Source organism: Helianthus annuus, chromosome 11 (assembly GCF_002127325.2).
Source record: "Helianthus annuus cultivar XRQ/B chromosome 11, HanXRQr2.0-SUNRISE, whole genome shotgun sequence".
NCBI classification, from domain to species: Eukaryota; Viridiplantae; Streptophyta; class Magnoliopsida; order Asterales; family Asteraceae; genus Helianthus; species Helianthus annuus.
The window spans coordinates 8,235,719-8,307,807 of record NC_035443.2 but is presented as its reverse complement, the minus strand read 5'-3'; the positions used below and the strand labels follow the sequence as shown (position 1 = coordinate 8,307,807).

General features: G+C 37.9%; 1 protein-coding gene and 2 long non-coding RNA genes across 3 annotated transcripts; all 3 read right to left on the bottom strand.

The window, feature by feature from the left end:
- Positions 1-35,085: 35,085 nt before the first annotated feature.
- On the bottom strand, positions 35,086-46,815 carry LOC110880053 (pyridine nucleotide-disulfide oxidoreductase domain-containing protein 2). The gene is made up of 16 exons (XM_022128610.2): positions 46,516-46,815; positions 46,263-46,424; positions 44,303-44,482; positions 42,837-42,894; positions 41,351-41,401; positions 40,594-40,676; positions 39,608-39,695; positions 38,934-38,975; positions 38,348-38,422; positions 38,198-38,266; positions 37,627-37,742; positions 37,087-37,199; positions 36,921-37,000; positions 36,617-36,737; positions 35,602-35,668; positions 35,086-35,515 (listed from the first exon to the last, which is right to left on the bottom strand). Exons 1-16 carry the CDS (start codon positions 46,767-46,769, stop codon positions 35,389-35,391), a joined length of 1,686 nt encoding a protein of 561 aa, XP_021984302.1. The 5' UTR covers positions 46,770-46,815; the 3' UTR covers positions 35,086-35,388.
- A 7,095-nt stretch (positions 46,816-53,910) lies between these two features.
- LOC110880054 lies at positions 53,911-55,816 on the bottom strand. Its single transcript, XR_002559174.2, has 2 exons — positions 55,537-55,816; positions 53,911-54,163 (listed from the first exon to the last, which is right to left on the bottom strand). It is a non-coding gene; the product is annotated as an uncharacterized LOC110880054 (long non-coding RNA).
- Positions 55,817-59,576: 3,760 nt separating this feature from the next.
- On the bottom strand, positions 59,577-63,208 carry LOC110880055. Its single transcript, XR_002559177.2, has 2 exons — positions 62,881-63,208; positions 59,577-62,185 (listed from the first exon to the last, which is right to left on the bottom strand). It is a non-coding gene; the product is annotated as an uncharacterized LOC110880055 (long non-coding RNA).
- Positions 63,209-72,089: the final 8,881 nt, after the last annotated feature.

The window sequence follows — 72,089 nt, the reverse complement described above, 5'->3', positions numbered from 1 at the left end:
GGTCAAGTGGTTAAGGTAATTAGTTCACGACCGTCCTCCCCGGTACGGTGTGAGGGTGCCAAACCTAATAGCGCTATCAACTAATAACCCCGTTGCCTCCCCGGCAACCAATCGGTATATGATGGGACTTAATGATAGAAATGAGTGTAATAACCAACATCCCAATAACCCGACATTCCTCCCCGGAATGATTACCAGATGTCCCTCCCCGGGACGCATGCTTGGAAAAAGAGCAGTGAACTCACCTTTGATTTGCTCGGTATGTTTAATTACCCTTCCAGCTAGTCAACCAACCCTACCATGATTATCAGGAACAATTAGTTTCAAAATTTATCAATTAAGTCACGTATTTCAGGGATTGCATTTATCACAAGTATCACCGTACAACACATAGTACATATTCAGTTCACATCCCATGTATAACACACAAATATCTCACAACAGTTAACTGGGCTACTTAACCAAGCCTAAGCCCAAACAGATTACCCTCCGGCGAAGGACCCTACGGCGAAAGACCCTAATGACGAAAGACTGTCTTTCGCCGAGAATGCAGGTGACGAAAGACCTTAGTGTTTCGTCGAAGTCCGGTCGACGAAAGACCATGTTATTCGTCGAGATGTCTTTCGTCGTTGTACATAACAGTCAGTTAATTTCCCATGTTTTAAGCCGTAGTTATTGCTAACAGTTTGCTAGTTTTCCTCAATCAGATTAAACGTTACATTTAGCCCTGAATTATGATCAATCATCGACTATTCAAATCCATTCATAACATAACAGTTACTATCGTCATACCTCCCATAACTAATAGTTTATCATGTGAATCATCATATAGTATCGAGCAACTCATCGGTTTGTTAATCCAAAGATTCCTAATCATCAAGTCTACCATAGATTTATGCCACGTTCAACCACATGTTCTAGATGTACAATCATACACAACTATAACGGATGATCACATAGATCTAGTGATTTATTACTATCGAAATCATTAACTAATCATGATCCAAGCATTACATAACAAACAGTCAATAATGATTTCAAAGCAAACAGGCTATCATGGTTGGGCACTAACCGAGATAAAGGGATTGATAAGTTTGATCGATACTGGGAGCTTCGAGAACTCAAAGTTGTCGCCGCACAGAAGAGAGAGTTGTCATGGCCCCCGACCTGGTTTGACCCGGTCCAGGAGCCGCGGGACAGAAACCCGTGGTATTGTTTATTATGGCAGCGGAAACTTTAACAGGATCTTATAAAACTTGAAATGCCCGATTATTTTATTTCACGATTCGGGATAGAATCCATAATTTACAATAAGGGAATTTCACCGAGAAACCCCTGGTTTACAAAACATGTTTATTTATTTTATTAAGCCACAACTTCAAGCTTGTTAGTGCTCCACAACACTTTTCCTTAATTCACAACAAATCACCTGAAACATGTTTTAAAAAGGTTTTATCAGCAAGAAATACTGGCGAGTCATTCAAGTTGCACAAAATGACACATTGTTATAATCCACAGTATTAAGGGAGATTACAATGCTTCTATCAACCAATTACCCCAAATCGGTATTTGTCACTCGACTGTATCTGTGACTATGGTCAGATCACCCATTGGCTAACTCGTTGTCCAATGGTGACGGGTATCAAGTAATGTATACAAAACCCCACATACCGGCAGTAATTGAAGATTACAAAAACTTAATCCCTGTAATTATAACTTTGAAAACCAAACATGATTTTGAAAGCAATTTGACAAAAAGAGAATGACTCACATTGCAGATTTATACGGGCAGAGTTTAGCCTACTGTTAAGCTTGATAACCTAATTTAAACAACAATGCACACGAACTAGGTTAGTAACTAATACAGCATTTACGACAATTCACGAGATACAACCCTCACAACGAATGACAAAGTGCAATACTAAACATCCATCGAATTCACGACGAATGACAAAGTATAACCCTAATGCGGGCAGCACTTAAACATCCATTGGATAGTTTCAATCGATCGGATATTAAATCGTAGCAGCGATCGAGTTATTACCCTGTTTATCGCGGCAGCGTTTCGTGTTCATGTGTGTTTTGTAGTAACTGAACGATATCTCAGTGTGTAAAGAGAATTTGTAGGTCGAACCAACGCAGAAAGCTAAGTGCCAACCTCCCCTATTTATACTGGAAAGTGGTCTCCCTTGCGTGGCGCAAGGGGACCCCTTCCAGCATAGGGTTGCCACGTTCATTTGTAGCCTAGGTGATTTGAAGATTCGACTTAATTCGATTCCTACAGCAAACTGTCAAGATAATACCAACTAGGGTTTACCCCCCCTCCCCCCCCGAGTTTTAGGGGCCCTGATCCTGATTACGATTGTTCTGAAAATTTTAGGGTTTATGCAGGATCACTTGGGGGTCTCAATTAGGGTTTCTTATTGGTCAAATAAAATAATAAATAATGATTTTGGTGAGAGTTGTTACATCCTCCCCACCTTAATAAAAATCTCGTCCTCGAGATTTACTGGAATAAGTGAGGATATTTTCGCTTCATTTCCGATTCCAGTTCCCAGGTGTACTCTGGTCCTCTCTTTGAATCCCATTTGACTTTGACCAGTACTAGTCGTTTGTGCTTAAGAAACTTGACTTTTCTGTCCTCTATCTGCAGTGGTTTCTCTACAAATTTCAGCTTTTCATTTACCTCCACATATTGAAGAGGTACTACCAGGGATTCGTCAGATAGACATTTCTTGAGATTGGATACATGAAACACATCATGTACCCCAGCTAACTCTTCTGGTAGTTGTAAACGATAAGCAACTGGTCCTATCCGCTGGATTACTGGGAATGGTCCTACGTACCTTGGACTTAGTTTCCCTTTCTTTCTGAATCGCACTACTCCTTTCCAAGGAGAAACTTTCAAGATATAGCAACCCTGAACCGACACCCTTGATAATTTTTACGATACCCTAAAAATATTTAAAATATCCCAAAATGTCTTTAAATGCACCCTGTATGTGAAAACCGAGCCCGAAATGTAACATAACATAAAAAAATAATAAAAAACTGAAAATTTAAGTTTAGGCAGGCCGCGTAAAGGACCCTTAAGGTCTACGCGGGCCGCGACAGCTTGATGATCAGGCGAGCCCCGGTGCGGCCACGTGTCAGCATCGTGTCAAGCCTAGTGGTGATCCGGACAAGCTACGCGTTGACCTAGCTTTGACGCGGGCCGCGTAAGCCTTGTGCTTATTTTACGCGGGCTGCGAGAGACTCAATTTTCAGCCTTATATAAGAAGGCCTCGGGATTTCATTTCCGATCGTTCAAACTTTCTTTTCTTTCTCTCAAAATTAAATAGCGGGCATTATACTCGAGTCTTATACCCCCTAAATAGCGAGGTTCTGCTACGATGTAAGTATTATAACCCCTGGAGACGTATTAGATACTCTGCCCGATTGATCTAGGGTTCCGTAACGGCTGTCGTGGTTCTGCCCGACATAGTCGTTGGAATGCCGTCTCGGGGAGGGTATTACTAATGTTAAAATGGGTTATTATACTAACACGCGTGCATTTGTGTAATTTATAGATTATCACCAGGAAACCCTAAAGGATAATCTAAAACAACAATGTGAGTTGATCCACTTTTTGTAAACCTTCTTGTTAATTGTTTTTACAAAATCTTAAATACCTTTCCATGCGAATAACAGTTATTGAGTATTATACAATTATCGTGGGTATGTTGGGGTTTTGTATACAAAATTTGTTACCACCTGGTCAAGGAGTAACATTTCCACAAGTCAGGTCTGACAGTATAGACGGGTGATAATTGATATAACTTGGAAACAAAAGTAATTGCGGGATCGCCCTCAATACTGTACACTGTGACTTTTTATTTAAACATGATTAAACTGGGATTCACTCACCAGTATTTCCCACTGACAAAATGTTTTTAAAACGCGTTTCAGGTAACAAAATGTGAACGCCAAATAAAAGCTAGTTGGATAGCACTGAAGGCTTGGAAAAGTGGCAATAAAGTTACCTAAGAATAAAATAGATGCTTTGTTAAATAAAATAGGATTTATTCCTATAAAAGTGTGTATACTGAAAACTTGGGTTTTACCCATGTGTTTGATGGTATAAAATATGGTGGTTTACTCTGATTAAATATTTCCCAACTACGGTCCTGATGAAAATTTCCGCTGCCAAATTTGTTAATAATACGATACCACCAAAACTGGCTCGCGGCCGCCCGTTCCCGGGGAGGAGGGATCGGGGGTTGTGACAGAAGGTGGTATCAGAGCTATGCCACTGATTCAGCCACAGAAGTGTTTCGCTGACACCAACAATTCAAAGTGTTGGGAAATAAATTACGGAAATACGTGCATAATTGTATTTTCTTGTTATGTGTTATCTGACTATCTGTTAGTTTACAGTATGAGCGACCAAGGACCATCTGACGCGTATCGTCAATTGTCTGGTTCGCCTAGGAGCGAAGGCACCTCCTCTTCTCAGCCTGCCCTCTCTGGGTACTCTGCTGACACGTGTGTGGGAATCTTTGTGTTTAAGGCTCAATCTGAAGAGCCATTTCCTTAGAAAAAGAGGGGATGGTTCAGTAGGGGAGAACACGAGCGTAGAAAACGTATGAAAAAGTTGTAGGAACAGCGAGTGTTAGCCGCAACTAAAAGAGAAACCGATGCCTATGCCCAGGATATGCTCAATAGGGGTATAGCCAATATCCATATTTTAGCAACCACTGCAGCTGACCCAAATCTGGAACAAATGCTAGCACCCCAACCACAACCACCGATTCCTGACCAACCCATGGAGATAGAAAACCCTGAAAACCAAATAGAAATGCATGATTTCAACCCGGAGGAGATACCTAGGGTATCTGCACCAAATCCCTTAGACCCAAACAATTACGACCCCTGGTGGGACGATGATAGGGACTATGTGCAACAAAACCCGATACAGGAAAATGTGCCAATGCCCAACCTAGGAGCCTACCCAGGGTTAGATCCTCAAGATCCCTATTACGTTAATGGTGCATACATTAGGGAGATCTTAGAGAATCCCTACCCATACCAGGCCCCGTACCAGGAACCCGCACCCCAGATTCCAAACCCAGTCCTAGAACCTGTACCCCCAATGAGTGCAGAAAATGTACAAGAACTTAGGACTTTCAGTGAGGAAATTTTAGAAAGTAGTGAACGAATGAGACAGGTGGGAGAGCGTCTCGTATGGAAATACGACGAGCGCAATATGGATTTTTGGATGAATCCATATCCCTGAATGTGATGGTGGGAACGGTAGTAATAATAATATAATATAATAATATATGTGTGTATGTGTTAAAAAAAACTACGGATGCATACTACTAGTATTGTAGCTTTACATTTCAGTCGGTATTGTAATTTTAATTTCAGTACTGGTGTGTGATAGATGCATAATATATGAATAGAGTAAAAGTCGCAATGCTCGACGCTTTTGACCAAAAAGTGCTTGCAATGTAATTGGCTATATTCAAATATTATTTGTGATATTAATATGTGGTAAATGTTTAAAATTCAGATGGACAACGAAGTGAATCAGGAAAACCGGAATGATAATATCCAGAACGACAACCACTCAAATATGATAATCTGAATAATGAGAATCCGAACAACAATGGAAACCAAATGGATAATAGTGCCGTTCAACATATAGTGGCACAAGGAATTATAGATGCAATGCCATTTATTATTCAAACGGTTCAAGAAGCGAATAATAAAAGTAAGCATAGCAGTAAGTGACCAACTGAACCGGAACACAGCGTGAACAATGGACCCGTACTTCAAGCGCCCATTCCTAAAAGAAGAAGAACCATGCCATATGGTTGTTCTTATAAAGAATTCTGGTCATGCAAACCAATAGAATTCTCGGGCAATAAAGGACCCATTGCAGCTCTACGCTGGATAGAGAAGACTGAAGCTGTTCTAAAAATAAGCAAATGTGCTGAAGAAGATAAGATAATATTTGCTTCTAATTTATTTAAAAATTCAGCCTTAGAATGGTGGAACACTATCCTCCAGTCAAGAGGAAGTGATAGGGTTTATAACAGGGAATGAGAAGAATTTAAAAATATGGTAGAAAGGAAATTCTGCCCTCCCAATGAAAAGGAACAGATAGCAAACAAGTTTCTAAACCTTAGAATGACCGGGGTAGATAGTAAGGGTTACACTACCACATTCTTTGAATATGCTAGAATAGTACCAACCCTTGCATCACCTGAACCGGTGTTAATCTCCCGTTACATCTGGGGATTAATCGGAGAGATTAGGCATGTTAATCTCCCGTTACATCTGGGGATTAATCGGAGAGATTAGGCATGTAGTCAAGGCAGCTAGACCCCAAACCATAGAAGAAGCTGTAGAACTAGCCAATACCTTGATAGATGAGTTAATCCGTACTAGAGAAGAAGACCAGAGGAGAACCTAACCCAAAGGCTTACTCAATAATTCCGTTTTGGGAATTCCAACCATAGAATATAGGTTCTACCTCTGCACCATACTGCAGGATCTGCAAGAAGAAGCATTCTGGAAAATGCTCCACTCACTGCGATTACTGTAAGGCACCAGGACACAAGGAAGAAGATTGCAGGAGGAAAAACAGTAATGGATTGTGCTTCAACTATGGAGAAAAAGGTCATATCAAGCCAGACTGTCCGAAGATAGCTCCAACTGCAAACAACAAGAACACTAAAAATGCTAGAGCATTTGTTCTAACTGCAAATGAAGCCAAGATGATCCCGGACGTCATTGCTGGTACGTTTTTAGTTAATGATATTTTTGCTAAAGTATTATTTGACTCTGGTGCAAACCAAAGTTTTATCAATACTTCGTTTTGCAAACTTCTAAATCAATCATTAACTAAACTACCACAAGAATGTCTAGTAGAGACAGCAAATGGAGAAACCGTTAGGATTTCTGAAGTCATGCAGGGAGCAAGAATAGAAATGTTTAATCAAAAATTTATTGCAAACCTTTACCCAATGAATCTAGCAGGATTCGATGTTGTGTTAGGAATGGATTGGTTAATAGCCAATAAAGCCAGTATTTTATGTGATTAAAAGTCAATTCAAGTAAATTCACCAAGGGGTGAAAAGATCACAATTAAAGGAGATAAACCATCTAGATCCACTAAATTCATCTCCGTGATGAAAACTGCAAGTTATATAAGAAAAGGATCTATAGTGTATTTGATTTCTATAATCACTAACACCAAAGGAAAAGAACTAAAAGACATTCCAGTAGTGTCCTAGTTTTCAGATGTCTTTCCAGAAGAATTGCCAGGAATACCGCCAGATAGGGAAGTTGAATTCAGAATCCATCTGCTACCAGGGACAGCACCGATTGCCAAAGCACCTTACCGTTTGGCACCCGCTGAAATGCAGGAACTGAAGAAACAATTAGACGAATTGTTGGAGAAAGGATTCATATAGCCAAGCTCATCGCCATGGGGAGCACCGATATGGTTTGTTAAAAAGAAGGACGGATCAATGCGTATGTGCATTGACTACCGTGAATTGAACAAGGACACGATTAAGAATCGGTATCCATTACCGAGGATCGATGATCTGTTTGATCAACTTCAAGGAGCTCGATTTTTCTCTAAAATCGATTTAAGATCAGGATATCATCAATTAAAGGTACAGGAAGAGGACATTCCTAAAACCGCATTTAGAACAAGGTATGGTCATTATGAATTTACTGTCATGCCATTTGGTTTAACCAATGCCCCAGCCGCATTTATGGACATGATGAACCGAATATGTAAGCCATATTTGGATAAATTCATAATTGTCTTCATAGATGATATTCTAATTTACTCTAAAAGTAAAGAAGAGCATGCAAAGCACTTGCACTTACTTTTAAGTTTACTAAGAAAGGAAAAGCTTTACGCTAAGTTTTCAAAGTGCGAATTTTGGTTAGAGCAAGTACAATTTCTTGGACATTTAGTTAACCATGAAGGAATCCATGTGGATCCAACAAAGATCGAGGTGATTACCAAATGGAAAACCCCTGAGTCGCCAACCAAGGTTAGAAGTTTCTTAGGATTGGCCGGTTATTATAGAAGATTTATTAGGATTTTTCTAGAATAGCCATTCCTTTAACTAAGTTAACCTGTAAATCCATTAAGTTTGAATGGGGACCAAAACAAGAAGAAGCCTTTAGAATCCTTAAGCAAAGATTAACCCATGCACCTATACTAGCGTTACCAAAAGGAACTGAAGATTTTGTAGTCGTTTGTGATGCTTCTAAATCAGGTTATGGATGTGTGCTGATGCAACGTCAAAAGGTTATAGCTTACGCATCTAGACAGCTTAAGAGTCATGAAGAGAATTATTCAACCCATGATTTGGAATTAGGAGCTATAATTTTTGCCCTTAAGATTTGGAGACATTATCTTTATGGTAGTAAGTTTACCATATTTACAGATCATAAGAGTTTAAGGTATGTTTTCGGGCAAAAGGAGTTGAATATGAGAAAAAGACGCTGGATGGAGATGCTTAGTGATTATGAGTGTGATATCCAGTATCATGCAGGAAAAGCCAATGTAGTGGCAGATGCTTTAAGTCGAAAGTATCACGAAAAGCCAAAAAGGGTACGTTCTCTTAAATTAAATCTACAAGTAGATTTAAACGATCAGATTAGAAAAGCACAAGAATCAGTAATCAAAGAAGATACTGAAAAATTAAAAGGAATGATTAAGGAATTAGAACAAGGAACAGATGGAATTTGGAGATTCCATAAAAAGAGAATGTGGATACCTAAATTAGGAAACCTACGTCACCGTATATTAGAAGAAGCTCATAAATCTAAATATACGATGCATCCAGGAAATGATAAAATGTACCAGGATTTAAGGAAAAATTTCTGGTGGATAGGAATGAAAAAGGATATAGCAGCTTATGTTTTTAAATGTTTAACTTGTTCACAAGTAAAAGCTGAACATCAAAAACCCTCAGGTTTGTTACAGCAATTAGAAATGCTAGTTTGGAAATGGGAATTAGTAACAATGGATTTTGTTACCAAATTACCCAAAACAAGAAAAGGTAATGATACAATCTGGGTGATTGTAGATAGGCTAACCAAGTCAGCTCATTTCTTACCAATGAAGGAAACTTTCAGTATGGAACAATTAGCCAAATTATATGTAAATGAAATTGTTTCATTACATGGAATACCTTTAACAATTGTTTCTGATAGGGATAGCCGTTTTACCTCTCATTTTTGGTCAAGTTTCCAAAAAGCAATGGGAACCAAGCTGAATCTAAGCACAGCTTATCATCCTCAAACGGACGGACAAAGCGAAAGGACAATTCAGACAACGGAAGACATGCTTAGAGATTGTGTAATTGATTTCGGAGGTAATTGGGTTGATCACTTACCTTTAATAGAATTTTCTTATAATAACAGTTATCACACAAGTATCAATGCTGCACCATTCGAAGCACTTTATGGACGAAAGTGCAGAACCCCAGTCTGTTGGGCAGAAATTGGGGGAAAGTAACTATCTGGACCTGAGATAGTACAGGAAACAACAGATAAAATCATTCAAGTAAAGGAACGACTGAAAGCAGCACGTGATCGATAGAAGAGCTACGCTGACAACAGATGTAAGCCGTTAGAATTCCAAGTAGGTGACAAGGTATTATTAAAAGTCTCTCCCTGGAAAGGAGTGGTAAGATTTATCAAAAGAAGAAAGCTAAGTCCCAGGTATATTGGACCTTTTAAGATTATTAAAAGAATAGGACCTGTAGCCTATCAGCTACAACTGCCAGAGGGAATGACATGTATACATGATGTATTTAATGTATCTAATCTCAAAAAGTGCCTAGCCAATGAATCACTCGTAGTACCTCTTAAAGATATAGAGGTAAATGAACAACTCAAGTTTGTAGAGAGGCCTCTACAAATTGAAGATAGGAAAATTAAAAATCTTAAGCATAAAAGATTAGTTCTGGTCAAAGTGAAGTGGGACTCCAAAAAAGGACCTGAATACACATGGGAACTTGAATTATAAATGAAAAAGAAATATCCGCACTTGTTCCAGTAGATCTCGAGGACGAGCTCTAAAACAAGGTGGGGAGGATATAACTTCCCTGAACCGACACCCTTGATAATTTTTACGATACCCTAAAAATATTTAAAATATCCCAAACTGTCTTTAAATGCACCCCGTATGTGAAAACCGAGCCCGAAATGTAACATAACATAAAAAAAATAATAAAAAATTGAAAATTTAAGTTTAGGCGGGCCGCGTAAAGGACCCTTAAGGTCTACGCGGGCCGCGACAGCTTGATGATCAGGCGAGCCCCGGTGCGGCCACGTGTCAGCATCGTGTCAAGCCTAGTGGTGATCCAGACAAGCTACGGATTGACCTACTTTGACGCGGGCCGCGTAAGCCTTGTGCTTATTTTACATGGGCCGCGAGAGACTCAATTTCCAGCCCTATATAAGAAGGCCTCGGGATTTCATTTCCGATCATTCAAACTTTCTTTTCTTTCTCTCAAAATTAAATAGCGGGCATTATACTCGAGTCTTATACCCCCTAAATAGCGAGATTCTGCTACGATGTAAGTATTATAACCCCTGGAGATGTATTAGATACTCTGCCCGATTAACCTAGGGTTCCGTAACGGCTGTCGTGGTTCTGCCCGACGTAGTCTTTGGAATGCCGTCTCGGGGAGGGTATTACAAATGTTAAAATGGGTTATTATACTAACACACGTTGTCACACCCCGATTTCCACACGTTTCACCGGTGGGCCCGGTGGGGGATTACCGTGACGTAGTTGGCAACAATATAGTCAAACAACACAATATTTAAATGCACAGCGGAAGCATAAAGATAGATATATTTCAACCAACAAATGTAATATCCAAGTATCACAAGTAGTCGTAATAATCCACAGGGGATCAAAAATAAAATAGGAAATAATGTTCAACAGATAGTGGCATCCAGGCTTGCGAGACTCTAACGATGCTAAGGAGTGGCCAGCCTATTTCGTGTAGAACCTGCATTTAATCTTTTTGGGGAAAATACGTCAGTTTACACTGGTAAATACATTCAACCGACACTTTCTTTTAAAAAAGAGTTTAATAAAATTGATTTGAATGCCCGTGGCATAAACTTTTATAACTTGGGATAATTAATCAAATCTAATCTTGTAAAAGAATTACATGTTCGTCATGCGTTCAGTCGCCCGGTTCGTGCCAGGTTTAAGGTTAATTGACACACCACATAGTATAAAACTGCGGCGGGAAAACCAACGGTTATACCTTTATAAGTATGGACACATTGTCGGGTGTACGCCTACACCCGCGTGTCAAGGTCGTGGCCATTTCGTAAAATGATGCCAAGGATATCCGGGACATGGTCATTAAGCTCCCAAAGGCGTAAAACAAACAAAACCAATTTTTTTAAACGGGTCATATTGATAATACTCAACTACTAATGAGTTGAGGTCAACTGCCCGACCAGGCGGTATTTTATATACCATACCCCAAGCCCGTATAAGGGGAAATAAGTTAAAAGTATTTACCTGAGCAAGTAATAACCACAACAAGCAAATGCAAGTATCTTTTACTGGTCTCCTATTCTGGAATGAAGGTTTATAATAACCTATTAGAATCCTAACGGGTCTTTAATTTAGCCTAAGCTTAGACCGGTTAGTTTCAAAGGATAAATACGGTTTGATCGCATGAAAGGCGAAAACCCGGAATGGAATGTGGTTTGGGCCCAACAAGTTCGGAGACTTGTATATTATGGGTAAACTAAACACATTCTGGGTTTTGAGGTAAAAATGACAAGGTTGGACCCGTTTAGGCTAATTTATGTAAACTAGTTACAAAAACCGGACCGAACGCGTAAATGGCGTAACGGGTAATCGTAAGAGTCCTACACAGGTTTCCTAAGTTAATATGCTCCAAAGAGGTTGTGGTATCAGTAGGATACCTTCCATTATGCCCATAACGAGTTTAATCCCAATATACGCCCCGTAGGGGTATTTTGGTCATTTTAAAGATTATAAAAGAGATTTCCCGGTTCTGCAGGAAATCTGAGTTTTCTGAATAGGTTATAAAGTTCAAAATACTTTATTTATTATTTAAAATCAGTAGCAACTGGATTCGTGTCAAAATACCATGTAGAACTCATTTTATGCCCGAAAAGGGTATATTCGGTATTTACCGAATCAACGCCATAACCGCAGGTTATGCGCAGGTTAAAAATAATTAAAAATCTTTAAAAATCCCAAAATATTATTTTACATCAGGATGTAAAAGGTTTGGTGTCGAAATTTGGGTTTAGATAGGCTTTATGCTAATTGCGCCGATTAATCATTAAAGTTTTCTTAATTGCGCTATTTAGCATAACTCCTATTCTAGACCTCGGATTGTCATGAATTTTTTGGGACATGTTTAAAAATCAGTAACTAAGGCTATTGTTCTTTCACATATCCAAAATTCTCGTTTTAAAGGCAAAAGGGCATTATGGTTAACATTTAAGCATATAACGGAAATGTGCAAACGACTCGGACAAACAACGAACCAGCCACAGAGGGTTATACCATCATGTAACCTGGTCCTAAGAGAGTCCAAAGGCATATCTAAAATATACCAAATCGGGTCAGAACTGAAGTCAAAGCAAAAGTCAAAGTTTTGCGACTTTCGGTTCCGAACCGGGTCAAAACAGTAAATGGTCGGATCAAACAAGCTTAGACCAGTTATAATACTTATTGTCAAGTTATATGAGTGATAAAATAGGTTACATGCCATCTACATTGTTAATTATGCGTTAAATCGAAAGTTAGCATTCTGTTGACTTTTTCTAAGCAACTTTGACCCGACATTTGGACTAGTTAGAGTGGGAATCAGAGGGTGCCCTTTTAAGGGTTTAATACCCACATAATTACCAACATATAACTACCTTTGATTCGACTAATCACTGGACCATTAGTGATTAATCGTTAAGTCAACCGTTAATTATGACGGTTTGACTTCTAAGCAATAACTAAGCAAAAACTCAACTAACAAGGGTTAGACACACTTACTGAAGTCCTATGCACGACCAGAGATGAGTAGAGAGAACACTTGAGCTCCAGAAATGATCAGAAGTGTTGAATGAAGGTGTGGTTACAATGTGTGCATCTCATGGCCTTTTATAGTGAATTTAGATGCATTAGATCATTACAACTAAGGCTACAAGGGTTCCCAGATCACCAACATGTGTCCCTGAGTGCTAGGGGTCGTTTAGGGGGCGCCCATGCTCTTGCAATAATGATCTAAGTCGGTTAAAACACCAAACAGTGCTTCTGTCCACGTTTTCTTCATCTGGGCCATTGACGCGGCCCGCGTAAGGTTCTTCTAACCTTTACGCGGCCCGTCTGAATCTCCTTGTCAGAGCCCATATCTTCTACTGCTAGCGCGGCCCGCGTAAAGCCCTTTGCAACCTTTACGCGGCCCGCCTGAGACCTGCCGTAAGATTTTCAAATCTTTTTCAATTATTACAGTCGGCTCTTGGCGTTTCGAAGGGGTAACTTTGCATTTTGGGCCTTTCTTATTTACGTATAAGGGCCTTGTGACTTTTACCCAACTTATTAATCCTCGGTTATTTTATTATTACCCGAAAAGTCATAACTTTCAATGTTTGACGCTTTTCACCCCTCGCATACGAATTCGATCATAACTTTCTCATTTTATAACGGAACTTGATGAAATTTATATCGTGCATTCCAGTGAGCATATGATACCGTTACAAAGTCTCGGGTTTGTTAAAGGGTCACTCAGAGGTACAACTTAAACATGTTGACACATTTAACCCCTGTAGCTTGTAATCTCTCACTTTCTTCCACATTTCGTTCCGTATGATCCATGATTCGTTCGTTTGAAGGTACGAGCATCAAGTCGGGTTACTGTGAAGTATATTTATCTCCTGTTGACGTTTTGAACCCTTGAATTCATGATGTATTGCAAAATACATACTTTTATCGTGTATAGTTTGTATATTTTATCGTTAATTTTAGTTTAGTTTAGGTTAGAATTGCGTGCTATTGATCTTTATTGCTTTTTCCAGGTCGTGATACATAAAAAGTGCTGGAATTGGAGCAAAACCGAGCTGAAATGTCAAATGTCAAGTTTTGGATCAATACACAAAAGTGTTAGAATAAATTTCAAGGGTTTTGGAGAATGGGACAAGATTTTGGAAGCAACATTCTGTGAAAAAGTCCCACTCGCGTAGCGCGAGAGAGAACCCTTTGACAGTCGCGCTACATCACTGCAAAGAATTGACTTTTCGTTGACTGGAGAGCACTCGCGTAGCGCGAGCACATAGCCCTTATCAGTCGCGCTACGCGACTGATGCAACTGACGAGCCTGAATTGCTGGATCATTAGGGTTACGTATAAAAGCTTAATTTATCATCATTAAACAACAACACACGAACCAAGAACCCTAGGGCGATTTTGAGAGCAGATTTTGGAGGTTTTCGAGGCGTTCGAGCTTGCAAGAATCATAGGATCGAAGCACGGAACGTAGGAAAGAAGATAACTCGGGTCTTACCTCCCGTTTTTCACTATTTTCACGTTTTGTCACTTTAATCATGAATTCTTGTTTTGAAACTGATTTGTTTTCGTTAGACATGATGTTTCTTGGCTAGATCTTCGTAACTACCTAGACTAGATGATGGTTTAATTATTGTTTGGATTTTTTAAAGGTTTTTATTGTTTAAGTATGGATTGATTTTGAAAGTAACATGTTCTAGATTTTCTGATTTGGTGCTTATGCATACTTGACAATTGTTTTATAACTGCTTGTTACTTCATATGATCCTTGGTGACGGTCTTTATCACGTAATAGGGTTATATTAGGGTTCTTGATTTAGGTGAGTGTCTATATCACGTTATAGATCATTAATCCTTTAGGGTGAAAACGCGTAAGTAACCTTAGAAGTAATATTTGGTAATTTAACAAAATCAAGTGTTCTGCTTAGCTTGTCGCTGAGAGGCTCGAGTTAGTTATTAGGTCGCGGTGCAATATATAGCTAAATTAGATTTTGAGAGAAGTCGAGGTTAGTTCCCTAATTGCAGTTGTGTCTAGTAAACCAAGTTAGAACCTAGAATTGCCTTAGATTATCGCGCTGAGAGGTAGATAGTCATATTAGGGCACTTTTAGAATCGTTAGAGGACTGAGAGGAAATCTAACAGTCGGTAATCATAACAGCCTTGTAGGGTTTCCTAGGTTTCTTCCTGAGAAGGGTTGGGAAGTCTTAGCATTGAAATACCTTAAGGTTTAGTATTTAACGATCCCGGCTCCATACAACAATAAACCCGTTAAAAGTCCATTCATTGTCAAACCGGATTCATGTCTAGGTAGTCTTTAATCTCATCTGAGTCAAAACCTTAGTTCTTCGTGCGTGTTTTAGTTAATTTTTATTTAATCACAATTTTAGAATTTTAGTAAAACCCCCCCCCAACCACAATATTTGTTAGTCGTGTCAGTGTTTAGTCTTAACTGAGTCGTTAACGTAATTCGTAGAGTCCTTGTGGGTTCGACATCCGAACTTACTTTTCTGTGCTAGAGTCGACCGGTACGCTTGCCGGTGAGTAGTTTAGTCAGGTTAAAGAGTCTAGATTTTTATTACTTGAGTCTTAATTTAGGGTAATTTAGTTTATTTAGTTGAACTACTTTTTCCACATCAATTCACATACTTTCTATGCTTGTCAACTTTAGTCCCCCTGTAGTATTTATTACCATGTGCAATCTTATGACACGTGTCATTACTTTATAGGACGCAAATTTTCGAGGTGTTACACGCGTGCATTTGTGTAATTTATAGATTATCACCAGGAAACCCTAAAGGATAATCCAAAACAGCAATGTGAGTTGATTCACTTTTTGTAAACCTTCTTGTTAATTGTTTTTACAAAACCTTAAATACCTTTCCATGCGAATAACAGTTATTGAGTATTTGTAAGCATACAATTATCGTGGGTATGTTGGGGTTTTGTATACAAAATTTGTTACCACCTGGTCAAGGAGTAACATTTCCACAAGTCAGGTCTTACAGTACCGACCGGTGATAATTGATAAAACTTGGAAACAAATGTAATTGCGGGATCGCCCTCAATACTATACACTGTGACTTTTTATTTAAACGTGATTAAACTGGGATTCACTCACCAGTATTTTCCACTGACAAAATGTTTTTAAAACGCGTTTCAGGTAACAAAATGTGAACGCCAAATAAAAGCCAGCTGGATAGCACTGAAGGCTTGGAAAAGTGGCAATAAAGTTACCTAAGAATAAAATAGATGCTTTGTTAAATAAAATAGGATTTATTCCTATAAAAGTGTGTATACTGAAAACTTGGGTTTTACCCATGTGTTTGATGGTATAAAATATGGTGGTTTACTCTGATTAAATATTTCCCAACTACGGTCCTGATGAAAATTTCCGCTGCCAAATTTGTTAATAATACGATACCACCAAAACTGGCTCGCGGCCGCCCGTTCCCGGGGAAGAGGGATCAGGGGTTGTGACACAAGAGTACCTTGTCACCGACTTGAAATTCTAGTGGCTTGCGTCGATTGTCTGCATAACTCTTCTGGCGATCTCGAGCCGTTTTTAATCTTTCTTTAATTTGAGTTATCTTGTCAGTTGTCTCTTGCACAATCTCAGGACCTGATAATTGACTTTCTCCTATTTCTGCCCAACAAACCGGAGTTCTACACTTGCGTTAATACAGTGCTTTGAACGGGGCAGCTTTAATGCTTGCATGGTAACTGTTGTCATAGGAGAATTCAATTAAGGGTAGATGATCATCCCAGTTTCCACCAAAATCTATTACACATGCCTTGAGCATGTCTTCCAGGGTTTGAATCGTCCTTTCACTTTGTCCGTCTGTCTGGGGATGATAAGTTGTACTTAAATTTAATCGTGTACCCATGGCTTCTTGGAAACTTGTCCAGAAATGTGAAGTGAAACGACTATCCCTATCTGATACAATGGAGAGTGGAACTCCATGTAAGGATACAACTTCGTCTACGTACAATTTGGCTAATCTCTCCATGCTGAAAGTTTCTTTCATGGGTAGAAAATGAGCTGACTTGGTTAATCGATCCACAATTACCCAAATCGCATCATTTCCTTTTCTGGTTTTGGGCAACTTAGTAACAAAATCCATGGTTATTAGTTCCCATTTCCAAACAGGCATTTCTAACTGTTGAAGTAACCCTAAAGGTTTCTGATGTTCAGCCTTAACTTGTGAACAAGTAAGACACTTAGATACATAACTAGCTATGTTCTTTTTCATTCCTATCCACCAGAAATTATTTCTTAAATCTTGGTACATCTTATTATTTCCAGGGTGCATGGTATACCTAGATTTATAAGCTTCTTCTAAAATTTTATTTCTTAAATTTCCCTGCTTAGGTACCCAAATTCTTTTCTTATGGAATCTCCAAATTCCATTAGCTCCTTGCTCCAATTCTTTTATTCGTCCTTTCATTCCTTCAATCATCCTTGATTGTTGTGGTTTGAACATTCTTCAATTGTTCCATTAAATCTAACTGTAGATTTAATCTAAGAGCACGAACTCGCTTTTGCTTTTCATAATACTTACGACTTAAGGCATCTGCAACTACATTTGCTTTTCCTTCGTGATATTGAATATCACAATCGTAGTCACTTAGAATTTCCATCCATCTTCTTTGCCTCATGTTTAATTTCTTTGCCCAAATATGTACCTTAAGCTTTTATGATCCGTATAGACAGTAAACTTACTTCCATACAGATAATGTCTCCAAATTTTTAGGGCAAAAATTACCGCTCCCATTTCTAAGTCGTGAGTCGTATAGTTTTCTTCGTGCTTTTTCAATTGCCTTAAGGCATGCGCAATTACCTTTTTGCGTTGCATTAACACACATCCTAATCCTAGCTTAGAAGCATCGCAGTAGACCTCAAAATCTTCTGTTCCTTCTGGCAATGCTAAGATTGGGGCATTTGTCAATTTTTGCTTTAAAATCCTAAAAGCCTCCTCCTGTCTGGGCCCCCATTCAAATTTTACGGCTTTACAGGTTAGCTTGGTTAATGGCATGGCTATCTTAGAAAAATCTTTGATAAATCGTCTATAGTATCCAGCTAATCCTAGAAAACTTCTAACTTCCGTAGCCGATTGCGGGGCTTTCCATTTGGTAATCGCTTCGATTTTAGAGGGATCTACGTGAATACCTTTATGATTCACCATATGACCTAAAAATTGCACCTCCTGTAGCCAAAATTCACACTTTGAGAATTTGGCGTAAAGCTTTTCCTTTCTTAACAAAGTTAAGAGTGCATGCAGGTGCTCACAATGTTCCTCCTGACTTTTGGAGTAAATAAGTATATCGTCGATGAAAACGATTACAAATTTATCCAAATACGGTTTACAGATCCTATTCATCATGTCCATAAATGCTGCAGGGGCATTTGTTAATCCGAAGGGCATGACGGTAAACTCGTAATGTCCATACCTAGTTCTGAAAGCAGTTTTAGGTATGTCTTCTTCTTGCACCTTTAATTGATGATATCCGGAGCGTAAATCTATTTTAGAAAAGTACCTAGCTCCTTGTAATGGTAACCTTGTTTAATTCCCTATAATCGATACACATTCTCATTGTTCCGTCTTTCTTCTTTACAAACAACACTGGAGCTCCCCAGGGAGAGGAACTTGGTTGTATAAACCCTTTGCTTAGTAATTCATCTAACTGTTTTTTAATTCTAGCATTTCAGTGGGTGCCAACTGATACGGTGCCTTTGCTATCGGTATAGTTCCTGGAATTAGATGAATTCTGAATTCTACTTCTCATCGGGTGGTAATCCTGGTAGATCTTCCGGAAAGATATCCGGGTATTCTAATACTACTGGAATGTCCTTAAGTTCCTTACTTTTGGTATTAACAACTATCGAAACCATATAGGCTATTCTTTGTTTTCTTGAATAACTGGCCAACTTTATTACTGAAATAAATTTCAGTGGCTTTTGTGGCTTATCACCAGTAATCATTACTAATTCTCCTGTGGGTGTATGGATTTCTATGGAATTTTTATCACAGAGAATTCGAGCATGGTTGGCTACTAACCAATCCATTCCTAACACGACATCGAATCCAACTAAATCCATAGGTAACAGATTTGCAGTAAATTTGTGGCCTAACAGTTCTATCTTTCCTTCTCGTAAAACTTTATCTATTTTAAGAGTGTTACCATCTGCTGTTTCGACTGTAAAAATCTGCCTAAGGTTGGTTAAGGGTAAATTAAGAGCTTGGCAGAACGAAGTATTGATAAAACTTTGGTTTGCACCAGAATCAAATAATACTTTCGCATAGACGTTGTGAACTAAGAACGTACTAGCTATGACGTCAGGAATTAGTTCAGCTTCCTGCGTAGCTAATAGAAAGGCTCTTACGTTTTTCTTAGTAGTTTCTTCTGCAGGTTTAGCCTTATTGTCAGCTGGTTTGACCAATTTAGGGCATTCTGGTTTGAAATGTCCAGCTTCTCCACAGTTGAAGCAGACTTTTGTTTTCTTTCGGCAATTGTCTTCACGATGTCCTACAGCTTTGCAAAAGTTGCAGGTTTCGTTACACCTTCCAAGATGCTTCTTCTTACAGTTCCAGCAAAGTGGCGGAATGGAAGATTGTCCAGTTCCTCTTTTCCTGAAGTTACTATTATTACCCACACGAAACCCTTGGGTAATTTTCTGAGACAATTCCTTCTTCCTATTTTCCTCCCGCTTACGCACTAGCCCGTCAGTCAGAGTGTTAGCTAACTCCACTGCATCATCGATCATGCGGGGTCTCGCAGCCTTGACAATATCACGAATTTCGCTAATTAAACCCCAAATGTATCGAGAGATAAGTACAGGTTCTGGCGAAGTCAGAGTAGGTACAATTTGAGCATACTCGAAGAATTTCGCAGTATACCCTCGACAGTCAACATCTACCATCTGATGGCTCAGAAACTTATTCGTCATCTGCTCTTTTTCGTATTCAGGGCAGAATTTTCTTTCCACCAGACGCTTAAATTCCTCTCAACTCATGGCGTAGGCCATGTCACTTCCCTTAGCTTGTAATACCGTGTTCCACCATTCTAATGCTTCTTCCTTGAAAAGGTGAGAAGCGTACATGACTTTATCCTCCTCGGCACATTTACTTATTTTGATTACTGCTTCGGTTTTCTCTGACCAACGCAGTGCCGCAGTCGCCCCTTCATTGCCTGCGAACTCAACAGGTTTACAGGCAAGGAACTCTTTATAAGTGCAACCAGGTGTTACAGCTTTCATTCTTTTGTATGTTGGGGCTTGCATCCCATTGTTATTGTTACCTCCTCCATTAACACTATTACTAGAGGTATCCTCGCGCGTGCGTTTACTAGGGTGAGCTTGTGAAGGCTCAACAGGACTTTTTACCGCAGCAACGATGGTTGGAATAGCATTAACTATTCCTTGAGCGACGATGTTTTCTATATCATGCCGGTTTAGGAAGTGATCCTCGTTATGGTGTTCCGATTGATTAACTTCATTAACTGGTTCATTAACAGCGTGTTCCATCTGAATGTGTATCAATCACAAACTATTATTTAGTACAAACATTTTGGTGCACTGTACAACCAGACTTTATTTAAAATAGCAAACACAACAACCTTATATATCTATTACAACTTACAACTGAAATACTGTTATCTAATTTGGCTATGACGACTATGCTCCACATTTATTGTATTGCCTCATATTTATTTATATAATTTCCATGGTTGGTCTAGGTTTGGCAGTTTATCTTAATTAAGGATCAAGATTCACTGCTGTAGTGGCTAACATATAGAGATCTGACCATTTTTCATCTAATTCGTCTTCCCATGGCGGGTTTTTGCCTATTTCCTGAGTCTCCTTATTAACTATCACTTCTTTTGAATTGGACGTCCCTATTTTCTCGTGGATTTTTCTAATAATCCAATTTCTTTTCTTGGTAGTAAGTGGGTTCTCATACTGTGCTTTACGAACAAATATTCCTTCCTTAGTATTTACTGAATATCTTGAGGAATTTGATTGAGATGAGGTTCCCTTATCCTTTTGGGCACTATCTAGTTGACGATAAATGTCCGAAAGCTTTTTGCTTACCCATTCTGTAAATTAATAAAAATCAAATAACACAAAAACACACATAATCAAACTAATACGTATAGCCAAAATTGTCGACCTTGCGACTATTCGATTTTTATATATATTATATTATGCATCTGTACACACTTGGTATCTTACAACGTTTTATTTTTAAGCTAATTTACAAGATTTCTATTTTTACCATCATTATTATTATACAGCTACAACCACACAACCCACTACTATCCCTGTTAGCTGGCATTTCAGAAGCGACATTCCAGGAGATCTGCTCTCCTACCTCCCTAATTCTATTTCCGGCATCCACCAGCTCCTCGCCATAGCGGCGGAGTTCAGCTAAGTTTTCGTTGCTCATTCGTGGGTTCGGTGCAGGTTCCGGGTCAAACTGAGGGAAGAAAGTATTAGGGCTATTCATAAGGTTCTGAAATTGCCAGTCGGTAGTCCACCATTCCTCCAGTGCTCCTGGTAGAGGTCTAGGGTGAACAATGGGATCTGGAATGGCAGGTTCTAGGTTAATAGGAAGTAGGGCTTCAGCTGGGTAGTTAAAGAGAGTTTCATCGGCAGGTCCGATGATGTCGCCAAGTGTCAATTTACGGTCCAACTCTTCTTCCCAAGATAGCATTTCCTGGTTTTGCCTAGAACTCTCCCCAGTCTCTATACCTTTTCCTTTATCTTTTGGGTCTTCCTTTTTCATAGTTTTCTGTGTTGCTGGTTTTTTCCTGCGTACACGCCTCCAACCTACCCACCTATGCCTCTTTTTCACTACTTTTGGTTTCTCCTGTGGTTGGGCTTTGAATACCATAGGCTCCTCGACATCTGCCTGGTATCCAGTGACAGTACCCGTGGTATCCATATCTGTGCTATGGATAGAAAAATTCTGAAGGGCTTCTGATAGTTCGTTCATGCTGTTAGCACACACGAAGACGCAAACAATCCTAAGTTAAAATTTTGCAAACTAATAAATTTCACAGAATCACAGAATGGCAATTAGATAATTAAGTATTTCTAAATACTTCATTGGCTTAAACCAGTGGCTCTGATACCACCTTTTTCTGTGCGGCCCCCGACCTGGTTTGACCCGGTCCAGGAGCTGCGGGACAGAAACCCGTGGTATTGTTTATTATGGCAGCGGAAACTTTAACAGGATCTTTTAAAACTTGAAATGCCCGATTATTTTATTTCACGATTCGGGATAAAACCCATAATTTACAATAAGGGAATTTCACCGAGAAACCCCTGGTTTACAAAACATGTTTATTTATTTTATTAAGCCACTACTTCAAGCTTGTTAGTGCTCCACAGCACTTTTCCTTAATTCACAGCAAATCACCTGAAACATGTTTTAAAAAGGTTTTATCAGCAAGAAATACTGGCGAGTCATTCAAGTTGCACAAAATGACACATTGTTATAATCCACAGTATTAAGGGAGATTACAATGCTTCTATCAATCAATTACCCCAAATCGGTATTTGTCACTCGACTGTATCTGTGACTATGGTCAGATCACCCATTGGCTAACTCGTTGTCCAATGGTGACGGGTATAAAGTAATGTATACAAAAGCCCACATACCGGCAGTAATTGAAGATTACAAAAACTTAATCCCTGTAATTATAACTTTGAAAACCAAACATGATTTTGAAAGCAATTTGGTAAAAAGAGAATGACTCACATTGCAGATTTATACGGGCAGAGTTTAGCCTACTGTTAAGCCTGATTGTTGATCAGTTCTGTTTAGATATAATGGAAAACATGAAAACATACCTGATTGCAGCAGTACAGGCCAACAGAGAATCCAGATGGAGACACAGCAATAAGGTTTGACATGATTGTCATCTTGGTCTGGTTCCTCCTTAGGGTGCAATCTAATGATGGTGGTAAGGGAAACCGAATAAGGGAGTTCGGCTAGGAGAAGAGGTCGATTGATGTTATGAGAGTAATTAGGTTATGTGTCTAACCCTAGAAACTCTACATAAGTCTCTTTATATATGCACCCAGGAGGAAACCCTAATTAGTTAATAAGGGTAATTAGGTCCATCAATAATTACCAACTAATTATTTAATAGGATTGTTATATATTTTGATCCATATAATGTAAATGATTATAATGGCTACTAGATTAAATATAAAATAAATATATTTAATCTTACATTCTCCCACTTAGTCGAGTAATCAAATTACTATGAGTATTAGGTAAGCCTGATCAGGAGTTAACACTCATTTAGCCTTAAACAAGTACTATAGCAGAGAAATACAGCCGTTGAATCATTATGCGACTCAGGACCCCCATTAATCATACTATAGCCTTAATTTAAAACCTAATCGTCATGATCAAAATATGCATAAGCCCTTTGTTTGATTTGTAACTTTATTTGTCTATATGCCATTATGTCGACTTGACATATTCTTAGAGACATACAAAATCAAACTGATGAGGAAAATTAACTAATACTTAGTCATTCATAGTACGATATGCAATTGCGCACGACCATCAATTAATACCCGTCTATGAGCTCTCTTAATAAGACTTATGGGTAATATCCCTTCAGTTATAGGATCCTTAAGCATATCATGAATGTATTCGATGCAAAACTTAGTTTCCTCAATTCGTTCATAAACGAATAATTAATTGCGTGTCGAAATTTAATGCAGCACCTCTTGAACTGTTACTGTTCAAGGAGTCATGGTAGCTGACTTTATCACACTAAGTCTTCAAAACATTAATTATATGGAGTTAATAAACTTATGAGTCCACTGATATATTTCCAACAACATTTAGTGACTATTTTATGTCGTTATAACTTAGGTTGTTATTATCAGTTTATTATGACTCCTCCATGAGATAGGTTTTGTCTGCTGACATAAGGATAAACCCGAAATTAAATTTTGTCATCTTTGAATATCACAAAGTTAGAGTAACAAACTGGTTTTAATTCTCACTTCTTCTTTAAATTTTAGTCTCTCGTTTCTTTTAAAGATATTGTAATACTCCATTAGATGCTTCACATTAATCTAGACATATCTAGTGTGTTGCAATGTGAGTAATATCTAAACGAATATAGACTTAAACTTACATAAGGATTCCAATTAATGAAGCGTAAATAAATAATCATTTATCCTATTACCCTCTAAAGGAAGAGCAATATTGTTTGTTACATATGTAAGGACCCATTTAATGTTAAACTTATGGAACAGAACTAATGTCCCATTGGGTCTATCTCGGTATGTTATGATATCAATCACGTAAGAGATATCTCTGAGATCTATTATATCAAAGTTTGTGTTAACAATGCTTCGACTTATGTAACATATACTTGTCAAAAGAATATCATCTATATAGACAAGTTTAATTTAGTTGCTCCCACTCATCTTGAGGTAGGTACATTAATCCACTTGATTGTTGATGAAAATAATTACATTATGATGTTTGCATTAACCCATACATGGATTTTATTGGCTTACAAATAAAGTGTTCTTTAACCTTCAGTTTGAAACTTGGTTGTTTTATGAACATGTAAATATGTCAGCCATTTGTTAGGGAAAACTATTTTTAATGTTCATCTAATGTAGCTTTAAACTATTATAAGCTACTAGAACAGTGATGATCCTCAAAGAAATCTTTTATCAGATATGTAAGAAAGATTCTTTAATAATTTATCTCTTTCTGAGTACAACCTTTGACAATCAATCATGCTTCTTAGTGTCTTAACGCTTATATCAGGATTTGGTTTAGTTATGAACACTCTTAGGTAATTCAATCAAATCCCAAACGTTATACGAACACATAAAATCAGTTTTACTAGAAAACTGTTTTATTCCATTTAGAAGATTAATTGACACTAATGGCTTAATTTGAAGAGATAGGATCAGTAAACATTTCCAAAATCCATTTCAACTTCAGTTAGGGAGGTTAGATAATCATCAAAGTTAGTAGGTTTTTAAACCTAGATGACCTCCTGAGTTGATTATTGGGTTTTAAAAGTTTCAGTTTTATGGATTAGCTCTTGGTTAGGTTGCTATCATTTTCAGGATTCTAAGTTTGTAAGAGTTGGTGCAGCATGGTGTACAAGAGGTGTAACCGGAGTTAAATTCGAAGTGAAATTTAATGACACTCTTCCCCCGCCTCTTGTATTCCTTGCAAGTCAGGATAAGGACTTTTACTGCTCCCACTGACCTTATAAATCTTTAGGAAGTCAGCATGCTTAGGGTCAATATTTAACGACCAACAAATTCTAATAGAGAAAACAAATTAATGACGTTAGTAGTTGTGATTTCTCTTATTGAGGATTATGTTAGTTTAGGTAAGAAATCTAAGTGTGCCTACAATTAAGCAACAATGAAACTTTTGTAAGAGTAGCATTAGATTTTAAGGAGACAAGTATTGATGGAACAGTGTCGTGATGGAGCGGTGTCTTGTACAAGAGGTGTAAATTTAGGTAATGTAAAATTTTCACTCCCCCACCTCTTGCAACTATTGCAAGTTATTATTAAGACACTTAATGCTCTCACTGATCTTTAATATCTCTAGAATGCTACAAGAGAGGTTTCAATGAGCTACATGACGTGGGAACCTATCACATATACGTTAGACTTTATTTGATTTCTTTAATGTCCATATATCATAAGAAACTTTAGGGACATATTTAATAGAAATCTTATAAAGTATATATATGAATAGATTTCTTCTAAGACTGTGGGCCATATGCGACAAAATTTAGATACAAGCTGATAGTCTTTTAAATGATAAATGAATCATGTCTGAATATTCCATTTGGAATAAGTTCCATGAATGTCAATGAATGACTTATGATGGACCCATACTTATTCCTTAAGCCAAGTCATATTTTAGGGCTTTAATGTCATGATTTAAAATCACTTAGAATGAGATTAGATGAAAAAAATCATCCTCATTAACCATGTCATGATTTCTCATGAATTTCGGTTATAATGGATGAAATTTGTAAGTCTCATTTTCCTTTTGTCAAATTCTCATTTACATGATGACAAAAGTTGTGAAAGTGTAAGGTATCATCTAGTTTTATCTTAGTAATGTTTCAATCCAGATATTTAGAACAAATAAGATGAGAGTTTAAGGTAAGTGTGACTTTATGTTGACTATGCAAACCACATAACCTTCATAACACTGATTAATTATGATACTATATTCTGATTAATCTTTGGAGTATATAAGGTATCGAAAGGCGTTGTTAGAAGACTGCTTATTATGGTTCTTATAGTCTTAACATTTAATTTTGTCACTAACTCTCATGTTAGTTATTTGTTGACTTCTGGTAAGGAAACGTTTAAAACTAGAGTCAACTAATCATGTGTTAATTGGAATATTAAAATTTATCAGACTTAAATATCATTAGTAAGTGACTACCTATTTAGCTTATCCAACCGTTCTTCTGAATAATGAATAGTCTCGTTGCTTATGCCTAGTCTAATGGCATAATTATGTAGTGAGATTTTCCCTTGAAGAACCTTAGAGGTGGAATTAACACTTGTAATTTGTCTATGGACCTTAGAACAATCCTCTTTTAAAGTTTAAGTGGTTGTAAGGTGAGTAACAACTTATTTTCCAGCTTCAAACATTTATTTCTTTGTACATATGTTGCTTATCAACACACTCATTATACTTTGGTACTTTTGAGTGTTATAGTTGATTTATAAGGCATCAAATTGTACAAGTGAAAATCTTAGTATGTCATGTACTGAAAAATTGTAGTTATTTCCATGCGTAAGCCCTTAACTTTATGGGTCATGGCATTGTACATTATTATGTATTCACATATACCACTTAGCTTATAGTTTAGAATTTTAAATGAAGGCATGCATCTTAGGAGTTCTAGTGATTATTCCACAATTATAGATTAGTCTTAGGGAAGACTTAATCTGGAATAACCTTTTAGTGACAACACTTATTCTTGATTATCATAAGAGACATCATGTTCGATTTATCCTAATCATCATGCTCTACTTTTCTTCTGTAGTGCTTTATCAGAAGAGAGCAATAGGATTATCGTGTCTTAAGAGATAATCAAGGATTGAATTTAAGAGCTCATTCTTATAGAAACTTTAAGCAAAACATATTAGATTTAGGAATTAGAGTGGATGAGATATAGATTTATAGAAGAAAATTATAGTGAGTAAAATTATGGGTACTAAAAATAAGGCAGACAAAATGATCATAAAATTAATTAAGGATCATTAATATAAGGATCATTATGTGAAGAGGTTGTGATATGTCTATTGCTAACATCAAAATAATAGACTATTTAAAGTTCAACTTAAACGAAGACAAAATCAGCTTTGGCCAGAAGTGTAATCATTTAAGCATGTGTGCAAAGTGCTTGCAACAAATCAGCTTTGGCCAGAAATTGAGACAATCACTTTAGTTATGCACTTGTTAAGTATGCCATCTATGAAGGAATTAAATCAGCTTTGGCCAGATATTAAGACATTCATGTTTATGATGCACACTTAACATAGCTTTCGTAATACTTGAACGATAAGTAGATGTATCAAATCAGCTTTGGCCAGAAATGATACATCAGAAGCTCATTCAAGTAAAGCCATTTTGGTTTTGTAAAACATTATTTGATCCTTATTAATTAACTAAGTAATTACAAAAACCAATTATTTAGTAGCAAACCACCTATTAGCGCGGATCGAACTCCGCGGTGAGTTTGCTGGGGTTTGCAGGGGAACAGCGTACCCCCGCACGGGGTTCGGGGTTCGCGGCGAAGCCCCGAGCTAAGTCTTAGTTCACATTAAACATCCTAAGGTAATGAGGTCTCGAGTGAGGTCTCGAGTGAGGTCTCGAGTTAGGTCTCGACTGAGTTTTGAGATCTCGAGTCAGTTATGAGGTCTCGAGTCGCAACCTTTGTCTCGAGTCGGAACCATGGTCTCGACTACTGTATTTTATGAGATCTCGAGTCATAATGAGGTCTCGAGTCGCAACCACGGTCTCGAGTTTCAGCCTTATGGCCTCGAGTCGCAACCTTATGGTCTCGAGTTATGACCTTATGGTCTCGAGTCGAGGCCTTTGTCTCGAGTTATAAACTTTGGAGCCCTTATGATTTCGAGTCGAGACCTTATGGTCTCGAGTCGAGACCTAATGGTCTCGAGTCGAGACTGATGGTCTCGAGTCGTAATCTGATGGTCTCGAGCCCACTGTTAATAGCTGCTTATTGTGATAATAACTGAAAATTCGAATTCTAAGGGATTTTGAGATATGGTTTCCTGTTTTAATGATGATCTAATTTTGTCAAAATATTTCGAAAATTTTATCTGATTATCAATTAACAGTTTTCGAATAAACTTAAAAGATAAAATTGGATCAAACAGGAAAAACACTCAATAATCCTAACTACATTCCAAAACATAAAGGAATTTCGAATTTTCCTAAGAACACATGATGAACCCTAAAAAAATAAAACATAATTCTGGAACCCGAAACCTGAATTTTAAGGCTTCTAAAACAGATTTCGGACTTGATTTTAACCATTATGATTTCGAGTCATTTATATAACATTCTTTTCCAAAAAAATTGATCTCGGCACATCAGACTCGAAACCAGCCTTGATGTTCATTGAATTTTCAAAACTTATGTTTTCCAGATTTCAATCCCAGAATAATGGATACGAAAAACAGGACTGACTAATCAACATATGCTCTGATACCACATGTTGATCAGTTCTGTTTAGACATAATGGAAAACATGAAAACATACCTGATTGCAGCAGTACAGGCCAACAGAGAATCCAGATGGAGACACAGCAATAAGGTTTGACATGATTGTCATCTTGGTCTGGTTCCTCCTTAGGGTGCAATCTAATGATGGTAGTAAGGGAAACCGAATAAGGGAGTTCGGCTAGGAGAGGAGGTCGATTGATGTTATGAGAGTAATTAGGTTATGTGTCTAACCCTAGAACCTCTACATAAGTCTCCTTATATATGCACCCAGGAGGAAACCCTAATTAGTTAATAAGGGTAATTAGGCCCATCAACAATTACCAACTAATTATTTAATAGGATTGTTATATATTTTGATCCATATAATGTAAATGATTATAATGGCTACTAGATTAAATATAAAATAAATATATTTAATCTTACACTGATAACCTAATTTAAACAACAATGCACACGAACTATGTTAGTAACTAATACAGCATTTACGATAACTCACGAGATACAACCCTCACAACGAATGACAAAGTGCAATACTAAACATCCATCGAATTCACGACGAATGACAAAGTATAAACCTAATGCGGGCAACACTTAAACATCCATTGGATAGTTTCAATCGATCGGATATTAAATCGTAGCAGCGATCGAGTTATTACCCTGTTTATCGCGGCAACGTTTCGTGTTCGTGTGTGTTTTGTAGTAATTGAACGATATCTCAGTGTGTAAAGCGAATTTGTACGTCGAACCAATGCAGAAAGCTAAGTGCCAACCTCCCCTATTTATACTGGAAAGTGGTCTCCCTCGCGTGGCGCAAGGGCCTGTCGCGTGGCGCGAGGGGACCCCTTCCAGCATAGGGTTGCCACGTTCATTTGTAGCCTAGGTGAGTTGACGATTCGACTTAATTCGATTCCTACAGCAAACTATCGAGATAATACCAACTAGGGTTTACCCCCCCCCCCCCCCGAGTTTTAGGGGCCCTGATCCTGATTCCGATTGTTCTGAAAATTTTAGGGTTTATGCAGGATCACTTGGGGGTCTCAATTAGGGTTTCTTATTGGACAAATAAAATAATAAATCATGATTTTAGTGAGAGTTGTTACAAGAGTTCTAGGGCAATTGTTCAGTTATGGGACGAATTACAACTGTTCTATGTAATATATGTGAGTAAGTGTATTGTGCCCTTACTGGGCTTCGAAGGAAACTAGGCCGGCGAAAAACCCAATGGTGACGAAATACTTCATGTTTCGTCGGACAGTTTTTCGTCGAGCAGTGTTGTGAAAGGAGTTTTTGTCATTAAAGGTTTTTATTAAATAAACAATCATTAAACTACCAAAAGCATTCCAACATAACACACATAATACCATGTACAACGAAATATAAAACAGCTGACGCGTAAGGGAAAGGTCTTGAAATCTTGGGTTGTCACAAAAAGTCTCTTCGCCCCCGTTGCATAGTGGACACAAAGAGTTGCTCACACCAATGCCTCTTCTAATAAGCGTCGTTCTCGTGGGTAACCTCCCAAGTCGGAGACGCCACCAAAACACGTTCACCTTTTTAGGGAGCCACTTATTCCAGAGTACAGTATCGATATCTGAGGAAGAGCCTGGTGGTTCGAGGAGATTCCGCATCGATTTCACGATACCGTCCAAATTGGGAGACTAAACCCAATGATCATCCCTATCGCTGAATTGGACCGACGATAAAAGAACGCTGCAATCATGCAATTCAATGGCTTCTGCATAATTAGTAGGGGCAGACGACCAATCCCATGCAAATTGCAACGGTCTGCTTGAACAGTCAACACGATCCTTTAAGAGGCAAAATTTTGAGCGCTCAAGTCTGAACAAAGATGGAAATGTTGTTTTGAGGTTGCTATCACCCACCCAAACATCAAGCCAGAATCTGATCGCCGAACAGTCGCCAGGAATTGCTTTGATTAGACTGCTCAAACCTAAGCTCCTTACACAGAGTTCACCTTCCAGTTTAGTTATATTATTCCACACACCGGTTCTACCTGTCTTTGCTGGAAAAAAACTCCCATACCGAATACTACTCTTCAATATTTTAAATATCGGTATGACCCGGCCGGTTATACCGGATATCGGACACGAGTCCGGTACGATAAAGGCCGGTAAAACCCGAATACGGTATGTCTTTTGTACCGGCGGTAAATCCGGTTCTACCGGTTCAAATCGTTGAACCGGTTTGCATTACCTTAAGATTTGGTTTCTTAATTTTAATAAAAATATATTATGGTAATATTGATCTTCCATATTTCCAGTAATTAACCTAGTGTCTTCTATTTCAATATTTCATCATTGTTGAAACTGTTACTCACCTCGTACAATGCAATATTGTTTATAACTAATAAAAATATTCTTAAAATGCTTAATAGTTTACAATAAAAATAGTTGTTTTTAGATAAAACTATAATCAGTTACATAAATCCAAGTTGAGATTTGACTGTTTTTTAGATGAATTTGTATTTTCTGGAATTTATAGGGTTAACTAGTAACCCGGTTCAACCGCTCGAAACAACCTGGTTCAACCGGTTAAACCATTTTAGAGCCCAACCCGAAATCACTTAAAAACCGGTTTTTAAAACATTGCTACTCTTCGCCATAATCTCTTTTGTTCAGTTTGGAATCTCCAACCCCATTCGACTAGAAGGCTTTTATTGAAATCCAACAAAGAACCCAAGCCCAACCCACCATCTTTTAGAGGCCTAACAACACTTTGCCACTTGATCCACGCCGTCTATGATTTTTCCATAGAACCACCTCCAAAAAAGTTATCTTAGAAAGTCCTAGTTAGTTATTTTATTATTTAAAATAGAGTTTCAGTCGGGTTAGTATTAGATTGAGTATAAACAGAGGGTTAGGGTTATTGTATTGATGTGTTTTCTATTGATATATAATAAAAGAGGCGAACAAGTTTGTTCAGAGGGTTAGGGTTATTGTATTGATGTGTTTTCTATTGATATATAATAAAAGAGGCGAACAAGTTTGTTCATATCGCATGTTTTTTTATTCGATCAAGAGCCTGATATCCAACACTATGGGGTTTTCCCATTTGTGGGTTTCCTCCTGTGCGGGTGGGGTGACTCACGTTCTGTATTTCGATCAGAAGGGTGATCCATTTTGCCAGGTGTCCTAGGTCTTTGTTCAAAGGGTAGGAAGGATTCCAATGCATTTAATCAGATCTTGGATGGTCAGGACTTTCGTGGTGGTGTTTTTGTAAGGGTGAACGGGGCGTACAGCGGGGAGGGGAGCGGTGACCCTATCCACCGATCGGGAACACCGCCGCCATCCAAGCGGGGACCCGAATCGGGGAGGGTGAGCGGTGTGGAGTCACCGCGTTGAATGGCTCGATTTTCAAAAAAGGACTGTTGGCAACGGTCAAATTTTAAAAAAAAAAATCAATTTTTTTAACAATATAAATATAAACCAACCTAATCAAATTTTTTACCATACCCACCACTCTCAAACTCACAAATCTTGCAACCGGTAACCCACCAGACGAAAACGACGAGTATTTAAATATGTCTGAAAGGACCTCTCGTGAGTGCCTTGAATATTTCTGCGAGACAGTCTGTAAAAGGTATGCCGGTGAATTCTTACGTAGACCAACGAGCCACGACGTTGCGCTATTGTATCAGGCTCATGAGGAGAGGCATCACCTACCTGGTATGTTGGGTAGTCTGGATTGTACACACTTCGTCTGGAGAATGTGCCCCACAGAATTGCGTGGACAATACATGAGAGGCGATCATCAATACCCGACGGTTATGTTAGAAGCGGTGGCGTCTCAAGATTTGTGGATTTGGCATGCTTTTTGTGGCCCGGCGGGTTCACAAAACGACATCAACGTGCTGCAACAATCTCCATTATTTCTTGCTCAACGAAACGGAACGGCGCCAAATTGTCCATTTCAAGTGAACAACCACTTATACAAACGCGGGTATTATCTTACTGATGGGATCTACCCTACCTGGTCCGTGTTTGTGAAGTCTTTTCCATATCCTCACATCCCGAATGAAAAAAAGTTCAAGAGGCAACACGAGGCCGCAAGAAAAGATGTGGAACGGGCGTTTGGTGTGTTAAAGGCGAAGTGGGGAATACTAAATCGTCCAATGCGTTCGAAAACGGTGAAAAAGATAAGGTCCATCGTGTGTACGTGCCTTATTTTACACAACATGATTATAAAAGACGACGGAAGGGCAATAGCACCGGTACATATTCAAGATCCTCCAGTCGAACCCGTCTTCGATGATACAGCTTATAGCGAGCTCATTGACGAAGACACGCATTGGAGACTAAAACACGATCTCGTTGAGCATCTCGGAAGTTTAGATCTACCTCACCTTGAAGTGAGTTCCGACGACGAGTAGTTTGTTTTTATATTTTTCTAGTTTTAATGTAATTTTTATTTTTCTAGTTTGAATGTAATTTTTATTTTTCTAGGTTGTTTTTTTTTAATTTAATGAAATGTCTTTTATTTAATTTTTATTTTTATTAATATTTTTTTAATTTATAAACATGCATAATTTTACAAAAAAAAAAAAAAAAAAAAAAAAAAAAAAAAAAAAAACCCCAAGTCCCCTAAGAGGGGAGTGCCGCTATCAAAATGGGGTGTTAGGGGAGTTTAAGAGGAGAGTTGACGTGGCACTAGCTGATTGGTGGTGCGTAAGAGAAGGGACTCCCTCTTAGGGGACTGCCCCTTACACCCTAATTGAACGGAAATGTTGTTCAAGGGAGGGGCAAAAAAAAGTCATTATGCTTTAATCCTTTTGAAATCAAACTGCTGAGCCAACAAAACGATGACATTCAGTTTTACCTGGAAAATTAGGGTCGAATCAATCGAATTGTGGTTGTTTTAGGTGCATTTTAATTGTGAAAACATTTTGCAAGCGATACACAAGTAAGTTATTTCAAATCGATTAGAACCTATTTTCATTGCGTTTTGACTCGTATAACTTTGTTTTGAAAATAGGAAAGGAAAAAAAACAACAAATACTACTGAAGATGAAGTAAATGATACTAATACGACTAGAAAAACACATGTTATTTTAGAATCTTCAAAGAAACAGAAATTTGGGCAAAGAAAGAAATTAGCTACTAGAAGGAAATATAAAACACACCAAAAAGGTCAATTTCCTTAATTTTATACAATGTGTTTCATATGGATTAGTTATTGAAATGGCAAAAACATTTGCTTAGGGAATTTGATATTAGTCCTATTACACATTTGCTTAGGGAATTCAAAAGGGGCCCGACTTTGTAGTTTGCTTAGAACCTCCAAAAACGTTATAACGACCCTATAAAAAAATAAAAGCTATAAAAACCTGTGACAGAAAACTAGTGTCGCTACTTTCAAGGGTTTGGGCTGGTGACCGGCTTTTTGACGAATTTTCTATTTTGTAATTCATTGATTCAAAGGTCGCAGGGCCGGCCCAAGCCCAAGTATTTTAAGGCTTGGGCTTTGGACCACAAAATCTATAGGGCCTCCATACTTTAAAAAAATATATATACAGATATATGATATGGGCCTGCGAAATGGATTTAATGTGTGTCAATATGGGCCTAAGCCCTAGCTAAAATCTGTATTTAGCCTAAAATATGTGTTCATTCTGTGATATAATTGCCTAAAATTGGTTTCTTTCTTTTTTTTTTTCGAAAAAAACCACACGTTTTTACTTCGCCTTAGGCCACCAAAATGGTTGAGCCAGCGCTGAAAGGCCGATTCCTATTATAGGGCTATCCAAATGACTCGGCGCTCGATAAAAAATTGCATACGCTCGTCCGATTCGGATCAGTTGAAAAAATGAGCCAACCGACTTGGTTCGATTTGTAAATGATCCAGGCATGAGCAAAAGTACGCTCGCTCGTTGCTAGTTGCTCGTGAACAACTCAAAGTGACACCGATAAATCAACCTCCCCCTGCTCTTTAGTTCCAACCAAGTCATTGCTTCATGATGGTCAATTGAGTTATTAAAATAAAAAAAAAAAAAAAATATATGATCTAATATTGATCAATACATACATAAGAACCAAATATGATTTTATGTTGCAACAAGTCTATCCCTTAAAATTGTTGTCACACGGGGAATTTGTGGTTAGTGTTCGGTGATTTAACTAGTTAACTATTGAGCCGTTGCCGCTGGTAATCATGACTCACGCTTTTAGAGTTGTAGACGGATAAGGAGATGCTATTTTAAGAAACTTGTGGGGACGAGGAACGTTAAATTTAGTAACATTTGGACACTTTTGCCCCATTGTCTCAATCAAGATGAGTTATGTTTGATAAATTAAACGTAAGATTAACTACAGATCATGGTCTCGATCCAGTTCCATAGGTACGCTTGCCGTATCATCAACACCACGCCAGTAAACAACAAATTCGACCAACAGTTAGCTAGCTGAAGTGACGATTCTTGACAGATATCAGTGTTTTGGAGTCTAAAACCGTGATGCATCCCATATGATGATCTTAATGGTTCAAGAAATGCCACTTATCAGCCTTTAATGTCGTCAATAACCACACGAGCTGCATTGCGTCCAGGTGCCCCCATGACACCACCACCAGGGTGGGCTCCACTCCCGCACAAGTACAATCCTCGTAACGGAGTTCTGTAATTTGACCTGCATTGCATCACATATAAGCTTGTTTTCGAACGTCATCAAAATAAGAATAACATGTAAGCGAGAGAATATCGAAGCTTGCTTACCATCCCTTTACAGGTCTCATTAGGAAAAGAGAATCCAACCCCATTGCACCATGGAAGATGTTCCCTCCTGCCAAAAAAAAAAAAAAATCTTTAATCATATTATAACATGAATCATAATGTTTGAGCTTGCACATAGTTAGGTTAAATAATTTAATTGTTAGTCAAATATAAAAATATCCTACGTATAAAACGATAAAATAAATTTTGTGGACTCAAACGAATGCAGTCATTTTATTGGAATTACGGTAAATGGCAAAATGGTAATTTTAATAAGTTGAAAAGAAAACAGATCAAAAGGTTTAAAAACCACCTAAAGCATAGTCAATCATCAACAAACTCTTAAAATGCTTTACCCCAAAAAAAATGGATTATTATGGAAATAATATTGATATAATAACTATTTATGAAAGTCAAAAAGAAAAAGAAAAAGAACAAAAAAACGAGTGGTAGCGGGTCATCCTTTTCTATTTTCACCGGGATAAAATTATGGAGTGAATTTCAAGGATTGTCCTTTATCTTTATACTCATTTTCAGGCGCTGTCCTTTATGTTCAAAATTGACGAGTTTTGTCCTTTATGTTTTCATATCATACACGTTTTGTCCTTTAGGCCTAACCCAGTTAGTTTTTTAAGTTAAATTTGGTCATGTGCTTTGCACATGAGGGCATTTTTGTCAATTCAAATGTTGCAGAAGCTATGAGCTGTAAATTTGCCGTTGAACTTACCTTTGAATTGACAAAAAATGCCCTCATGTGCAAAGCACATGACCAAATTTAACTGAAAAAACTAACTGGGTTAGGCCTAAAGGACAAAACGTGTATGATATGAAAACATAAAGGACAAAACTCGTCAATTTTGAACATAAAGGACAGCGCCTGAAAATGGGTATAAACATAAAGGACAATTCTTGAAATTCACTCTAAAATTATGTCAAATTTGACATGAGAACCTGTTTGACCCGCTAAAGGTCAACATTTAAATGTTAAAACTTAAAAGAGATTACTTGCATGAAATACCTGTGAGACCGATTATCCTTTCAAGGTCCGGTGGAGCCAACATGTCATAGCCAATAACTGATGAGCTGAAGCCAGGGGCATACTCGTCAATTAAGTTGAAACATCTTTGTGCAAATGATTCCTAAAAAATAACGTTTGAAATTCAAATATAAAACTAGATCAAAACATATATATACAATAGGATAATAAACTATGAGTGAAGCATATCGGTAAAATTTTATATTTTATAAAATATTATATATATTCAATCAACATAACAATCAAAAAAGAGAATCACAACAGTATATTCTGAAATAAAACTCACTCTATATGCAGCATCTTCCCAGCTACCATCGTTAGGTTTATATGGTGTAAACTGAACAAACAAGTTGATAACATGTTTGCCTACAAAAAAAACGAGTTTCATTAGCTAGCGAAAATAGAGTGCACTGGCATAACCTACTAAATAAATTATTATAACGAAAACGTACCCGGTGGTGATATAGTTTTGTCTAAAACCGAAGGAATTGTCATTTCGATTACAGGCCTTCGTGATGGCAAGCCGTTTCTTGCCTCCTGGCATGCAGTCTCAATCTCCTCTATACTGGAAAACAAGTTATAATATAATTTCCTAATAAATAAAATACTATTTATACAGTTTAATATTAATAACTAAATAATGATTAAGAAAAAATAAAGGGCAAATATCATAAAAAAACACTATATTTTTTGTTTTTTTTTTTTTTTTCTCACAAAAATCTCTCCACAATTTTTTGCATAAAAAAAACACTATATTTTCTGTTTTTCTCATAAAAGTCACTCAACAAATTTTTACACATAAAGTCACTCCACATGTGCAAAAAATTGTTGAGTGACTTTTGCAAGAAAAAACACAAAGTATAGTGTTTTTAACTGCAAAAAATTGTCGAGTGACGTTTGTGAGAAAAAACAGAAAGTATAGTGTTTTTTATGATATTTTCCCAAAAATTAAATAAAAAAGATGTAAAAGGAAAACTGGAAGAATATCATACGTCTCAGAACCAATGTGAATGGTACCCATATGCTGCGGGCCCGCTTCGGGATAACCAATATTGCAGCACCGAAACTGTGGCAACTTGTCAACTGCCAAATTGATTTTGGTGGTTGCCTGTTTAAATATAACATAGCAGACGCTTATCGTTTTACCGAATTTGCCATCACTCATTCACTCCAAACTTGGAATGTTGATAATAGGATAAAGAGTAAAGTACACGGATAGTCCCTGTGGTTTTCCAAATTCTAGATTTGGTCCCTAGTTTTTCAAAAGTACACAAATGGTCCTGGTAGTTTGCACTTTGCAACGCATTTAGTCCCCAACTTTTGCCAAAATTACATGGATGGTCCCTGTGGTTTGCACTTTGTAAGGTATTTAGTCCATAACTTGGACCTCCTAAAACCTTTAGATTTATTGGCTAAGGACTAAATGCATAATAAAGTGCAAACCACAGGGACCATCTGTATACTTTTGGAAAGCTAGGGACCAAGTCCAAAATTTTAGAAAACCACAGGGACTATCTGTGTACTTTACTCTAGGATAAACGATGAAACGCAATAGAATCTTACGGAGCTATAGTCAGAGTGCTTAATCGCACGAGAAAAATCTTCCGGAAGAACGTTTTCAGGTACTAGCTCCTGTGTAAAGTATGAAAAGGTCAAAACAGTCAATTACCTTACTCCTGGATAAACGTGCAAACAGAGCAAGAAATTTTGTACCATGAAAGTCTTGTATGCAGTAGCATTCGATAAAACAACCGAAGAAGGAATTTTCGTTCCATCAGCCAATATAACCTTAAAACACAATGTTAGATTGTCGCGATGCTGCGTCATGGTGCATTTTAGCAATTGCATAATATAATTAGAGTAAACTGCCATTTTGGTCCCTGTGGTTTGGTCACTTTTGTCATTTTAGTCCAAAACTCAAAACTTTTTGCATCTGGGTCCCTGTGGTTTCAGTTTTATTGCCATTTTGATCCAAAAATGAAATCAGTTCATATTTGTCTTATAAAATCCTGCTATTTTGTCCTTTTCCGCAGGGGCAAAATGATCATTTCTTTTTTATAAATAAATACCATATTTTATAAGACAACTATGACCTGATTTGCCCCTGAGGAAAATGACAAAATTGCAGGATTTCATAAGACAAATATGACCTGATTTCATTTTTGGACCAAAATGGCAATAAAACTGAAACCACAGGGACCCAGATGCAAAAGGTTTGAGTTTTGGACTAAAGTGGCAAAAGTGACCAAACCTCAGGGACCAAAATGGCAGTTTACTCATATAATTATAGTTAGTTTACCCCAGTTACTCTGTCTGAATCTTCAATCATCATCTTTGATACCTGAATAACAAAATGAACAATTCTTTAGTAACAATATTTTTCAAAATGCATCAGCTTAGCTTAGAGCAAAAGGTCATTCGTTACAACTAAAGATACCCTTCGGCCCAAAAATAAAATGACCCTTTCATTCAAAGCATAAAGAAGAGTTAATTGCCCGGATGGTCCCTGTGGTTTCATGTTTTTTCACGTTTAGTCCCCACCTTTTGGAAATAGTAGGTATGCTCCCTATGGTTTGTCATTTTGTTACTCGGTACTCGGATAGTCCCCTGACATTTACTCCGGGGACTATCCGAGTAACAAAACGACAAACCATAGGGAGCATACCTGCTATTTCCAAACTAACTAACATCTACTCCGGGGACTATCCGAGTAACAAAATAACATACCATAGGGAGCATATCTGCTATTTCCAAACTAACTTGACATCTACTCCGGGGACTATCCGAGTAACAAAATAACATACCATAGGGAGCATACCTGCTATTTTCAAAAGGTGGGGACTAAATGTGAAAAAACGTGAAACCACAAGGACCATCCGGGCAATTAACTCCATAAAGAATTAAGAAAACATTTCATGACTTGGATACATAGGTCACAACAAATTATTAAATTACTCGATAAAAATAATATACCTCTGCATCGGTAACTATGGTGGCACCAGCTTCCTTAGCAGCCTTTCCAATGGCCAATGACACTGAGCCCATTCCACCTTCAACATACCTAAACGCGTATCAGCTACCTTGCATGTAAATATGTATTTAACAGCACTATAGTAATAGTTCAACAGAAATATTCATTTGTATACCTGGCAAGCAAATCAAAATAATTACAAGCAAAAGGAGAACTTAGAAAGCCATGATCAACCACAGTTTCACCAATAAATAATGAGTAAAATGCCATTTTCGTCCCAAAGGTTTGGCCAATTTTGCGACTTTTGTCCAAAGGTTTGTTTTTTCGCATCTGGATCCAAAAGGTTTGAAATCTTGCCATCTTCACCCGGCTTGTTAACTCCATCCATTTTTCTCCACTAAGTCAGGGGTGTTTTCTATTAGACTATGAGCCCACGGGCTTAGTTAGGTTTCTTCACCAACAATGGATCCCTACTCGTTCTCCTCATCGGCGGCCATGGCGCAACAGACATGGGAGCTTGAAAACAACATCGTAACAATGGAGGCTCCTCAGTCTTCCGAATCAGACGCCATCTTCTACTACGACGAGGCCGCTCAGGCCAAGTTCCAGCAAGAGAAACCATGGCTCAACAACCCTCACTACTTCAAACGGGTCAAAATCTAAGCCCTAGCTTTACTCAAGATGGTGGTTCATGCTCGCTCCGGTGGAACCATCGAAGTCGTGGGCTCATAGTCTAATAAAGTAGAAAAGACCGAATTGCCCTTTTAAGTTAACAAAAAAGAAGGAAATATCCATGACTTAAGGGAGAAAAATGTATGGAGTTACCGAGCTGGATGAAAATGGCAAGATTTCAAACCTTTTGGATCCAGATGCGGAAAAACAAACCTTTGGACGAAAGTCGCAAAACTGGCCAAACTTCAGGGACGAAAATGGCATTTTTACTCATAAATAACAAACACTACACATACACTCGATTAGAAATACTTACGACCAAATTCCACGGTGACCGTCAGTTTCTCCCATAACATGGTGTAGCAGAACATACCCACTCCCTGGTGAATGGGCACTTGTCTGCATTACGAAAGTTAAAACACCATGTTGATTCATTAACCATTAGCAGTAGTTAGTTGTAGGAGCGTTAGGGTAAATGCAAGTAGAAGTCAATAGAGAACATAGAATTACAAAAACAATAAACATGTGTTCTTCTCATGGTTGTAAAACAAGGTTTCCAAGGCCGAATACTCCCCGAGTAGTCGCTACAAGGTAGGCTGCCGAGTCGACTTTTCTTTGACTCCGCCTAATTACTCGAAATCAGTCAAACGCGGTCAATCTCGGCCAAAATCGTATCTAGTAGGTCAACTTAGGCCGAGTTTTTACTTAAAAAATAATAAAACATAATTTATATGCCTATCATATTAAAGAATTAATATCATTTTCGCGTATTTTGTTCTAGATATTAGTAAATTTATGTTATTTGACATATATATAATTTCCAAAACTAATTTCTTTATACTTTAACATGTCCGAGTACTCCCCGAGTACTCTCCGCCTAGGCCGAGTACTCTCAACTCCCCGGTCGACCGACTAGGGAGCGCCTAGCGACTTTTGCAACCATGGACTTCTTCTAACTATAAGATCGTCCTAGATTCTCTTTTGTATTTCATTCCATTTTTCTTTTTTTCTTTGGGGCATAAATATGTAATGAGATACAGAGATGTGAATTGTGATAATTGAAGGGCGCTTACAGTGGTTCCTATTACTGCATCTGTAGCAAGTGTTGCCTTCAACACCTCACTCTGTATTCACATACAAAAGGTTACAAATGTCAGTACAGTATACATTATAGGAATATTGGATTTTAATAATCCCAACTATTCGTTGTTGGCCGCCAACAGTACCAACTTCAAAAATAACCACTGGCAGTCCCAATTATTGACATATTGGCCACTAACGGATCCTGACTAACTTTGGGATGAAAATGTTGAGTTTTTTCGGCCAAAATGTTGAGTTTTCCGGCGAAAAAAAGTTCTCCGGCGAAAAAAGAGTTTTCCGGTGAGTTTAATAATTGGGGCTTTTACTAGAAAAAGGTTCCCAAAGGTCCATAATAAGATTACAAAGAGGTTCAGGACAAAAATGTTGAGTTTTCCGGCCAAAAATGAGTTTTCCGGCCAAAAAACGTTTTTCCGGCGACCGGAGGCTAACGGCGTTAGGGTCCTGTTAGTCAGGGTCCATTGGACGCCAATATGTTAAAAGTTAGGACTACTAGTGGTTATTTTTAAAGTTGGGACTGTTGGCGGCCAACGACGAATAGTTGGAATTATTAAAATCCAATATTCCTACATTATACCAAATTAGACTCTAGACGTTAAAACCACATATCGTCTTGGAACCATATGAGAATCATTTTGTCAAATTCAGTCAACTCAACTGTGCATCTAGTGTATAACCTTTTTAGTTTTTACTACCAATATATATATATGCATTAGCCACTTGGCACAATACTAATGCGTGCATGCAATGTATCTGTTATCCGTACTCTTCGTTATGTAACTAGTGCTAGGGGTGCAAACGAGCCGAGCAGCTCGCGAGCTACTCGAGATCGGCTCGAGAAAAAGCTCGAAACGAGCCGAGCTTTATCGAGCCCGAGCCGAGCTTGAGCCTAAAATAAAGCTCGTTTGTTTATCGAGCCCGAGCTCGAGCCTAGCATGTGAAGCTTGTTAGGCTCGTTGAGCCTTATCGAGCCTTAGTGTAAACGAGCCGAGTCGAGCCGAGCTTATTCAAACTTGTTTACAGGCCGACCTCGAACCTAAAAATAAGCTTATTTAGTAAACAAGCCCGAGCTTCACTTATCGAGCTCGCGAGCCTAAAAAGTCTATTAGTTATATTATTTTTATTTAATATATTAATTAATAGTTAATAAACGAGCCGAGCCCGAGCCGAGCTCGAGCTTGAGAAAATACAAACGAGCCGAGCTCGAGCCTTGAAAACAAAGCTCGAATCGAGCCGAGCTCGAGCCCGAGCTCACATAAGTTAATCGAGCTCGAGCCTGGTCAAGCTTGGGCTCGGCTCGGCTCGTTTGCACCCCTAACTAGTGCCATTTATTCCAGTAATAATACAAGCATCTCTATTGTGTGGACCTCACAGTTCATTAAAAGACTTTGATAACAAAAAACGGCAGGTAAAAACTTTCTAGGGTTCACAAAGACAAAGGAATGAGGATCGAGTAACAACCTCAAACCAGTTATTCAAAACCTTTGATGCTGGTGACAGTAAAAGGTCCATGAAATCCCTGAAAGAAGAAAGAACTACATAAGTTCACAAGGTTTGTAATGCAAACATCTTCTTAAGCCGAACAAGCCAAGAAGGTAATTAGTTAATATTTGACTTCATTTAGGAGATACACGCATTAATATCATGCTATTATTCCCCTTTAGTAATAATAATAAACCCAACTAAATGTGCTCAAGGCCCTATTCATGTGGCACCATAGTTGTTAATGGCGAATAGCAACAAATAGCGATAAGACGCAAGGCGCAGGCGAGGCGCATCAGCCTTGCCCGGAGCCTAGGCGCAAGGCGCAAAAAAGGCGTGGGCTTTTTTAAGTAAAGCGCACATAGAGAAAAAAAAATATAAAAAATATGTTATGCTTTGAAAATAAATAAGATTCCACATATAAAATTAAAAAACTATTATATATGCAAAGATGAGTTTCTGAGCTGGAATTTGGTTGAACTCGTGCGTGCCCGCACGTCCTGCGGACACGAACGCAGCTCCGAAAACCCGAGCCCGCGTGAGGCAGGTTTTTGCACGCACTCAGTTTCGGTTTTTTTGTGCGTGCGTTTTGTTTTCTGCTTATGCGCTGCGCCTCAGCACTTGTTTTTGCGCCTAGGCGCGCGCCTTTTTGCGCCTCAGCAGCGTTTTTTTCAAAAAAAACCATTTTTGCGCCTAGGCTGCCACCAGACGCTATAGTGCGCCTCGCTGCGCCCGAGCGCCTAGGCGCGCGCTTTTTGCGCTTTTGACAACATAGACCTATATGCTACATAGCGAATAGCGATAAATAGCCAGCGGCAATTTTATAAATAGCGATACACTAGAAAAAAGATTTACAAATTTTATATGTATATTATATCAAAATACCCTGATATATATGCTATTCATATGTATATTTAACAAAAACCTAAAATCCAGCTATTTTATAGCTATATTTAATTTCTATTTATAATAAAAAACAAAAAAAGTGTCGCTATTCTCGCTATCCATCGCTACAACCCTAATAGCTCGCTATCATCGCTACAACCCTAATAGCGACACTATACCTATACGCTACGTAGCGCGCTATAGCGATCGCTATGATCGCTATTGACAACTATGTTTGACACTTTGGTTTAAAAAGGCGTGGCTGCGGCACAGGGCACTGAGGAAACGCATCAGGTTTCTAGGTCATAATTGGTCAAAAGTAGGGTCCGTAGGGGTTTTTACGTAAAAGCAACCTAAGGGATGAAGAAATCATGAAATAGGTTTCTATGTAAAACAAATGAGATATGCAGTTTCTGGCAGTAAATAAGGCTTATTTGGTTGCACATAAACGCACGCCTCACGTACATGATGCACGCATCTCGGTTTTTGGGACCAAAACGCCTCAAAGCACCTCGCGCTTTTTTTAAACCAAGTATGGCACTAGGATAAAGAAATCTTACACCAGCCCTTGTTGACCCATGGACACAGACTGATGCAAACAATGTGCCCAAAATTCCGATTTCTGTAACTTATGCTTCAACCGCGAATTAAAAGATGAAACACCTTGGTGAGCTTCAGGAGGTGATGAATCTATCAACGGATCCATAAACCTGCAAAACTTCTCCAACTGATTCTCATACCTACATTTAAAATTCAACAACACAATCAATATAACAGTAACAAACTGTATTAATATTATTAAATTAAATATCAATCTCAGTACATGTCTATGTTTACACCAGATCACTTCCTATGCTAAGTAGTTAATGCGGTAAAATCTCGGATATCGGTCAAGGACCGATATTTGAGATATCGGTTATCGCGGTAGGATATCGGTGGGACATCGGTAATTTTAATATCATGCTAAATTTATATATATAGCAATTTAACACTAACAATTCAGTATCCTACCATTAACAAATTAACCTTTTGCAACTTGCAAAACATTAACAATTGTAGTAAGTAGGAACTTACTAAGACTTAAAACACTAACATTTAACAATAACAACTAACAATTAAGACTTAAAACACTAATAGCAACAATAAGAAAAAAAAAAAAAAGACAGATAGTAGAACTAAGAAGAAAGGTACTGATATCGGGAAAATCGGTGATATATTGGTCAAATTTCAGTCCAATATCGGTCAATATCACTGATATTATCGGCTGTGTTTAAAAAAGCGAGCTTTAAGCGCGCTTTAAGCGTGAAGAGCTGAAGCGTTTGGAAAAGCGCTTTTTTTGGTCTGAAGCGTTACAACACGTGAAGCGTTTTGAAGCGAGCTTTAAGCGCGAAGCGATGATGGTTTGAAGTGACGCTTCAGCCCAATCAGGTCACATTTGGGCCATTTTTTAGGCCCAATAGTCTTTAAATAGGGTTTAAATGAGGCCCTACTTCTTTACCCTAATAATCAGCCGCTGTCTTTTAACATATCAGCGGCTGTCTTCCTCTTTCTCCTTCTATTCTCTCTGCAACTTGATTTCTGTTTAGAAATCATAATGGCCACAGGATCAAACAGCACTACTGCTGCCTCGGAAAAGTCCTTCTCATCTGGTGACCCGAGATGAATACGTACTTGATTATGATGATTATTGATTAAAGACTATTTTTATGTTTATGTTTTAAGTGTGTTTCTACTTTAATTTATGTTTTAACTATGCTTTTTATGTGTTAAGTGTTTTTTTAATCATGTTTTTGTGTTTATTATTGATTAACAAGTAGAATAGGTCATATTGATGTGTACAATTTTTTTTTAATTTTTTTTAATTTTGAGCGCTTCGTATACGTGAAGCTCTCGCTTCGCGCTTGAAGCTTCGCTTAAAGCTTTTGGAACCAAAACGCTTCGGAGCGCCTGGCGCTTTTTTAAACCAAGATTATCGGTACCGATATTTTGTACCGATATCTCAGCAGGCCACCGATAACCGATATATCACTGATATATCGGGATATTAATATGTAGTTATATCAGTGATATATCGGTTATCGGTCCCCTGCCTAGTAATTGGTGCAAAATATCGGTCAGAATGTCGGTACCAATAATATCGGCGATATTGACCGATATATCACCGATTTCTCGATATCAGTACCTTTCTTCTTATTTCTACCATCCATCTTTCTTCTTATAGCTGCTATTAGTGTTTTAAGTCTTAATTGTTACATGTTAGTGTTTAAAGTCTTAGTCAGTTCCTACTTGCTACAATTGTTAGTGTTTTGCAAGTTGCAAAACTGCAAAAGGTTAATTTGTTAATAATAGGAGAGTATACTTAATTGTTAGTGTTAAATATATATATATAGCATGATATTAAAATCAAAGATATCCCACCGTGATAACCGATATCTCAAATACCAGTCGTTGACCGATATCCGATATTTGACCGCATTAACTACTTAGATCATTTCTAATATAATATCACAACAACATAACCTCGGATAAGCTTCAGCATCTCGTTCCGAAAACTTCGAAATCTCCAAACGATTCATTTCAGCATCCGAACCTAACAGAAGATAACGTCCATCGGAACACGGCGTAAACGATGACGGATTCCTCTTCAACAGCTTCAATCCATGCCTATGCAGCTCCAGATCTCTTCAAATCCATTATTACAACAATAAAACAGTTGAGAAATAAACAAATTAAACAACAACAACAACAAAATTTGTGTAAAAAATAATGAAACCTAATGATAGAAGGACGGAGGAGGCTCTGGAGGTAGCTGCAGCGGGAGAACTTGAAGCCTGGAATGAGTTCTTCGGTGACTGCAGCACCGCCGATGAGGTGGCGACGCTCGAGGACGGCGACGGAGAGGCCGGATTGAGCTAGGTATGCGGCGGCGGTGAGGCCGTTGTGGCCACCGCCGATTACTAGTGCGTCCCATTTTTTGTTGGCGAGTGTGGCTGCAGTGGTGGTGCTGCAAAAGGTTCTTCTCCACATTTTGGGGTGTGACTTTCTTCACTTTTCAGTTTTGGTTTGTGTGGGGGTTTAGGGGTGTTTGTGAAAAAAAAAACCGTAACTAAATAAAAACCGTAAACGAATAAATCGATCTGAATAACGAATTCGGTTTTTGATTTGGTTTCTAACCGAAATCGAATTGTGAATACGGTTTTTGATTCGGTTTCTGAATCCACGTTTTTTTTTTTTTTTGTTTGGTTTATTTGGATAACCGAATAAACCGTTAATTTAATTAATTATTAAATAAAAATAATAATGTTTCATAAAATATATACAATTTATTAGCCCAAAATACTAAGTCTAATATCTAAAGTATATGTATCCCTATGGTTGCATCAAATATTGATCAAAATACATTTTTGTTTATTAAATTTTCTTCATTTTAGGTATGAGGTTCACTCGAGAAACTCATGTATGAAGATTATTTATATTTTGTGTCATCGAACTTGTTGACTATTTATAGTTTCTATCATCTATGTTTTAAAGTTTTAACGTTGTGATTGTGTGTACGACTATTTTCTGGACGTGTTTTTTTTATTTTGCTATGTCTTTTATTTATATATTATTATGAAGATTATTTATATTTTGTGTCATCGAACTTGTTGACTATTTATAGTTTCTATCATCTATGTTTTAAAGTTTTAACGTTGTGATTGTGTGTACGACTATTTTCTGGACGTGTTTTTTTTATTTTGCTATGTCTTTTATTTATATATTAGGGTAAATTACTTTTTGAGTCCCTGTGTTTTAGTGGTTTTAACTAGTTGAGTCCAAAAGCAAAAAGTTTAACGACCTGAGTCCCTATAAGCATTTTCTTTAACCATTTGAGTCCTTTTGAGTCCAAATTTTAACCTTTTGAGTCCAATTTTTTGGACTCAAATCGTTATAAAATGAACAAAATTGGACTCAAAACGTTATAAAATAAATGGCTAGGGACTCAGGGCGTTAAACTTTTTTATTTTGGACTCAAGTGGTTAAAACCACTAAAACACAGGGACTCAAAAAGTAATTTACTCTATATATTATTAGGTTTAAATTAGTTGTTGACTTGATGTTCGAAAATTGGAACACAAACATAAATTTAAATTAGGAAAAAAAAAGTACTTAGATACAATTTGGTTAAATATGGTTTATTTGGTTTCTAACCGAAACCAAACCAAATTGAGTTTGGTTTGGTTTAGTTCGGTTTACATATTTCTAATTTGGTTTGATTTGGTTTTTGGTTTAGGATACAAAATTTCGAAAACTGAGTAAACTGAACCGAATAAACCTAATAAATCGTAGACCGAACCAATGAACACTGGAATTTTGAAAACATGTTGATTTGTTGCGTTCACCACTTGCGGTACACGCATATTAATTATATATTAATTATAGAGTTAAATGAACTATGAATTTAAGTTTTTTTTTCAAATGCTTTGGAATTGGACTATCAAGCATTTTTTTCTCCTTTATTTCAAGCCCTTTTTTTTCTTCTTTTATTAATTTACTTTTCTATCTCTAAAGTTTTAATAAAGTTACTAAGTTTTTCATTTTAAAAATTAATTAATAACAAAATTTACTATTTTATTCTTTACTAGTTTATAGACCCATGTATTACATGGGTTTGAGGATAGAAAATTAAAGGCTTTAAGATAATTATGGATTTGATCGAGTTTTTTGGGGAAATAAATGTATTTTCCATTTATATAAACTTAAATGAGTTTTTTAAAATAAATATGTTATTGTTGAGGTTGGTTGCTTTTGAAGGACATAACGATTATAAGCTTTAAATTATTTTTTATATTTCTAACTCAAATATGAACTGTACATACAAAATTAAATAAAATATAAAATTACTCATATATATATATATATATATATATATATATATATATATATATATATATATATATATATTGTTTATACATATGTTTAACATTTGTGAAAACGATAATAACAAATTATAAACATGATGAGGTTTTAAATTTTTGTACGTCAAATAGTGATGGGTATATAAATTTTTGGTTATCCCATCTTATTTTGATAAGTATGTTTTTATTTACTAAAGTAGAGATATTATACTAAAGTATAGGTAAGTAGATAACTAATAATAATTATTAAGAATATTGAAAAGATATAATCATGAATATAAGATTATTTCTAATATATATTAAATTCAACCATTTAATAGTCTTTATATTACAAGAGAATGCTATATGGCATTTTGGTGAAATTCTTTATTACAAGAGAATGCCATTTGGCATTAAAGTTACTCTTTTATTAATATTAGATTAGATTATCCAATCATTGTACCTTGCTAGTTGCTACCATGGTAACAAAAATGGTTAGGTGGGGCGGGGTGGTGGCAACGATGACGGAGACAACAACAAAGGCAAGAGTTAAGTGATTCCACTTTCTTTGTTGTATTCCTTCAGAAGCTCAAAGGAATGTTTCCTTTATATTAAGAAATTTGAATGAATTCAGTCCAATTCTATTCTCAACCTGACATGTTATCCTTGAAAAATCCTTTATATTATGAAATTTGAGTTAATTCGGTCCAATTTTGTTCTCAACCAGGCATGTTATCCTTGAAAAATCACATTCTAGTTTCAATAAATGTCTGCGAACCAACACGTTAGGAATAAAATACAGCTATGAACCAAACATACATCTGAAATTAAAATGGACAATAATCTAGACCGTTCCTAAATGATAAGTTCCAAGAACACGTAATTAACTATAGAGTTAAGTGCCTTTTTAGTCCCTGTGGTTTGGGTCTTTTGCCAGTTTAGTCCAAAGGTTTCATTTTTCGCCTATGGATCCAAAAAGGTTTCATCGTTGCCATTTTAGTCCACTGGGTTAACTTCATCTATTTTTTATGTTAACAAGAAGGGCAATTCGGTCATTTTATATGGCCGAATTGCCCTTCTAGTTAATAGAATTACATATAAAATGACTGATTTGCCCTTCTCGTGAACAGAAAAAATAGATGAAATTAACCCTGTGGAATAAAATGGCAACAGCGAAACTTTTTTGGATCCGCAGGCGAAAAATGAAACCTTTGGACTAAACTGACAAAATGGTCCAAACCACATGAACTAAAATGGCATTTAACTCTTAACTATATTAAAAACTTAAAACGGAGACAGATCTGGGCGGATTCGAACCACCAACCTCTCAGGAGGTGACCCTGAGTGCTCTTCCCAATTTAGAGCTTACAGATCTAGAATCTTAGCATACATGCTAATTTGGATATAATCTATTTAGATGTAGAAGTTCAATAGGATGACCGATGACCCCAAGGCTCTCCCTCATGCATGTCAAGATTTTTTTAAGGAAATGGTGTTATTTGCAAGTCTGAAGTCTGTTAACCCCAAATGCGAGCCGTAGCACATAGGTGTGTCTCGCAACCATCAAACTGGACTTCCCAAGTCTCATATGCCTCCTTAATGTAGGTCCGGGTTCTCCAGTTTAGTATTCCATTGTTCGCAAGCCCAAGGTTGGTTCGGTAACATCACCTGCCGTTCTCAAGCCCATGTACATATTCATTGTTTAAAAGCCTGCCATGCTTGTTAAGGCCATATCAATTAATAATTATCATGAACAATGGACAGTAAAATGATGGTCATTATAATATAGACCAGAGGCCACCCGTACTTTAGAAGTCCAGATTGAGGTTGAAGAAGGGAACGGACTTTATGAGTATGTATGGCCCCGGACCTCGGAATCCTGGCTTTATCACGTTTCTTGAAGCGACCCACGTTTGACCTTTGAGAAACCGACACAGCTACAGCTAACATTTGGTTGAATACACGCAAAGACGTCTCAAGTCCAAAAACACCAAATGTAAAACAATATCCATTTCAACACCATATGTGAGAGACGTTGAGCAAATACCATTTTAAGAAAAAAAAATTGCATGCAAATTTAAGAACTAGACCAACTACACTTCACCAACAAAAAGCTCAACAAATTTGAGTCCTTCGCGTCAATTCTCCATAGAAAGTCATTACGTCAATTCTTCAGAATAAGCCGTTTGTTGCAACAAACAACCCACCCCATCCAAAGCACAATAATACAGCCAAGTTAAACGTATGCAACTAAACATCCCAGCCAACCCAACACACGATAACAGGCTGGCTTACTGGCTGTAGTCAAGTCAAAACAATTTCGCTAAGAACTTTCTTAAAATCACCCATACGAACATGCTTTATACCAACTATTAAGATTGCCCACGTCCAATTTGATCATGATTTAACCAAGGTTCTTCCATGAATGAACCAAGGTTCTTCCAATACACACACTGGGACAGTTCAACTTATAAAAAACGACGCCAGCCAACAATTTTCAAGTAAACAATTCGCAAAGAAACAGTAATACATACTTATTGCATATATGAAGGGAAGCATCTTCATACCAAAAGATTAAGGTCCACACCCACAACCAGGGGCAGACCTACCTTAGGGGAAGGGGTAGCCTCCGCTACCGCTTGGCGCGCCGGCGGTAGTGTAAATTTTGGAAAAATTTGACGTTTTTTCAATTTCGTTACCGCTTTTTTATTGAACGTTACCGCTACGAAGATTTTCTATATCCGCCACTGCCCACAACGAGATTCATTTGTAGTTGTAGTTCCCATGGTAAAGTTCGATTAAAGCTTTAACCAAGTCAGGTGCGACAAGCTAACCACATCCATAACGAACCATTGAAAGCATAACATTTGCATTAGGAATCTAGAAATGTAAACCTGAAACCAAGTTGGCGATATATGAAAAAAAGCACAAATTTGAGAATGAATCGTTTTTACCTACAACCCCAAGTTCAAACCAAGAACTAAGCCGCAACAGAAATCTCTGGCATCAATGATAAGAACATACCCAAGAGTGGTCATACGGAAAGGATGATTACGCAACAAGACACCAGCTGTGAAAAGTAACTACAGACAGAACCCTTGACAACAAACGGTGCATTGCCACCAAAGCAACAGCATCATCAACTCCACAAAATAAAAAAAAACCGTCGCCTTCTTGAACTATATCAAGCTTTAACACTCGGCAGCAGCAGCAGCAGCATGATTAAATCCACAAGATCTAAAAACTGTCACCTTGAACAATTACAAGCTTCAACAATCAGCAGCAGCAGCAGCAGCATAATTACCTCCACAAATCCAAAAATCCATCACCTTTTAGGTATCAAACATATCAACATCCGGCAGCAGGGGCGCAGCGTCCCCCCGAACTTTTCGACGCATAGTGTTATGAACAGTACCTTCGTATCCCCGAACTTTTCGACGCGTAGTGTTATGAACAGTACCTTCGTATAGAAATTTTTAGATATATACGTTTTCGCCCCCCGGAATTGGGAAAAATCGACCCCCCAAGCTTCGCCAATGTCCGGCAGCATCATGAACAATATAAAGCTTCAACTCCAAGTAGAAAATTTATAAACGGATCTCACAATTAAAATACATACCAAATGATCAAATCTTTAAGTACAAGAATCAAATCTTACAACCACGAAGTCACAAAGCCTGGCCTCCAATACAACACCTTCCCATTAGCCTCGCTACATAAACTCAAAACTGGCAACGTATATATCAACATAATTTAAGATGTCGGTAAAACCAATAACCGCATTTCCTTGGTCAGCAGGTGCAATTTGTTGCCCAATGATGAAAATGGAACATAAGACATTTATAGGGGTTAATAACACGTCCCATGGTTAATAACAGTATAACACTTCCCATTGGAATAATTGCTATAGAGTTAATTACTGTTTTCGTCCCTGTGGTTTGTCAAAAATCACTATTTCAGTCCATTAGTTTAAAAAATGGTCAAGAAAGTGAAACCAGAGGGACTGAAATGGTACAAGAGTGAAACCACAGGGACTGAAAGCTTAATTTTTAAACTAACGGACTGAAATAGTGATTTTTGACAAACCACAGGGACAAAAACAGTAATCAACTCATTTTACTATATTATAAAAGCATGATTTCTATTTTGCAAGTTCATACGATGGGGGTCGTTCTTTGTCATTTAGCCATTGTCACGTTATCAATCTTCTCTCAATTTGTAAACCTTACGAGATAGCTTCAGGAGAAAAACTGTACAACCACAGTGTACAGTTCAGAAAACGATAAGAAAAACCTACAGAACGAAAATCGGCAATCAAATACAACTTGCAAGCAGAAGATCCTTCTTAAAAGGATTAGCTGACGCAAAGACACAAAACCAACTGATTGCAAGGCATTATAAATGCATATACATTCATACAGCTACACTATAAGCATGTAACAGCTCGATTTTATCGATGAAAGTCTCAGAACAGAATGGCTGATTCATACGAGTCGTCTTAAGTATCGTATAAGACTATTCTTTAAATACCGCAAATTCGCAATTAGTAATGGCTGATTCATACAAGTCGTGTTAAGTGAGTGTTACTTAGATGTGAAACTTGCGGACCTCATTGGTTGTGATATTGGGGGAACGAATTTTTTTGTCTTTGAATGTTAATTTTTTTTATTTTCATTTTATTTTATAGGGCTCTAGGGCCATACGGACTCGAACCGTAGACCTTCTCGGTAAAACAGATCAAACTTATTATCATCAAAATGATCTGAACTGTTTCAAAGACCCAACGTGCATTTTTTGTGCATTGGGCTCTTTCATTAACTGAAATATCAGCTAATCCGCCATTTTTATTTTTGACAGAAAAATAAGAAGATGGCTCCATGTGCTCCGAGTCATTATGTTTATTCAGATTCAGGAACACTACCAAAGTTTTTCAAGGGGGGTTATATCGTATAAAGACCATCCAGTAAATAACGCATAATGGCTGATCCGTAGTGTTAAATATCGTATAAAGACTGTTAGTTAAATACCATATTTAGTATGCAATTATAGATAACAGTACCTTTGATAATCAGGAGATTGTATTGGTGTTCATCGAGTGATTATTGTTGATGCTGTTGCCAATATTTAGGCCGTAGATACGCTCTGAGCACTGATAGAGATCAAACAATAATACAGAAACACACACACGCACACGCGCACACAAAAACACACACACGCACACGCGCACACAAAAACAAAGCGCACACCAGAGGAGAGATCCCGGGCAACCCCGTGCGATCTCTCCCCGAAACAAAAACAGGATTTTTTATTAAGATAGGCGACCTGCCATGCGAGCGCACCCAACATGGCAAAGGTCAAAGTAACAACAACAAGGTGTAATAGGACATCATACATACTAATAACAAGATCCGTAACTTCTGATTGCATACCCTACATACAAACCTGGTTGCCAATAACTTTACTTCAGTTCTCATCAGTACATCAACAATATGTTCCAGTTCAAGTCAAATTTAATCAGTATCGACAATTCTGTTGGCAGAAACCCTGCAGTCATACATACAATAAAGTCATCGTATACTTTCTTTTGAACAACAAATGTTAAAATAACCCTACTTCCGATTACATACCCTACATACAAACCATGCCAGGAATTGAACCTGGTCTTCCCCAAAGGACAAGATCCTCAACTAATACTCAAAGAGTCTCAGACTAGGGCTGGTAATTCCTGAACTATTTGTGTCAATAAAAATTCCTATGTTATTTATTATATTTTAAAAATAGTTCTGAACTATTTGTGACCCAGGTTTTAAAAAGCACGCCTGAGGCGCACCTAGGCGCACTAAGGCGCAGGTCTCAGCGCACTTTTTCCACAAAGCGCATTTTTTTGGGTGGCCTGATGTATTTTGGGTGTTTTTATGTTGTTAATGAAAGTGTTGGACAATAGGTTTTTTTGCTTGCACCTAAAATCATATATAAACCTTAGTTATAACTATATTTTTTGTTAAGGGGAGGAGGGGTGGTTCACTAGTGATAGAATTTATCACTCACAAGCACCAATCAAGTTCCGCTATGTCATCGACCATTTTTCCATCACTCATAACCTTTTTTAGTGGGGGTGGTCATCACTCATCACCACACCCAACAATTTCCCCCCAACCAACAATTACACTCACAATACCAAACAATAATGCGTGATAAAGATAACGAAAATCAGATTTCGTGGAAATATAACGCGTTGAACTTCTTCCCGGCGGTGGAGTATAACGCGTTGAACTTCTTTCCGTGATAATATCACGTATCCACCCCGCCACCTCTAATGAAAGTGTTAGGACAATAGGTTTTTTTGCTTGCACCTAAAATCATATATAAACCTTAGTTATAACTATATTTTTGACAAGGGGTGATAAAAACCTATGGATATATATAAAAATTATATAATCTTTTTGCGCCACGGGTACGAAAAGCCCACCGCTTTTGCGCTTTGCGCCTCACTTTTAAACCTGTCGCTTTTGTGCGACTCTCGCTTTTTAAAAACTTGTTTAATAAAAATTTCTATGTAATTTATTATATATATTTTAAAAATAGTTAAAATTAAAAGCAGGCTGTAACCAATACATACAGCTAGATAAAGCAAGGCGTTTTCATGTTTGATACTTGTGTTTATCGTTATGCCCTCTTTGGCCTGTTTAACTAGATTAGACCGGTTTCTATGGCATGTTTAACTAGATTAGACCGGTTTCTATGGCATGTTTAACTAGATTAGACCGTTTTACAATCCCTAAGTTTATTTTAAAGCAAACCGGCTAGATAGTAGATACGCATATCGGATATCTAAACACGCTACAGCTTTTCCGCCTAGATTTACAACACATAACAATAAACATCATGAACATGCAACAGAATCAAGTAAACCGTACCTTCAATACCGCAATCAACAACTCGCGTTAAAACCATCGGCTTGGCTTCCTGCATAATCGCCGATCGATCACATGGACATCTGTCCGATCAAAGTTGTGAACGTGTGTTCGCGAGATGAAAAACAAAGCATATCGTGGTTGAATATTTATAGAGGAGATGGTTAATGATGGACGGATGAGATTCAACTATAAGATGATCATCTGACGGCTAATAGATGAGGTAATGACGTGTTGTTATAAGTTTTTCCGCTAAAGGCGGTTGCACGAGAAACTAAACATTTTGTTTCTTGGCAAGGAAGTAGAAATTCCCCACCGACCCATACTAAGTCTACGGTCCAATCCACCCGACCCGACCCCCGATATACAACTACACCGCCTTGTTCATATATGATTTTCCTATTCTTTTACTTAGCGCCACCATTCTTGCTCGGTTCTTAAACCATAAGAAACTTATCGTCTTGATTTCCTCGATCACCCTCCCGATCCTCGGCTGCTTCTGATTAAAAACAAGTTCATTACGAGCCCGCCATGTGCACCAAACAACTGCTTGCATGACCAAATATATCGCCTTTTTCCACCTGTCTGATCCTCGAACATTACTATGAAGATGTACCAGGTCACTCCTTTCTAATAAGAACATGGACCTTATCTTGACCCATCCGCTAACCTCGTCCCACAGTTTCTGCGTAAACGGACATGCGATAAAAAGATGCTCGATTGTTTCTTCATCATTCCCACAGATTGGACAGTTAACACTAGGGACATGAACGTTACGTTTTTTGAGCTCCACGAGGGTTGGAAGTCTGCCCAAAAAAACTCTCCATAGTAGGAAATTTACCTTGAGCGGTGACCAGTTGTTCCATACATACCGTTGCCCCGGTTCTGCGTACTTCTTTTCCTGCATCAGTCGCCTAAAGCTCTTTACCGAAAAAGACCCAGCGTCATCTAAGGACCAGGCCCAGCGATCCGGTCCAACGTTCGGAGATACGGAATTCAGAATCCCCACCAGTTCCCCTGATTCTTTAAATTCCTCAGTCGTATTAAACATTCGCTTCCAATGGAAATTCAGTACCACGAACCCGTTTTCGACGCTAATCCTGTCCGCGATACACACGTGACGACTGGATTCCAGCGCGTATAAAGCAGGGAATTTTTGCTCCAAATGGACGTCCAAAACCCATCTGTCATGCCAGAAAGATATGTCCGACCCGTTCCCCGGTAATCCCCGAAACAAACCGGGGAGATTAATATTAAGGATCGAAAGGTCGTGATTTAACTTTGCCACCTGTTTCCATATACCCGGGAGCGATAGCTTACCCGGAATAAAACTCCACGTTCTGCTATTGTTGTGAAATCCCCATATAACTTTCCTCCAAAGTCCATTGCGATCCTCTTTAAACCTCCACCACCATTTGGCGAGCATGGCGATATTGGTTTCACGAAGTGCATGAATCCCCACGCCTCCTAAATCTCTTGGAGCCATAATATCATCCCAAGCTACCCAGCACATCTTAGCCGCCTCGTCGGTTCCACCCCATAAGAAATCACGTCTCAGTCGTTCTAATTCCTTAATTACTTGGACCGGCGCTTTGTAGATCGATAAATAATAGGTTGGAAGCGAACTTAATACGGACTTGATTAGTGTAATCCGATCGCCGTATGATAAGGTGGTTGCTTTCCAAACCGATAAACGTTTCTTGAAAGTATCAATCACAGGCTTCCAATGCTTCACTAAATTCATATTTGCTCCGACTTGGAGCCCCAAATATCTGAATGGAAATGATCCTACCCGACATCTCAGAATCCCCGCCAACTCAAGGACTTGATGACCATTCACCCCGACCCCATACAAGCTACTCTTCGCAAGGTTCACCCGTAAACCCGACGCAAGATAGAAGCACCTCATGATCCGGTTTAGGTTACGGGCATTTTCTTTCGACCACTCCCCCAAGAACACAACGTCGTCCGCGTACAAGAAGTGAGACAAAGTCGGACCGTGTGAACCGCAAGTAAGACCTTTAAAAAGCCCATCGACACAAGCTTTCTTGATTACCCCGGACAAAGCCTCCATGGCTATAATAAAGAGGAGTGGAGATATGGGATCCCCTTGTCTAAGGCCCCTCCCGCATTGGAACTCTTGGGTAGGGGACCCATTTACTAGAACCGAAGCCCTTGCCGAGGATACTATCGCCATAATCCAAGACCTCCACCTAGGATGGAAGTTCATTTGCTCCAATATTGAGTGCGAGAAATAAAATGTGGGCCCTATTCGCAAATTTCTATATAATATAATCTCATCAATCATTCAATCATTCAATCAAATACTTTAATAAAAAGAAACATAATTATATAATATTTTCTTATACATGTAGTTTGATGATTTTTTTCCTTTTGTTCTTTTCTTTAACATTTAAAGTCAAGGGAAAAGATCAAATAGAAAGTTTATTTTGGGTTAGAAGGATAGAAAGCAATAATATAGGAGACGCACTTTAGTCAAAACACAAATCAATCATATAACCCTAGATCTAAAAAACTCAGATCAGTTTATCCACACCACCACAACCACAACCACTCCACCACCCACCCCACCACCACCGCCACCGTCGCGCCACAACCACCACTTGCCGCCGTACCACCACTACCACTATCCATTCAATCTTCTCCTTTATGCAATAATTGTTACTAATTTGATACAGATTCGAAAATAAGCTTGGTTTTAATCTCCGATCACCGACGAAATAACTCAGCTAACAACTGAGTTTCGATCTTGACAAGCAAAAGAATGAGAGCAGAAGACACGAGGCATAGCTAGTGCCTCAGTAATCTAATAAGTTTGTCCTACAACACCAAACACCCTCCGAATAGCATTGTGACACTCAAGAAGATGACTGGATTAAACGTCAACGTGGTGAGCATTCCTCCTCTCAACATGATAAGGTTCTCCCCATACCCTTGAATCCCCAACTTCTACCCATACCATTGAATCCCCAACTATTTATGATCCATCAACGTGTATTGATAACTATGCAAATCAACTCAAAATGAAGAATCAAGCACTAAAAAAACAAACTCAACAAGATGGAGAAACGTACCTTCGGCACCAACAAGCCAGTGAGGTGATGTGTAGTTCCTAGGGGAGTTCTTGGCTTAAACCAACAATTAAGTCTCTTGTTTTGGTTGGATTAAACAATGTCACCATTACGTTGTCTATAAATGTATGATTTCTGAAAGTACCACCACAAATGCAAAACCACAGATCACATTCTATTTATCGTGACTAGCTTACAAGAATCCAAAGCTTTCTAAATTAGAACTGGTGACAGATCTGGGTGGATTCGAACCACCAACCTCTCAGGTGATGGATGACCCGAGCGCTCTTCCCAATTTTGAGCTTACAGATCTAGAATCTCATGGGTCCGTGGGACAAATTTGTATAGAGCCTCACGAACTGTTTTGTATTTGAATTCAACATACAATCCACAAGAGATTTACCCTTCCATAAACTTACCGACTTGCCTACAAAAAGACGGTTTCTCAACCGCCTTTGAAAGAAAAGAAACAAAGCTATGTGATACGCCGGTTCACCTTTCATCAATTTGATGCTCCATGGTGACTCAATTTTGGATCGTTAAAAACTTTAAAGGTTTCTTTAACTGATCAAGAAAAAACTAACCACTCACATGTGTCCAATTTTAAACGATGTAAAACCGCTCCAAACTCAACTAGTTTCTACACTGAAGCACGTATTAAAAAGACAAACTATAATTACAACGCTTACCTTCGCCAACTATTTAAACAACCATAATATTTTTATGTAATACAAAATTCTATACATTGGTTTCCACATAATTATTTTTATGATAGAAAATATATATTAATTTACATATTATAACCATATAATTATAAATAAGTACTTCAAAATGAGATTCCGCTCAAGCTTTGCAGTTAAGCTTGAAACAAGCCCATCTCAAAACTATTTATATTTAGCAAGGCAGTCCAAGCTCTAACCATTAGAATTTTAAAAAAGCAATAAAAAGATCTTCTCAAAAAAAAATCAGTTTGCATTTTAAAACAACACACATCTGAACTAAGGGATTTTTTCATACTGCATAACAAAATTGCTCCTTTTAAATTCCATGATAAACGCCAGCACCAGCAATCATAGAACATCTTGTGGTCTACTATACTGGGAACGACGACCAACGTGACCAAACAGCTGTGACAAACAAGGTTCAGCAACAATAATAACCACCAAAACAAACACATCCATGCATCAGATTTTCAAAGTGGGAGCTCAATGAACCATTGCAGCGCAAGATATGCGTTTAGATCCACCGGGATTTGATGTTATTCCATCAAACCCTACAGAGTCTAGCAATGCAAACCTGTGACCAACTTCATAATCACAAAAATACTTACGAAAACATGAGCTTCAATTGTGCTTTACCTGGACGAAAAGAAACCCTGGGTGGGTTCAACTCAATCATCGATATTCAGGAACTTGCAATTCATGTTCAACCATCATAACGTCAGTGCTAGAAACTTGAGACCACAGCAAACAGCAAGAAACAGTCAACATATAGATAGCCGGTCGACGTAGACACTTAATCACCAGGGCAGCAGCAAGATCAGCTCCACGAAACCAAAAAAACAACCATCTTCGGGTACCGTGTCAAGCTTCAAAAGATGTTGAAGACCAGGTGCCACATCCAGATTCTTGACAGAGATCATAAACTTAAATCGTAGTCCACAAGAAACAGAGCATCAGCAAGACCAACTCCCAAATCAAATACAAGGCTCAAATTATACAAATTTTAGCCTCCAATACAATACAACACTACTCCAACAGTACATAACTAATGTTCTTTCAAAAGAAGCCTCGAAAATGCAAAAATAATTGTCGTAAATTAACTTGATGCATAAATTACCACAAGAAAACTACAAGAATTAATAGATTATAAACCGAATTGGAATAATTACCATTGTAAAAGTCTAGTTTAAAATGATGATACCATATTCAGTTTGCAAGTTCATAAACGCGTTAGGTGTTTCGTACATTGTCGTATTACCATCCTCGAATTATGGTACTTCATGAATGACTATCCGATGAAGTAGACTTGACAGCACTACGAACAAAGAATACTTGAAAAGCATTATTTTTTAGGAAGAATTTAGCCACAAAGTATGTCATTGTGCACCGACACAAACAGTTAAAAATTCTTGCACACTGATGCAATTCGGTGCTCTGGCTCTTTAATAAAAACTTCCGAAATAATTGAACATCGGATGATCAGTTGTAGACATCTATAAATATTTTAAATGTTGCTGATCAGTTGTAGACATCTATAAATATTTTAAATGTTGCTGACCAGTTATAGACGTCAACTGTGTTATAAAATGTATAATACCATGACATTCAACTGCACAAAAGTACCTTCATGCGACGGTCTTGAAATTGTTAATTTTGATCCCATATTGTGTAACTGTTGATGTTGACTCTAATTGAACTGTTAGGATGATTTGAACACTGCTAAAGAGCCAACGGAGAAACAAAAAGACACACCAGAGGTGAGATCCCGGGTACCCCCGTGCAACCTCTCCCAACAAAAATACAATCTTTTATTAGAAAGGGGGACTTGCCATGAGAGCGCACCCTACATGGCAAAGGTCAAATAACAAGGTGCGATAAGACATGAAGGATCCCTACTAACAACAAGACCTGTTACTTCCGCTTACACACCGCACATATAAATGTTGATGCCAATGACCACATTTCAGGACCAACCAGTACAAACTTAGAAAACTCAAAAAACATTATTTCTTTAGGAAAAACATGTTGCCAATATAAGTCAATGTTCCACTTGTATTGAGAAATTCTTTTTTTTCAACAAATAGCATAGGATTTGGAAATTTTTGCTCATTGATGCAATCAAGATCTAGTTTTGTCTTTCATAAACCGACCAAAACTATTAGCAAGGCAGTCCAAGTTTGCTGACCCGAAAATGAGACGACTAGAATGTGGGGATGGGGAAACTAGAATATACATTCGCTTCAAATTAAACCCATCAAGATAGACCAACTATAAACATGAATTGTGCTTTAAATTGTATACTACCATGATAAGCAGTTGAATAAAATTACCTTCAAGTGATAGCGAGGAATATGTTAGTTTTGATAGCGTATGTTGAATAATTGTTGGTGATGTTGCCACTATTCGAACTGTAGAGAGGATTTGAGCAGTGCTAGGCATCTAATAGAGATACACAAACACACACAAAAACAGGCGCACACCAGAGGAGAGATCCCGGGCAACCCCGTGCGACCTCTCCCCAAAACAAAAATAGGATTTTTTATTAAGATAGGCGACCTGCCATGCGAGCGCACCCAACATGGCAAAGGTCAAAGTAACAACAAGGTGTAATAGGACATACAGGACCCCTACATAAATCGAGATCCGTTACTTCCAATTACATACAAACCTGGGTGCCAATAACCGTACGTCACTTCTCAGCTATACATCAACATCTAGTTCCAAAACAAGGCAAATCTGACCAGTTGTGACGATTCTGAAGGTCAATCGAATCACTCAAGGTCAACACTTCCATCACAACAAAACACACAGACAGGAAGTCACCAGATACCAAAAAACCTGCAACCATACAAACATTCAAGTCAATCAAATGCTAACATATTTTATTTAACACAAAGCTTAACCACTAGATAAGCATATCAAACATGTAAACTGGGCAAAAACTTAAACGATATACAATAACAGTTACTATATTGTGATACAGATGCCGACTAACCACCCTTCAAGAAATTATTCGAAGCAAGCAAAAGAAAGAAACAACTACTCACAGATTTAATTAAAAACAAAGCGACATACTATATCAAAAATAAGCTAAACCGCTAGATAAGCATATACTAAAATCAAAGCATAACTAGTCAAGCCCTAACAGATACTATTATCAAGCCCTAACAGGTTTTTATAAACAAAGCAAAACCCCTAGAGCATAACAGACGATATCGAACCAAAGCAAGCAAAGGCATCAAGCACCAACAGATTCTATTTTAACAAAGCAAAATCGCTAGACAGGCATAACAAACGGTTTCAAGGTTTATTTCACCTAAAAACTGTCAAAAACCAGACGAAAACACCAGGTATAAACACAACAAACTGACAAACGATATATAATAACGGTGACTATATTCAAATACAAATATCCAACAACCATCCTTCAAGAAATCAATCGAAGCAGATGTAAACACATCACATAACAACTTTTTTTGCATAAACTTACAAAAAAATACAATAAACATATAGCAAAAGTAAGTCAACCGTACCTTCCATACCGTACACGCCGTCAAGAGACTGCAGATCTGAGATGTTTATAACCAAATCCACGCCAAACAATCCAGTTACCGCCGATCAAAGGTAGATCAACAAAAAAAACAGTCATACTCTCGCGTCAAAACCCTAGGCATCCTGCAAAATCGCCACAAATCGATCCGTAAAAACATAAAACAACCGCATCAGAACGTGCATCGTGAACAGAACCGCTTGAATAACGCGTTGATTGAACGGAAGACGAAAAGATGAAGATCGGATCTGAAACTTGTTGCAAGATGAGGACGATATCCACTCATTTGTTCGCGAGATGAAAGGAAACGGTTTCGTGATTTGGTATTTATAAAGGAAACGGTACTGATGGACGGATGAGATTTGAAGATGGGATGATGATCCGACGGTTAATAGATGGGGTGGTGACGTGTGGTTATAGGTTTTTCCGCTAAAGGCGGTCGCACGAGGAAGTGGAAATTCCCTACCGACCGGTTTTTAAGTCTACGGTTCAACTGACCCGGCCCGGTTACAGATAACCACACCGCCTTGAATTTAGTTTGAGGCTGAGCTACCAAACTTCATTTATTAATTAAGAAATTAAGAAAAATGAAAACTGCCTTAAAAAAAAAAAGACTAAATTACAAAAATCGTCCTTTGTGTATGTCACTTATTACATAACGTGTCATTTGTCTTCAATAATTACAGAAAACGTACTCGATGTTTGCAAACTCTTGCATGTTTTATCCTTTAGCCATAACTCAGTTAATTGTTGTGGTTAAATCTGACCAAATGGACCCCACATGAGGGTATTTTTGTGATTAAATCTAACTAAATGAACCCCACATGAGAGTAAAATGACCAAAATACCTTCATATGGGGTCCATTTGGTCAAATTTAATCACAAAAAATTAACTGAGTTAGGGCTAAAGGACATAACTTGCAAGGGTTTGCAAACATCGAGTATGTTTTCTGTAATTATTGAAGACAAAGGACACAGTTTGCAATAAATGACATACATAAACGACGATTTTTGTAATTTACTCAAAAAAATGAAAATTCTTTCTAGAGCACAATTTGAAAAGGAAAAAAAAAATAAGTGTAGCTGATAATTATTTCATAAATTTGCAATCTTTTACTCATTATAACTGATACTCAACTTGCTTCTAAAGTATTTAATAATTCTTATCATAACTATTAATTCTCTACAAAGTTTCTTAATTAATCTAGAAACTCTTTTGCTTTTGTAAATGGAGCATGATGGTTATGATAATCTTCTTTAACATTGAATATTGATATGCATATTTATTTTCAATCTTTACAACATTAAACAAAATGGTAAATGTTAAACAACATAGTAAGTATGAACACAACTTTTGTATTTTAATTAAAAAATATTATTATAAATTTAATATACAAAAAATTCACAAAAAAAATGTTTTAGTAAGGTTCAAATAAAAATTATAATTATAATAATAATTGTCATTGTAAATTATAAACTACAAATTATAAGTTATAAATTATAAAAAAATAATAATTGTCATTGTAAATTATAAACTATAAATTATAAGTTATAAATTATAAAAATATTTGATACAATGTTTTTGGCAAAAATTTAGTGTTCCGGGTAATGTCCGGTTGTTCGGTTGGATACCGTTCCGTTAAAGTGTTTAATTATTCCTTAAAGTGACTTTTATATATATTTTTGCAACACTTTTAATCCCCGACACATAGGAAAGTATACAGGACCATTCTGACATATTTTTGCACTTTACTAGTATTTTAAAATGCTGAATTTTATTAAAGAATGCAGAATTCTGTATTAAAGTGTGTTTTAGGCACTTCCCGGCACTGTAACTATCACCTAGTGACGCAGTTTTATGGTTCTCATCTCCCTACACTCCATACTAGTGTAATATCCTGTCCCTGGCCCATACTGGGCCTTACAGACACTGACTGTCTATTACTGGCATTGTCAGCATATTTCTGAATTATTCGCTTAGTGTGCTAACTGTGCTTTGTGCATCAAGTGTGTCACTAAAGTTTGTGTGTAATATACGGAGTGACAGTATGAAATATGATGCATATGTATGTATGATGCAGAAATCATAAAGCAGTTTAGGTTGTCAGTTGTAATCAAGCACAGTCATTAAGCACATAATTAAAATTAATTAATTGTACGGATACCTGTAAATGTGAGGGTTGTCACAATCCTTACATGGAGTTCCACTCTCTATTGTATCGGATAGGGATAGTCGTTTCACTTCCCATTTCTGGACTAGTTTCCAGGAAGCAATGGGAACCCGACTAAATTTAAGTACAGCATATCATCCTCAAACAGATGGACAAAGTGAAAGGACGATTCAAACCCTGGAAGACATGCTCAGGGCATGTGTAATAGATTTTGGGGGAAACTGGGATGATCATCTACCCTTAATTGAATTCTCCTATAATAATAGTTATCATTCAAGCATCGAAGCTGCCCCGTTCGAAGCACTGTATGGACGCAAGTGTAGAACTCCGGTTTGTTGGGCAGAAATAGGAGAAAGTCAATTATCAGGTCCTGAAATCGTACAAGATTTAAGACCCTTAGTCCAATTATACGATTATTATATAAATTCGACTATAATAGTGTATTTACGGTTAACCATACACTAAAAATACAGGTTCGTCAAAACATTTTAAGAAATAAAACATTTCCACATTTTTTTATAAAACATTCGCCTTTTAAAACGTGACGACGAATCATGTCGCGGAAGCTTTGTTCTTTATATGTTCGGTTCTTCGTTGAGCTTGATCGTCCTCCGGTAACTCAATTAGTACCTACATTTCATAAAACATGAAATGAGTTAGTCATATAGCGCTTAAAACATGTCTAAACGAGTTCGCAGCTGCATTTTAACAACCAGCACACTTTTGCAGTCGTTTAAGTTGGTCACGACCGCGAGGGCTCTAGTTTAACCCCTTTCTAAAGAATGTTTATCCATCAGTAGGAATGTTCATTAAATAGTAGTAGTGTTCACTGAATAGTAGGGGTTGTTACTGAATAGTAGGAGTTTTCACTGTACATGTAACAACTCTCACTAAAATTTATACTTAGTAGGTTAATTATCTATTAAGGAAACCCTAATTGAGAAACCCAAGCAATTTTGCATAAACCCTAAAATTTTCATAACAATCGGAATCAGGATTAGAGCCCCTAAAACTCAGGGGGGTAAAACCTAGCTGATAATTATCACAATAATTCGTTGTCTAAATTTCAAATTTACAAACTGTCAACTCACCAAAGTTACTGGACACGAAACTGTAGGTCCCTCTCGGAGGATGACGAACCTAAACCTTGTTATACAAACCCACTAGCGAGTGCGGAATCCAAGCTAGCAAGCAAACCGAGATGAAACAAGTATAAACACAAACACACAAAGGTTCACCGATTAACACCACTTGTATTAATACGAATGAAGGTTCCGGTTACAAGCACAATGTTTACAAATCAGTTTTGTAAACTCTCACTATGTGTGTGTTCTTGACAGAATACACTCCCTATCTCTCGAGTATATCTTTCTGTCTGTGTGTGTGTCTGACTGAAATGAACACACTGCATGGGTTTATATACCCATACACAGCAGGTCTGACCGAAGGATCCGATAGATGTCACGAAGGATCATCTATCGATGTTAAACCTGTCGAAGGATCAGCAATACTGATCGAAAGATCAATCTTTCGATCAGACTTCCATCGAAGGGTTCACAGTGACCTCGAAGGTTGATCTGTCGAGGTCCATCCATCGAAGGTTCAACTTTCGATCTCATCGAAGGATCTCACTATCCTTCGATGGGTCATCCTACGAGCCAGACATGTTACAACCATATTTCTAACTGTTTGGCCAAGTCAAACTAGGAGGACAGTTGACTTGGTCAAACTTGCATGACTAACAAGGACATCGTTTATAACGTGACCGAATACAGACAAAGTACAGACACAAGTGCACCAACAAACTCCCCCTTGGCTGTAGCTTTGTCTCGATCTTCGATATTTGCAGATTTGTCTTGACCCTGATCATCCTTGATCTTCATGTCTTCAAGACTCTGATGTCCTTTCAAGTCTTCAATGTCGGAGGATCTTCAAAGTCTTCACGTCTTGAAAGCAGAAAGTGTATCAACAAACTGCCCATATCATGTGGAAGTGTGTTGACAAACTCCCCCTTAACATAAGCTCCCCCTCGAGTTATGCTCGTGAATGACTTGATCTTTATGAAGTGAGATCCTTGTTGTGTTGATGATGGTCAGCGGCTACTCGATCATCTTCATCTTTTGAGTGCCTTCACGTCGTGTCTTCATTCCGAAGCTTGTCATCGACCATGTTCTCCTAGCCTTTAGAATCTGCACATGCAAGAAATCTAAACGCGTAATGAGAACAACTGCTTGGAATTGTTAGCATAAACAAGTGACACACGAATGACCATGTCACAATCAAGCACCGTCCGACAGTTTGAAAGTTTAGTAAATTTGTCAATTTTAGTTTCCAACTTTCAAAACTTGCAAATTTCGACCGTTTATGAAGATTTAGTCAATTCGGTTTTCGTTCAGACTTCAGGTAACGACGACTCGAGCTCCAACATCGTACGATCGAAAATAAAGTAGAAATAAAATCTTTTTGGCTTTTATAAAGTTTATATTAAAACTCACCTAAAATCTTTTTGGTATTTTTGAAATTAAAAGACAACAATTTTAATATCCTTTGAGTGTTATCAAACGACATCACCGCTAATGTCGTGCTGATATGCACCAAACGACGAAACTGTTTAAAAGAAAACAATAAAAGTTAAGCAGTAAATATATACAGACATTCTTTTTTTTTGCGAGTTTCGAGGGTAAGAGAATCATATCAGTGTACGGTCATGCCAAAACACTCTTGTTGTTCAGTTAGTTAACATTAAGATAAGCATCCTATAACAATTATCGGTATTGTTGTCCACTTAAGCTCAACTTATCAGATGTAATCATGGTGAGGGAATACGTTAAGGTATGATTTATACTTACCGACCGGTGTTCATCCACATCACGACACATTCCCGTATCAAGGTATGCACGAGAATTCATCTTACCGGTGAGTATACCGATTATCATCTGTTTGACCGTATAAGATGTGAGATACTCACTTATTTTTGATTTGAAAACAAGCCCTATGTGATATAATCACTTATTGATGAGGAACTTGATTTTCATATGCATGAGGGCACAGGAGCAAGTCCGTGAACAGGTCAGTACTTCCGTACAGCAGAGAGACGAACTTGACTCCCGGATAAATGTGATATTTTATCACTTATTTGATTGGACATGTGATTGTTTATCACTTATTGAGGTCGAATGCAGTATGTATTATGTACACGTATGTATAGTATCATGGAAGATCTAGACTTGCGTCCCCGTTATTTTTTGGTAAAAGATACAACCATGATACCCAGATGATAAGCAGCATAAAGACCGAATATCTCAGAACCTCGGCAATCTATCAAACGAAATTTCGGTACTAAGACCATATGCCAATGAATGGTTCCCACCTGATCTTCAGTCGATTTAAGTTTATATCACCCTGCACACTTTAAAATGATTGTGAGCCTACCGATACATCTTATATAGAGCTGCTTATCGTTTTTCATTTAAGGTTTAAAGAGGTTTGGATAGACCACTGATGTACTATCATTTTCTCTTTTGCTCGCCAGGAAACTCATTTTTGTTTTTCTATTGTTTTTGTGTTTTTGAAATTTTTCGATGTTTTTGGATTTTCCGATTTTTGGATTTACTCCCCCTAAAATCAATAAACTAAGACAAATTTAAAACACAAAGGTATTTACAAAAATGATTTTCCGATGTTGGTTTACTCTTGCTTGACCTTAATGCCGTTTACCAATAATAAAAAGTCAAATCTTGATTTGTCAAATGCTTTGGTAAAAAGGTCGGCACGTTGGTCATCGGTGTGGACCTTAACAACATCGATTAGTCTTTTCTCAAAGCAATCACGTATGAAGTGATATTTAATTTCGATGTGTTTGGTCTTTGAGTGCTGCACAGGATTTCTAGTGATCTGTAATGCAGCAGAATTATCAACGTAAATAGGAGTAGTTAGGAATTCAAAACCGTAGTCCCGCAATTGTTGTTGAATCCAAAGAACTTGGGGGCAACAACTTGAGGCAGCAATGTATTCAGCTTCGCATGTTGATGTAGCGACGCACGTCTGCTTCTTGCACTGCCATGTGACTAGGCGATTTCCTAAAAACTGACATCCAGCCGTTGTGGATTTGCCGTCGATTTTACATCCGCCATGATCAGAATCACTGAATGCGACTAAGTCAAAGTTATTATCCCTAGGGTACCATAGACCGGTGTCAGGGTAAGCCTTCAAATAACGAAAAATCCTTTTTACAGCTGCAAGATGTGAGGCCTTCGGGTTAACTTGATATCTGGCTAGCAGGCACGTTGGGTACATTATGTCTGGCCTTGATGCTGTGAGGTACATAAGAGATCCGATCATCGCGCGATAGTATGAGGGGCTAACAGCTTCACCCTTCAAGTCTGGAGTAATTCCGTGATTTTGTGGCAATGGGGTACCAATGGGCGTTGCATCGGACATCTGGAACCGGCTCAAGATGTCACCAACATATTTAGTCTGATGGATGAATATCCCAGACTCAGTTTGTTGCACTTGTAGGCCCAAGAAGAAAGTCATTTCCCCCATAGCACTCATCTCGAATTTATCCTGCATAATGCGCTCGAAATTCCTACACAAAGCATCATTAGTAGAACCAAAAATAATATCATCAACGTATACCTGAACCAGAAGAAGATCTCCATCTTGTTCTTTGATGAAGAGAGTACAATCGATAAGACCTCTTCGAAAACCGTTCTCCAGCAGATAGGTGGATAAGGTTGCATACCAAGCTCGTGGCGCTTGATGAAGACCATAGAGAGCTTTGTTGAGCAACCAAACCCGATCGGGATGGACAGGATCTTCAAAACCTGGAGGTTGTTCGACGTACACCTCTTCTTCAACCACACCATGTAAAAATGCACTTTTGACGTCCATCTGATAAACCTTGAATCCTTTGAAAGACGCATAGGCTAGAAAGATTCGAATTGCTTCGAGACGTGCAACAGGTGCATATACTTCGTTGTAGTCGATCCCTTCAATCTGACGAAAACCTTGAACGACTAAACGAGCTTTGTTCCGAATAACCACTCCACGGTCGTCTTTCTTGCATTTGAAGACCCATCGAGTGCCAATCTTCTTGTAATTCTCAGGTTTTTCAACAAGCTTCCAAACACCAAGCTTTTGAAATTGCTGTAATTCTTCCTGCATGGCTTCAACCCAAGCACTATCTTTCAACGCTTCTTTCCACGATTTTGGTTCTTCTTGTGACACGTAACACGCGAAGGACCAGTCATTTTGTTGACCAGATTCTCTTATAGCTGAATACAAACCAGCATTCCGGTTGTTTCTCAGCTGATTACGCGTCTGCACACCGCGATGGACATCTCCTATAATATTCTGCTGGGGGTGGGTATCATGAATCCTCATTTCAGGATTTTCTGGCACACGTGCATTGATACCCAAATTGGTAAGATTAAGATCAACAACCAACTCCACACCAGGAATGTGTGTAGAGGTGGATGCATTCCCTTCAGCAGTGTCTACATTCTGCATATGAGGTGTATCAACAGAAGCACCTTGAACAGGAGCAGCTGGAGCCGAAGATCCTTCAGCTGCATCATGATCTTCATCATCTTCAGAAGAATCATTATAATCAGCAGCATCTTCATAAACCTCATTTTGAACCATATTGTTGACAGACGAAGAAGCTTGTGGGTCAACAACAATAGGTTTAACCAATGGCGAGACAGCAGCGTTGTCACTTTCCAACAACATCCTAGCCGCTGCTGACTCTTCGTCAAAGGTTGGCAGATTGAAGGAGTCAAATAGCCCATCATAATCGAACATCCACGGATCACCCGGAGCCCTAACAGGACTCGTGTACCTTTGAACCCTCACTTCACTCCATAGCTCAATCTTTTTGGTAGCTAGATTCCAAACACGAAAATTCGGAGTAGCATATCCAAGGAAGAAACCCTCGATAGCTTTAGCTCCAAACTTTCCATCCGGCTCAATCATAGTACATGGAGCACCAAACGGTTCTAGGTAAGAAAGATCCGGTTTCCTTTTCTGAAGGAGTTCGAAGCAAGTCTTGCCATGTCTCTTTACTGTAAGAACTCTGTTTAACGTGTAGCATGCAGCCGATACAGCTTCCCCCCAGAATTGAATAGGGAGTTCCGACTCTACTAACATTGTTCTTGCAGTTTCTATAATCGTCCGATTCTTCCTCTCCGCGACACCATTTTGTTGTGGAGTATAACGAGAACTGTACTCATGAAGAATGCCTTTAGAAGTACAAAACTCATCCATAACTTGATTCTTGAATTCGGTTCCATTGTCGCTTCGGATCCTCTTCACTTTCAACGAATAGAGATTCTCCAACATTGTAAGAAGATCCTTGAGGATGCCAGGAGTTTGACTTTTGTGTGCCATGAAGGATACCCAAGAAAATCTAGAATAATAATCAGTAACAACTAGACAATAAGCATCTCCGAATGTTGTCTTGTGCTTCATAGGTCCAAAAAGGTCCATATGAAGACGTTCGAGAGGCATGCTGACAGTGTTGATTTTCTTCAAAGGGTGAGACTTCTTTGTTTGCTTCCCCTTTTGGCACGAGACACATATATCTTGTAAATGAAAACTTCTCACAGGCACACCATTCACAAGATTATTTTTCACCAAATGGTTCATCTTTCTCAAGTGAATGTGTCCCATTCTTCTGTGCCAAGATATAGACTCCTTTTCCGTGGCTTTTGAGACAAAGCAAGTGACTTGTGCAGATGTTGTAATCGCTTGGCTCATGTCGAGAATATAAAGATCATTAACTCTCGGAGCCGATAAGAGAATCCATTCTTGTGGAATTTTGAATCCAGGTTTCAGCACATAGCAGCCCGCATCATCAAAATGCACTGAGAATTTTTTATCGCAGATTTGCGACACGCTGAGAAGATTATGATCAATTTGCTTAACATAATTGATCTTATCGAAGCACACCATACCATTGGAGATACTTCCCTCTCCAGTGATGAATCCGCCTTTGTCTCCCGCAAAAGCAACATACCCT

Bases quoted from the DNA above. Each gene is read 5' to 3' on its own strand.
- LOC110880053 (XM_022128610.2), bottom strand. From the start codon at position 46,769: ATGTGGAGAAGAACCTTTTGCAGCACCACCACTGCAGCCACACTCGCC. The intron at 41,402-42,836 runs GTTGTTACTCGA...ATGTGAATACAG, and splicing joins TTTTGAATAACTGGTTTGAG to AGTGAGGTGTTGAAGGCAAC. The intron at 35,669-36,616 runs GTATTTCATGCA...TTTTTTTGGCAG, and splicing joins AAGGATAATCGGTCTCACAG to GAGGGAACATCTTCCATGGT.